Raw genomic sequence first — 72089 nt, 5'->3', positions numbered from 1 at the left:
ATAGATGTAATCTGGACTGGGAGCCTAATGTTCATGTACCTTTTGGCATCTTTCCGACTGCATAAAGGGACAACAAATGCAGCATAATTTATATTATATAGCCTATATAGCTTCACTTTTCATTGCCCCAGTGGAGACTTGCTCACTATGAGACTCAGGCCCAGAAAGCTCACATTTTTTCATCCATTTGTTGCTTCTTCAAAGTGTAAAATGGCAGTTGTGTAGCTGAAAATACCAGTGCACTGTAGCTTCATAATGGGAGACAAAGAAAGCATTATTCAGTGTTCAGAAAATATTGCAAGGGCCTGTCTTGGTGAATCTGCTGATCACCACAGCATTCATCAAGCAAAGTCTTCTCAGAGAAAAAGCATCTGTGTTTGAGACTTCTCATACATCTGACAGCTCAGGAGGTGACACACACCGTGGGATGGGGGGCTGGTGTAGAGTTAAGCTGGCCAGCTTTGGTCAAAATCATCTCTGAGAGCAGACACATGAGTGGGAAAAAAGAAGAATGGCCCATTGTTAGAGTCGTGTCCACGCTGGGGCGAAGGCAGCAGAACATTACTGCCACTTTTTTTGCCTCCCCCAAGAAAACCTGGGCTCCCTGTGTTTTGGTTTCCTCCACTGAGGAGCAGTCAGTGCCCCTGGGCTGTATGAACCCCTGAGCCTGCACAGCCAGGGATCAGCGGCTGGCAGAGGCAGGCCCTGACTGCTCACACCCCACAAGGGCTCTGCCAGGCGGTGTAAGGGATCGTGGCACTTGGTGATTTGGTGTCAGTAGAGTTAGGATGTATTTACAGTCGCTGTGCCCAAGCTGTGCTACCTGAAGCGGGGACTAGGAGGTCCATGACAAAAGGAAACCCAAGTGACAGAAGGAGGAAGCTTTCTGAGGTTTGATACTTCTTCTTAGAGCATCCATCTCACCCTCCATAGCCCTCTGTACCAGAAATGTTCTCAATTAAGTGGTTCCTAAAGGCATGCAGGCTAACTCTGCTGTTTAACAATAGCTAGCAGCAACACAACTTCTCTTTATCTTCTTAATCTCACATTAATCCAAGAATGTGTGTTTACGTTTAGGATTTCTAAGTATCATGCTTCTCATGTATGCCTCATTGTTAATGACCTTCTGAATAATTCATTCTAAAAGCCTCTTTTTTACTCTTTTTTTCTTTCTCCCCAGTTTAATTAACCTCTTGGTGCAGTTAGTGGGATTTTGCCATAAAAGCATAATGCATTTTGCATTAGTGTGTAACTCATGCTGGAAGAATCTAAGTCTAACTAAAGAGTTAATAGCAGATTCTGACTTAATACCATTTTATTATGGATGATGAATAATAACAGATAATTTTCTTTATATGCCTGAGCACTGCCTTAGGATACCAAGGAGGGAATGCTCATCCTGCCCAGCACCCTGGCACACATCTGCCACCTAGCACTGAGGCAAGGGCAGTATCCTGCATATGTTTTTAATAGAGTTATCTCTGCCCTTGCCAAAAGGCTGAAGAAGGCTCCCAAACCTCTGCTTATCCTCTGCCAGAGCTTCAGGTGCTAAATGTTATGAGTAACACAATTACAGGGTCAGGAGGCTCTTGACTGATGCATGAGTTCCCAGGTAGGGCCATTTCAGGCTCCTACCAAGAGGCCTCATAGACCATCCCATCCAAAAGATGGAATTCATTAGCAGAAAAGAGGGTTTCTCCTTCGTGTTGTAAGTTGGCAGTGCTTATTAAGAACTGTGAGCTAAAGCTCCTTGTTCAAGGACTTAGACTGCTTTCTTCAATGAGAAATCTTTTTCTAGTTTGCAAATAAAAGTTGCTGTAATGTGGTAGTGGACAAGTCTTTATGAATGCCCACGTATGAGGTATCTTATTTCCACTTTGTTATCTATTCTAGGGTTTCTAACTGCTCTGTGACTGCCTGCACGCTCACCTGGCTAATTTCACAAAGTTTGGGGATATTATTATCTTTCTTACAGAATTAAGATATGCAGATACAACAGTGAACAAAAAAAAAAAAAAAAGAAATTATCTCCAGTTCTGTCATCTGGGTGAGGACTCACAGAGAATCTTTGCTCACTCATCCCCCCCATGGTACTATCTGCAAAGTAAGGATTTCTGCAAAATGTCCCCTGTGTTCATGCACGCTCTTAGCAGCTACAGGGGGAGAAGACCCTCCTGATGCCATCTATCCTATCTCTGGCAAGTTTCTGTATCTCTTTCTTTGTAGAAAGTTGTACTTGACACAGTCAAAGGTTGGGTACCTTTAGTGCAATAATTCACAGTGGACCCACTAAGCATCACCTTGGTCCTGTGGTGAGGGAAGGCACATCAGGCTGTGCTGGGCCAGAACCCAGAGGATGTGCAAGAGGTCACGAGAGCAAGGATCTGTGTTTTTCCTCAGGATTGTGAAAGATAACCAACATTAGATAGATAGGCTAATGATTAAGCCCCAGCTGGTTTGGTCTGGACTAATTAAGGCTGAGTCTTTAGCTGGAAAAAGTGACATTGGATTTAAATCAGCCGTGCACCGTTTCAGGAAACAGATTCTCTCATGCTGCTCGATTTTGCCCCTAACTATTGTCCGGGTTCTGATTGTCAAAACACGCAGTGGCAGTTATTCACTGTTAATTATTTGATCCTTTCTTAAGATCCTCTTATGCAACCGCTTTGTTATGCAATAAACAGCAGCAGGTTGCCACACAGCAGCCGGCGGGGTGCGAGGAAGCCGCCGTACCTTAGATAAGCGGCGGGGGTTGGCGGGCAGCGGCGGCGGGGCCGGTGCGCTCGGGGGCTCGGCAGGGCAGCGCTTCCTATGCAGGAGCTGCACCAGCGCTTCGGCTTCCTGAGCATCTGCGGCTCACGGGACAGGCAGCCCCGCCGCCTTCCCAGCTAGGGCCGTTTGCTTCCCTTCCACCCAGACGAAAATATAATAAACCACTCACATTTTGCAATGGGGCTAAACTGAAACCGCCCGCTTCGGGGGGTTTCTCTTCTTCCCCTCTCCTTGTGTACACACGTGCGTGAGTGCGCACAAATGCACTCGAGAGAGCGCAGCGCAGCGGTGATTTTCACAGTGGTGGGATATAATTTTGAGAAGAGATAGTCCAATTTCTACACAGTTTTTCTCAGTACGAAGTCTCTTGTAATTCTCTACCAGACGTTTCAGACCTTTATTCTTTCCTCACTGCACAACACAGCTCAAACTTTAACCAGAGTGCCTCCATGAGAGAAGCAGTGACTCTTACATTATTTTGCTCCCAAGGGTTTCTGAAGACCTTTGAATGATTTGCATCCAGGCTTTTTCTGAGCATGGATGCAAAGCCAACATTTTTGGAGTCTTTTATATTGCAGGCTGCAAAATGTCCCACATATGGACCACAGAGACTCAGAAAGGGACAGAAATGGCACTCTAGTGGCTCTGCTCCCTGGGATTTCAGGGAGCTCAGAGAGGGATCACAGAAGCCAAAGCTGGGATACCTTTTGTTGCTCAGGCTCTCAACACAGGGCCCTTTCACCTTGCCCTGGAAAGGAGCTGGCAGTAACACCCCAGCTGGAGATGGGTAAAGCCTGACTGCTTTCTGTCAGCTGCTCATTCCTGGCACATAAAGCCTCGTTTCCAGCTTATTTAAGGAGAAGTTTAAGGGATAGCTCTATCTCTGAAGCTGATGTGGTCTCTGGGCAGCAGTTCCTGCCTCGCTCCTCACAGGAGACCGTGGCCAGTTCGGGCACTCCTGCTGCCAGCCGTGTTAGACGGGGCCAGCAGGCGGCATCTGCAATGGTCCCGGCACTCGCTCATCACTCTCAAATCTTCATCACATCATCACATCCAAATCTTAAATGCCAGGGTTTAGGTTTTTGGTATACCTACATGTTTAAATTATTAAAATATATTTTATTTTAATATATTTCAATATTTATCTAAATGCTCACAGCTCCTAAGATTTCTCCAAAGACTGATTTAAAACTTTTTTACATTGCACATGAAGGTGATCGTATACTTCACAGAAGGAACGTACTCACGAGAATGTTATGATGAGCTGTCTCTTGTGGCGTCTCAAATAATTTGTGGTAAGACATTTTCTACTAATGCACATTAGTTCAAAAAACTGGTGACCTGTACCTGGAGTTTCAAAATTAAGAAAGCATTCAAATACTATTTTCTTCTGAGACTTTCAGAATGGACCCAAGCAACAATTCTCTGAGAAAAGAAACCAGAAATTTGTAACATTTTTTTATTGTTGTAATGTAACAAAGTGCAAAATTTAAGGGATAAACTCATTGACTCAACCATTAAAAGCTGAAATAGGCATAAGAAATATAGAATTTTCAATTTTTTTCTCATGTAATGAAGTAAACATCGTGCAGCCACAATTCAGCTGATTGTGCTTTTGTCTTGTAATAAGATGCTTTTCTTTACCCCAACATCCTAGCATTAGAAGCATCTGCCCAAAGTATTGTTTAAATTCCAGCCAATCTAGATTGCTTGTTGTTGTTTGCTCCAAAGCTTTATTCTCAGTCAAGAAAGCTAGATTTCTGTGTCCTAGTAGATTCTGATTTATATTATCAAAATTATTTGCACTGAATGAAAACATACGGGAAATGCAAATAACTTGTGGGCTTTTCAGATCAGTATGGAGGAAATTCAACATGCAATCTGTCTGTCCAGCTGTGACTTGCTATGTGTTGAAACCTTTATATGCTAAACATATGGTACACGGTTGAAGCCTCCTCATGCTATGGATAGCACATCTTTGAAGGAGCGACTTTAAAATGTTCCTTTGCCTGGGAGATTTACCAACGTGCAGCAGAGCTCTTTGAGCTGATGGTCATCGAATCGCTACCAGCAAATAAACTGGGGAGGGGAACAGGCTCAAGCACTGCCTTAGGATGATTTACATGCTGCAGGGAAAGGCCTACAGCCCAATCAGGGACTGTTTTATAGAAAACCTCAAAAGCTGAGCAGTGCTGTTGTTTACGTACTGAAAGTGTGAATTTTCAAAGGAAAAAAGACACTCAGAAAGTTTCCATTGCTGAAAAGCAAGTTTTCCTTACTGACGCATGTGTGCCAGCATAAACACTGCTGTGTTGTGTATTTAGAGGTTTTCCAGATCACCCCAACATGAACCTGCCTGCTGAATTTTCTGGCTGTAGATCAGCTTCCAAAATCTCTGACTACCCCATGCATTTCTTTATGGGGTAGTGTTGCAATGCTGTAAGAAATGTCATCTAGAGAGCATAACGTAATCCTCCACCATAAATTATCTTAGTCAGTCTTCTGGAAAGCTGAATTGCCAAGGGCAAAACATCACCTCTCTGCATCTGTCAAACTGGGGTAATAGTAATACTTACTTATATCACAAGGGTGCATTTAGGATTAATTACTCCTCTTCATGCCAAGGATAAATTTATCCTATGGTGTTTGGTGCTGCCACCCATTAGTGGTAATTTGTACAACTAATTATTGTGATGCCTACTTGCCTGCCAATGTTTTCACACACACACACACACACACCCCCCACACACACACTCCCCTCTATACCAACTTCCTTCTAGAAGACTTCTTGGCACTAGCACAAGTTCTGAGCAGATCTTTCCCAGCTAGGTCTCACTTATGTTTTCTTTATCTTTAAAACAGTCTTGACAGATGAGTTCCCAAGCAACCTGGGCTGTTTCACCATAAGGCAAAAGTATTTCCTGGTGACATTTCAGGATACACTTTCAGCCATCTTTTAGAAAAGGAATCCAGAGAGAACCTGTCCAAAACCAGGTTGTGAATCTTTCTGTTCTGGCTGGTGACAATAGGTTATGGCGTGCAGCTCAGTAAGAAGGTACGGCTCCATCATGTCAGGGCTGAGGTAACACTCATTTCCCCAGGTCAATTGGAAAACTAATTTCCATTTCCAAAAGTCACTTACAAACTGACTGAAACTGTTAATGTTTAACGGATCCACCTCCCACAGCCTCAGCAGTATAAATGCCTTCTTTGTAAGCCTGAGTGATTCATCCTGTCACAGGGTAAGCATCCAAGACAGGTGAAACAGTCTCTCTGCTGGCTGCAGAAATAAACCGGGGCAGGAGCTTGGCTAGGATGCCTAACGTTCAGACAGCCAAAATTAACAGAAATTAATCCTGCTTTAAGATGCTTTTGAAGATGGGAATTAGTTTGTAAAGTCGTGGCAGCCTAGAACATCCAAGGTCAGTGAGTACTTCTCTTGGGCTCTTCTCTCAGCTCGGAAAATATTCTCTCTGTATCACATGAAACTCTGGTGCTCGGTGGAAAATGCCTTCCCAGTTGTATATCTGAACATGCAAATACAAAATCCTGTATATAGCACAGCACACTATACTGTTTGCACTTATTAAATCCTTTTCCACTGGAAAATTGGCTCTCTGGCTTTGGATATGCATGACACATAGGAAGGATGTCTGTAATCACCTACACAAATGTCCATATCCTTCTGTTCTTCCTGCTCCCTCCTTTACTGTCTCTCGCGTCCAACCAAACTGCACCTTAAACTGGGAAATGAAAAAGCCATGAAGTATTTTCAGTCAGCTAGAATTACGTCTGGGTCTGGAGTACCATAAAAGCCAGAAAAACTGCATTTACTGAAACCTTTTTCTCTGAAAATGTATTAATAATGTATGATCATACTTTGTAGATAATGCAGTAATTGCTTGCCTGATTATGTAGCCAAAATAATAATTTTCAGAGATGCTTGATTTTTGCCTGGTGACTGCATTTTGTAACATTTTCAGGGTAACAGATGCTCAACTATTTGTTCTGGTTCAAAAAAACAGCCCTAAATTGAAAGTGAATTACTGTAAATCTTCCACAGATATCTAATTTTACTTTAAAAAAATACATGCAGCCTAAATAGTCTTATTCTCAGGAGGGGGAAATCCACACACAAAGGCCATGTTCAAAAGAACTCAGCACACTGCAATTAGCATCACACCCTTGCAATCCAGACGAAACATGTGCCCAGAGAGCACCCATTCACACAGGCACACATGCAGAAACATGTGCTGTCTTTCAAACCTTGTTTTGAAATGTTGATTCTGCTTCTATGCCCCAAAATAACAGTATTTTATGTATGTTTTTAAAAGTATGTGGCTATTTCATTAAATAAATAAATGGATACACAAATAAAGGAAAACAAATACATATAAGTAAATAAGTAACTAAATAAAAGTTAATAAATAAAAGCTGTGATCTTGGCTAGGCTCAAATGCATTTGAAAACCTGTTTGGGTGGGTAATGCTTTGGAAAGTAACAGACTATGCAAAACCTGGCCTCTGAAATGGAACCAATCCAATATACGTCTAAGGATAAAAAATTAGTACAAAAATACTAAAAGAGCAAAACTTACGAAGAAAATGATACTTTGAACTGACTGTTTCCACCAACTTCATAGACTCGTCATTTAGACTGAAAAAGACCTTCAAGACTATCTAGTCCAAGCATTAAGCCAGCACTGCCAAGATCACCACTAAGCCACATCTCCACATAGAGTCTTCTTTGCCATGATGGTAATTAGTTAGTGATCATCATCCTTTATCTCACCCATCTTTTCCATCTTGATTTGTTGCCCTTTGCCAGTACCAGTATGACCAAGGCATCGTGGAGGTCCCAGTTCACAGGTCTGCGCAGACCAGCTTTCTTACTAAGTGCACAGGTATCTTTTTACCCTTCAAATTCAAGAGCAAAGCTCCCTGCAGAAGGAGCTTTCCCACCTCTGGTGTGGTGTCATGCAGCAAGAGTGTCACGGAGAGCATGCTGCTGGCGGGCAAAGCCTGAGCAGAGAGGACATCCACGTTCATGCCAAAGGACAGCATGGTTAGTGTCCTTCAGGACACCTTGTGAGGCTGAGCCTCCCACTTACAGACACTGCTGCCCCAAGCAGGAGGCTATCTGAAAATCAGATCTCACCATGGACTGCTGATTATTTTACTGAAGTCTGAAAACTCCTGTTCATGCTTTGCCAGCTGCTTTTTATTAAACAACAAATTGCTTTATTTCACTCTCTACGCCTTCCTGAAAGGTGTTTGTAGTCAGGTGGGGGTTGGTCTCTTTCTCCAGGCAGCAACTGACAGAACCAGAGGACACAGCCTTAAGCAGCACCAAGGGAAATATAGGTTGGATGTTAGGAAAAAGCTTTTTCTAGAAATAGTGACAAAGTTCTGGAATGGCCTGCCCGGGGAGGTGGTGGAGTCACCATCCCTGGATGTGTTTAAACAGAGATCGGATGTGGCACTCGGTGCCACGGTTTAGTTGAGGTGTTAAGGCATGGGTTGGACTTGATGATCGTGAAGGTGTCTTCCAACCTAGTGATTCTGTGATTTTTCACACAGATGTGGGTACATTCTCTTCTCCCTTGTTCACATTTTCACTGTGGCCAGGCCTGAGGTAGGAGGCAATTAGGAAGCGAGCTGTGACCAGATGTAGCCAGTAGTGTAAATGGGCTCCCTGCTACTCAATCCCACATACCAGATCCTCATTCAGGGTGCTGCAATTAGATGAAGTAATGTCTGAGACTAAAAGAGGGAGAATGATCTTTTCTATGGTTAGTTTTACAAATGAGACATTGAAATAAAATGTCGCAGTGAAGAGGAAAATAGAAGAAGTGGCCAATCTGGTTAGTGATAGAATAACTAAGATCTGTTCCTAAACAGGAACTTGGGCTGGAAAAGCAGAAGAAAACATCCCATAAGTTACAGCTGGTCATGGCATGCAGACTAAAGATAAGGGCATCAAAAAGAGAATCTGTGCTCAGCGTGGAAGAGGTCAGTGCTCAGAAATGACTCCGTACATTTCCTGTGGGAAGCAATGGGGAGACACTCTCACCCCTTTTCCTGTGGGCATCTGTCCCAGCCTGGTGGCACTGCCTCCTCCTTGTGCTGCCTCTGCCCAGTCCACTGAGGACATGGGAAAGAGTGCAATAAAAATGCTAAATCTTGGAAGAGAAGCTTAAATTTAAAAAAAACATAGAGGTAATCTACATGGTTATTAACCACCTCATTTAAGGGGTAATTTTGCAGTCATTATCTATCTGATTTTGAATCTTAGAATACATTTAATGTGGTTAAAAAATATTCCTTGTGAGTGATCCACCTCCAATCACAGCCACAAGTCACTGTTTCCTGAACAACAAACAAATGCAGATTAGGGAGGAAACTGGGAGGCAAGAGCTATGATATTCTTCATTTCAGCTGGTTTTTCATACCATGCAACACAAAATCCTACCTGCTCCAGCACCAGATGCTGGCTTGTGTGGTGCCTAAGCATGAACCAAAACCTTCTTTAAGCAAAACAACAGTGGGAACTGCCTCTGTTTCAACAAAGCCCTTAGTGGAATGGCACAAGCATCAGTATTAGACCTGGGCTTATTTAATATAGTTCATAATTCATGATGTAGAATTTTACATCATAAAGTAGTGAATTAATTACAGCTGAAAAACAAACAAAACTGGAAGGTTCACACCACGTTGCTGCCAGTAGTTAAACTATTTATCTGGCAGGAAGACTTTTTCCCTTCCAGCCAAAATTAGCTGTGCAATTACCCCAAACTGCTCTCTCTCCCTGTCCTGGGAGCAACTCTTCCAGGCAGTAGAGCTGGGTGCCATCAACCCTGTGGAGTGCCTCCCAAGGGAGCTGTATGTCTGACGGCGCTGCCTGTGCCAGACTGCCTCAGGAGCTTGTTCAGACTGCGTGGACAAAATAGCACAGAACCCATGCCTTCCACACATTTAGCCTATCTACTTTTATCCTTTCTGTATACTTCTTCCCACATACTTCTGTGGCAGGCACGGAGGAGAGGAGCAGCTGCGCAATGACTGCAGGTGGGTATTGGAATGCCCTGGTGAGGATGCAAAGAAGAAGATGCATTGGCAGGAGCTATCCTGGTAACAATCAGTATCCTCAGAAGCAAACAGTTAGTTTAGCAAGTTGCATCTGCAGGCACTTGGTGAAATAGTTCACTTGACAGACTTGTCAAAAATATTCCGATTTTTTTTCACGACAAAAGGCCTCTTGACAGCAAGACTAAAAATGCTGCACCTAAAGGATAGGTGAAAGAAGAATGCAAATTCCAAAGTATTTCTTCTTCTTCTTGTAAAGTCTCCATGCTCAGTCTGCCATGCATAGTCATGTCATAATATGCATAATATGCATAAGTCATGATGCATAGACATAGAGCTGGCTGTCACAGCAGCCCTGTAGAGCCCACTTTCTACACTTGGGGTAAAATGCTAATATCTATTTGGAAAGAATTATATTGAGTCTGTCTGCCTGAAAGTGATAGACTTTCTGAAGCTTTACGGATGTTCCGGAATGGTCTTTTCAAGTTCAGCATATACTTAGTCAGGAGAGAGCTTTTGGACATTATTAGACAAAATGAACCGTATTCATATGGTGTTTATAAAATACACTTGGTTGTTATTTCCCATTGCAGCAGATGGTACCCAAAATAAGAAATGACCTGGAACCTCATTACCAACTGCGTCAAGTCTGTACAACTCTGCTCAGGGAAGTAGGGAAATATTTGACTAGTTTTAATTTAAAGAAGGCTCTTCTTACTTTCAGGCTCTTAAAAAAGAAATGTAGTGGAAGAGATTCATCACAGATATTCACCATGACACTGAGGAGGATGAAAAATTAGAAGAAATATCCAGCCTTGTGGTGCAGAGTACCAAATAGTGGTCACTATTGGTTGGGTTTAAGAAGATACATCCCTGCCATAAGGCAGTTATTCCCCAGGTGCAGTGATGGGCCACTTGTTTCCAACCTCCCCTGAAGCAGCTGATGGAGCTGTTGTCCAAGACTGCAATGCCAAATACCAGAAATCATTTTTCAGAGAAGTAGATGAAGTTTCTATAGATGATCAGCTTTGAGGCTGGATCTCCCCATGTTTGGGGTCTTTGTTGGGTGTCTGACACCACATTCTCAGGATGCCTCTTACAGCTCAGCCTTATTGCAGCACTCCTTCACTCTTGCAGACTGCTGCTGTTTTGTCTTCCCTTTTCATGCCAGTTTGCAAAAAGTCTGTCCTGGCCTTCCCACAGAAGAAACGACCTCCAGCTGCACTGGATTTCACAGCAGGTACAACTGCCCTCTGAGAGGCTCAGCCCAGCCAGTCAGCTCTGACATCACAAAGCCTGGCTTTCCTCCTCTCCTTCCCACTTTTTGATGCATTGAGCAATTTCATATTTTGTTATGAATTTGAACCTAGAAAAATGTCTGCTAGTGTGCAATTCATGTTTAATCTCCCACCAGAAAAATTACTCTTTTTAATTTAAAATAATCATTTACTTGATGGTTAAACTCTTCAGTTTTTACTGGAGGAAAAGATATCCCAGAGGATAATAATGCTTCAGCATAGGAAAGCTGGTTTTAGCCCGTTTTCTAAAACTTCCACTGAGCCCCAGAGGCTGTTTTTTGTCATGGAGAAGAAACAAAACAGTTTTTGTTAAAGTTCCTTGTGCAAAGGAGCAGATACATTTTTTTCTCCAGCTGATATACTGTAGATCACCTTCAACCATATTTGCAGGTATTGCTGTGGTTAGGCTTATATGAAACCACAGATTACAATTTGGGTGCCAAACTACCTAGGTAGCTCAGCATATGACTGTGAGGATCTCATAGCACAGCACAAGAGGGGTCTGTGGTTCTCTGTGCCATCTTTGCTCTAGAACTGGCTGCACACACGTATAAAACTACAGTTTCTTCCCATCTGTTCTTGACCAGAAAGAGAAGGCTTGGGCAGGGAGACATGGTGTGCAGATACTTGTCCACAGTTTTAATTTGTGCATATCCATGGGTTTGGGCATAAATCAGGCTCTGCTTCTGAGAGACTTTTGATATCAGTAGAAAAAATCTTGAAAAGATGATGAATCTGCACGCGCTCTCTGGGCTGGTGACACCAGCCGCGCGTGCTGCTCGACAAGACGTGTGGGCAGCAGGCCAGAAAACATCCTTGGTGATTTTATTTCTGAAAATATTTCTCTTGTCACATAAATGGTTCCTTGGACTGTCCAGTTACTCGATGGTAAATGAAAGCATTGAAATTCTTACTTTCCAACTGGTTAAAAGATATTTTCTTCATCATTTGTAACCACATTACTAACGTGTAACTACATTACTACATGATCCTGTAATGTGTAATGCAAAATACTTAGACTTTCTATCCAGGGTCCTCATTTTTCTCTCTCTAACTCTGAACTAAGGGCAAAGTGTAATGAAGCAGGCATGTTTTCTGTCTGAATTATTTTGCTGCCATGAAAAACATGACAAAACATTGTTCTTCTTCAGCCCTCCCTTCCCTCCCCTCCTTCCATTCAGGGGGGGAATGATCTTTGCTTTGCACAAATGACAAGAGCACGTCCAAAGCACTGTCACATGGTTGTTCATGCAGGCATTGCTCAGGGCAGAGCTGACAGCACTGCTCTGATCCCAAGGAAGTGGATCAATCTATTACTTGTGATTGGAAAAGTGCTGGGGTGGTGATTGGCACACATGACTATCACACGGCCTCAGGATCCTGCGTAACTGCAACAATAGCTTACAAAGATGATCAAAAGCAGATTTGTTCCTAAAGCTGTTCAAAGAAGAGGCCAGAGAGACTTGGGTCACACAAGCTGTCTGCCCTGGCAGTGTGTTTGCTGCAGCCACAGCCCTGCACAGCACACACACCCCAAAGAGAGAGCTGAGCCTCCTCCTGCTACAGACAGCCCTCGAGCCGCTTGCCTAAAACCAGGATCTTCTCCAGGATTGTACTCCTTCACAGAAAAATCAAAAATATGGAACCCAGAAAGAGCTGAGGGTGACAGGGCAGCTTTATAAAGGAGTAATAAAAAAATCAAACCAAACCAACCAACCAAAAAAACCCAACCAAAACCCCAAACAAACAAACCATCAAAAACAAACAAAGAAAACCACCAAAACCAAAGAAGAATCAAAGATCCTAAAATATTTTTTTTTTTAATTCCAGCTCTTTGGGGAAGAGGCTGTAAAGAAGCAGATAATATGCTTCCTGCTGGGATTAACTGACAGAGAAACAGAGACTACCTGGGAAGCAAATCCTCTGGGTTAACTCCTCTCACTGCTAGAGAAATTACTGTGCCCTGTCAAGTGCTGGTGGCATCTTTGCAAGGGGCCAATGAGATACAGTGCAGATGCTCTTCTTGACCCTAGAAGTGCCAAGTGTGGCTCCACAGAGAAGCTGTCTGGTGAGGGCTGGTGGCGATGCTCATCCCTGTGGTGGAATCCCACCGCTCCTGTGCTAGGAAGTCTCTCAGGAGCTGACAGCTGATGGCCAGGTGGGATGCAGCAAGGCACTGGTCAGTCATGTCCTCTGGCTCCTGAGGGAGCTGCCTCCCTGTAACCGAATGCTCTACTTCTGAACGGCAACTCCCCACTTCCAGGTTCAGGTATTCCCTGCTATTGCCCCAGGCCTCTGAAGTCCCCAGCAGTTTAATAACAAACTTCTGAAAGGTAATTATAGTCCTTGTGTTTGATTAATTTCCTGGGGAGGGAGGGGTTATCAGTACTGCTTATATTTTTCTATTTTCTCCATGCCCCATAATGCTAGAAGCTCTAAAAGGAAAAAATAAAACTTCAAAATTTAGATAACTGCTTGTAGTAAAGCTATCAGATTTTATCCTACATAATTTATTTCATCAATACAGTTCAAAGGATGCAGACAAACATCCTCTACAAACATTTATTTTCATTATTAAAAGAGAAGATACTGTAAAATACACCTAATTCCCCACTACTACCTTTTTTAGCGTCAGTGTTCTCAGATTGAACAGCTAAAATGTATTACACCAGTCATTTCTCCCTCTTCCCTCAGAAGAGAAGCCTTGCAAACACCAGGATTAGAGAAGAAATCTTTACAGGCCTGACTTCTGAAGGGATAAGGCCAACATTTCTTCCTCTGCTGCAGCCAGGCTTGCCCATGTGCAGGTATCCAGAGCAAGAGGCTTGACAGGCTCCTGCTTCTTTTAGCAATGCAGCAACTCCAGGCTGTCCCCAGACAGGAGGGACTGTGCAACTACTTACTGCTTTTGGTGCAGCATTTGCCACTTTTTGATCCATTGTTCCTAGTCCAAGTCCTTCCCTGGGTCCTTTGCTCAGAGACATCCTATCGACCAGTGACTTAAAACCCAAAATATGTTAGACAACAATATGGGAAATTTCAAATAGTGCTAATTTCTGGAAGTAACTAGCTAGTGTTTAATCCCAGCAAAAGAAGAAAAATGCAAACAGCTTTTGAATGAAAAATGGCTGAAGGGGAAAATACAAATATGCTTTAATCTCATAAATAAGTTTGAATCGGCTTTGCTATTTTAACTCAAAAGAGAAAATGCCAAAACCAGCATCTGTGAGGTTGCAATTGGCCTTTTTTTATTGCACTGCTGTGAGGAACTGATTTAATTTTAAAATATTAATGCTTCAACATTTTTTTTAGTTTCATTTCTTGAACTGTGGGCTATGAATCTGCTATTTGATTATCAAATGGAAAAGTACCAGATAGACACACGCCTTGGCAGGAACAGCACATACAGCACATGCACAGAAGGGCTCTGTTACTGGGTAACCCCCCTGGAGGGGAGCAGAGGAGCTCTCTCTCTGTAAGTGGGCACCCTTTAGGCCATAGAGAAGGTTCTGATGGCCACACCAGCTCCACCCACAACCACAGGTAAAGAGCAAGGCCCCCTGCCCAGCTATGGTACTGGAACCAGTTACAAGTATGTGCAGTACAATTCACAGAATAGCAGCCAGCCACTGGCACGCCTACATCTCAAAATGTACAAATTTGGCACTTTGTACAGCTGGAGAAATGAAGTCCTGGGGGTGACGTGTGCTACACACAGATGTTTACTGGTCTGTAAGGGAAGCTACGTGCTGTGCCCTCCCGTGGGGGGACCTGACCGTTGGATAGCGCTAAATGTGCCATGCAAAGCCCTTATCTGATGCTGCTGACAGCGCTCAGGAGGGGGAGCACACTCAAAGCCCAGCAGCCCCTTTGGGCTATACTGGTTTCTGCTGCCTGTCACAAGTTAGCTAAAATGATTTCTAGGGCAGAGACAGAAAAATCAAGTGACTGGAGCTACTGCTGCTAGTAAATAATCTCTGCTGCCTGGCTGGCAACTGACAGATAATGATCCTCACCAAGAAGAATGAATGATAATCAATTTAAGAAATATGGACAATCTTTCAGCAGCTTCTGGACAGAAAATGACTAGTTACAGCATAATCTTCTAAGAAATTAGTGCACAGGAAATATGGCAATTGAAGGTCATCTTTAACAATTATAGTTACAAAAATTTCTGTAAGCCACAACTGAACTGCAGAGTAGATTTTCACATTTTTGTTACAACTTACGCTCTAAACCAGAAGCTAAAAAGACTGCAACTGTTCCTTCTCCTCTATTGAGACTCAGACCTCCCTACAGGACAAGTAGGAAGTTCCCCAATCCATATACAGGAAGTGGGAAACATGTTTCTCTCTGGGTTTCAGCCTACAACACACTAGAATTAAGGATGCTGTTGTCCAGCTTCTCCAGTGACCACTGTGGTCCAGGGTGTGAATGGTCATACCCTGGTGACTTAGCCCAGATCATGTCTCCATTTGCCTTCCCAAAGACCTATGTAGAGATCTAAAGAAGAACCAGAAACATAAAATGTGGTGGTGATGCATATGATACTAACTCCATGTATGCCCTAGTGCTTCCATGATCTTTCCTCTTCTCTCCCACAAAGCCTACAACTATTTTCTTTTCTAGCTAGTAAAGGGAACAGAGGACAAGTCACTCTATAATGTTCAGTGTAAGGGTGGGGATTTTCTCTCCTCCTTCTAGCCAAGCATGTTACAGCTGAGATTCTCCAAAATGCCCTTGGCTGACTGCAAAATCACAGGAGGGTTGAGGTTCTAAGGCAGGTCATCTGGCCCAACTCCCCTGCTTGAGGAGGGGGAGCACCTAGAGCCTGTTGCCTGGGACCATGTCCACACAGTTTTTGATTATCTCCAAGCACAGAAACCTCATCATCTCTGGGACAAACTGTGCTAGTGCTTAGTCACCCTTACAGTAAAAAAGAAAGTGTTTCTTGATGTTGAGGGCGACTTTACACATTTCCATTTGTGCCCAGTGCCTCTGGTCCTGTCACTGGGCACCACTGCGAAGAGCCTGAGCCACTCTTTGGCCCTCTCCCTTGAGACACACTTGGTCCATGACAGTCCATGGCCCTGATGGTCCATGGTGATTACATGGTGCTTTATAGCTGGGTACAACAATGCTTTGAAGGGCAGAAAAAAGACATATGAAATGTCAATATGGGCTTTTCCATGAAAGCTATTGCTTAGAACTGGCACAATAAAATGATTCAGAAAGAAATGAGCTGTTTGACCATGAGCAGGAATGGAAGTGGTAATCACTGCAAGCCTTGTAATAAGAAAATAGGAGCAAGATTTTTTTCAGAAAACAGAGATGCAATATCCTAGGGTGTTCCAGAATGGGAAACATTTCAGGGAAATAAAATTAATGATGTGCTAACCAGAGAAATGCATAAAATAGCTCCTTTGGCTATGCTAAATGAGAATTCCCAAATTATTTGTACAATTCAGCTGCAGGAATCCTTCAGTATGAACTCTACTCTGCTTGAGTGTGGGGGTGGTGGACAAGAAAAAAAATGGTTCCCTATCACACACCATCTTGGTATCTTCTGAAGCATTATTAAAAATAATGACAATGCCAGTTTTAACAAAGCTTGTATCTCATGGCTCCTGACAAAACCAGGTTATAATTTCCTTAATTAGTTTTAACAAGCAAAGTGAAGACCTGTGTGCAAGGAAAAAAAAAAAAAAAAGAAAAGGAAGCTGTTTTACAAAGGAAGCTGAAGAAGGGGAGCTTTTCAAGGTGGTCTGCTGACAGAACAGGAATGTTTAAGGACCAAAACAGTTGAGGTCTGTCTCCCAGACAAGTTAGTAGGGGTTTTAGTAGGGTAATTTTACAGACTTGTAGGCTCTATAACTACTATTAAGTTACACACATCCCAAGCAGGAAAACCCTTAGGCAGCACAGGAACAAGTGTGAAATGGGGAGTCACAGATTTCAAACCTGGAGTAACCACATCAGAGTGTCTCCCACTAAGACACAGAGTACCTGCTCAAACAAGGTACTTTCCCTTTATGACCCCTGCCACTGCAGCAGCCCCAGGTATCTCCTGCTGCCTCCCAGCAGTGCTGCACCCGGCCAGTCCAGCACGAGCTCTCATGCCAGCCTGAAAGAGGGGCCAAGAGCATGGACATTTTTTAAGCAAGGGGGAATATTCAGCATCACTGCAGCCTTTGAGTGGCTGCAACTGCCTCTGCCACCATTTCCTTAGCAATACTGAGAGATCTTCATTTTAAATACTATTCATGACATACAGACTGCACCAACAGTCTACAAGATCAATCTTCTAACTGCAATTTTCTTCCAGAACAAAGCTGCATTGGAATTTTCAAGTATTTGTCCCACATAGTCACAGGTAAAGAACTTATATAGCAAACAATTTTTTGGCATGTGTTTGCAAAAGTGTTTCAGAATGCCAGACTTGACCTGTGTGTGGCGAGACACTGAGGTTTTGCTTCAACCCAGGAATTTATTAAGACTTACATGAAAATATTCAGTTTTAACATAATACACATTGTTAGCATTTGAATACATATTTACAGATTTATTTGAACTTTTCTTAACTGCAATTCTACAACTGAGCAACATATCCATAAGTGTTTCATAAACTTTCAAACACTTACATATTTATACATATAGTTTTTGCATATATATATATAAAAAAATATTTTTGAGACTCAAGGACTGAGAATAGTCAAAAGGACATTATTGCTACATTTCCATATTTACAAAAACAATGCATAAACCCATTCAAAACACCAAGCCATTGCAAAATAAGTTTCAAACCCCCCCCAAATTATAAAAATATAAATTTCAAGAACGAAAAAACCCAAACCTCTTTCAGCTAAGTGTCTGTAAAGTACCGAGACATCTATAACAACTAGTTTGTCTACAGTTGCTCCAAAAGCCAACACGTTACAAAAGAGCTTTTATAGCATTAAACTGAAAATGCTCAACAACTAGTATGCATAAGAGTGCATCCAAACAAATGGCTAACTTTGGAAAGGTGCAACAGCCTAAGTTCAGTGCAAATGGCTAATTTTTTTTATTTAACTCTGAAAGACGGATTCCTGTAACAACAAACCAAATGCACAGTCACAGAAGGAGCGCGGTATTCAATGTAACCCAAAATATACTACCAGCGTGTGTATTTACATTTACCTTGTATTTGGGCAACTAGTTACACATTTGAATTGCATGTAAACTCAACCAAAATCCTGGTAAAGTAAGTAACAGAGTGCTTAAGTGCATTGTAAAAAAACTGGTACTCAAGTAGTACTCTGAGAAATACTTCTCTCAATGCCTTTACTTATTTTTAGGGGTCAGAAACAAAGGAAGATAAGAACCAGAAGTGTTCCTGGTGGGAAGAAAAGGGGTTAGAAAACACTTTTAAGCACAGCCCTGGGCTCAACAGATGCTGACCCCAAAGCTTCATGTCTTTCCAAGAAGAATGAAAGGATTCTTTCTTTTATGCCATTAATAAATTTGGCACTTCTCAGTTAGACTCTTCTTCATTATCATCTCTGGACTACCAGAGAAACAACTTGGGGTGGAGGAGAACAGCCCTTTCCAGTTAACACTATCCAAGACTGCCTGTGGGAAAGATTCACCTGGGTAAGACAAGATAAAAAAAGGGCCCCCAGGAGAGCATTATTCTTCTCTGGTCTCCCTTAGATAAGATGACTCGTTAAACGGCCTCCTCTCCGGACACACAGTTTACTGGAAGCAGCCTTCCTCCTCTTTTTTGACCAATCTGGCAGGGCCCACCTATCTTTGGTGAACACTTTTAGTTGCAACTATTAGCAAAACAAATGTCAAAGTCTTTGGGCACACCAGGCAGAGGGCCACAGAAGCAGTTCAGCCTCCATGGTGGAGTGAGACCCAGCAATGGGCAGCTTCATGCTGGCAGGGAATGCACTGGTGGGAAGTAGTGCATATATCCATGGAAACAGTGCAACTGGTCTGCAAGGCTGACAGCACAGGTGGGAAATAAAATGAAAATCTATGCTCTTCCTCCCTTCTCCTCTGGTGTAAACCCCAGAGCTCTCAGGAGGGTTTCCAGCTGTGCAAATCAGCTTTGGAAGGGTCTTGGTTCCTTCACCTCTTTTTGCCAGGTAAATACAGCACCCTCAATGGCCTCCAAACTATAATACCTGCCTGGGAAAGCCTTTCAGGCTTGGCTGGATGTGGAAAGGGGTTTACAAAACCATTAGCTTAATACTTGTTTATTTCTTAAATTCAGAAAAACAAGATTAACTAGAAAATGACTGTATGCATTCCAGGCACAGATCCAGAGACAAATCACTGCAGATTTGGTTTGATCTACAGTCACCTAATTCCACACCCTGGCTTAGGATTTCTTTTGTCGGATGTTTTTTTTTTCCTTCACATCTGGCTCTCTACTGCAAATACACACAATATAGCAAAATATATACAGCTTCAATTAACACTGCAATGATGCCTGTAACCGTGCTCAGCAGACTAAGTTTATGTATAACAGTGCATGGTAAAGGACAGTATTACAACAACGTTTCAGATACACAGTGGTAGTAGTGAGTAAAAGAAAGAGAAATTACTGAAGTTGTCCCTCTCTCAGCCCCTGCACAATACAAACAGCTAACACATCTGATCTGCTCCTCTTCACACGCCACTCAAACATCTTCGCGTACCAGGAGAGGCTGAGTCGAGGAAGCACTGCTGCCCACCGAGTTAATCCTCACCGAGTGATCGGGAGCGTTTCCTTGACTGGGAGGTGGGGTTGAGAAGTTGGCATAAACCTGCAGAAGCCAAAGACTGGTGTCAATACTCTGCAGACTGCTCCCTTCACACATTCTTGGAGAGCATTCCTTTCTTAGCCTTTTCCCACTGTGTACTATACACTGCTGTGGAAAGGTTCCAGCTCAGGAGCTTCTTTGCAAATCAAAGCAGTGTCTCAAGGTCTTGGGCTTAACTGCTACTTTAAAGAATCATGAAGCTCAATCTCAGTTACTAAAAACACTAGCTTCCAAACACTGCATGCCAAATTTCAGCTGAGCTCAAAAACAAAAAAGAAATAGCTCAGGTTATTACTAAGCTCCCCCAGAAATCTCACTAATAATTCCTTCAGATTCTTGCTTTTGTTTTAGTAATGCCTGCACCTGCCAAAAATACACTACAGGATGCAATCGAACACCAGCAGCTTTCAGTTTCCTCTTTTCTCAAATTGTCAGGAAGCCATGTACTCTCTGCCCAAACAAGGCATCCAGAAGGTAAAAAGAAGCTTTATTTTTAAATGAGGTTTAAATGTACTTTTGTAAACCCCAGTAACACACAAAGTTACGGAGAGAGAAAATCCAAGTTTAGGATGTGCCTCTAGTTTTTCTTTGGACAGTTTTTTCCAATTGCCTGCTCAGAATAAGTGTTCACTATGGAACGGTTGAAAGAGCAGCACACAGTTTGTGAGAACATACCTCCAAGGTTATGTAAATGGTATTAGAGGAGGGAAGTGAGAAGATACAGAAGAGTGCCAAAGGCTCCACCCATTCATCCAATGGCTTTCCTAATAAAAACTAATTATATTTATTTCTGAGATGTTTCCCAGATTGATAGAATTTTTGTAGTTTAGGATAAGATGAATTTATGCAGTACCACTGCATTTTGTGACATCAAAATTGTCGTGACAGGTCTATTGTGAGTGAGAAACATCAGTACTGCAAAAAATGTTCTGCAGTTAATAAATGTTGGGTATGGGCTTAGATAGATGCTGTCTAATGGAATAGCCCAAATATCTTTCCTACTGCTCAGACTGATGCTGCAAAGCTACATAAGTAATACCAGAAATGCAGTGCCTGGGCTCTTTGCTTCTCACTGTAGTGTTACATCTTGCTTGAAACTGCTTAATCCATAACTTACCCGGGGGGCATTATCTGAAAGCTGCTGCTCTATCATCTGTACAATTTGTTTAAATGTGGGTCTCTGTAAGGGATCAGCATCCCAGCAACTCTTCATTATGTCATACCTGTAAAGACACCAAAATTAAATACTGCTCATGAAGAAATCCTTAGTTCTTATCTCTCCTGCATTATTATTTGAAACAAAATCGTCGCATCTTCTCTAAATGACTTTAAGAACAGGAATGTTGCTGCTAACACCAGTGTTTGTGACAACAGAGAACTCACCACTAACGGGAGACTCTGGACACAGTGTTCTTTGACAGCTTGTTAAATGCCAATCCAATTACAAAATAGTGAATTAGGAATGTCTCATAAAGAAGATCAGTAGCCAGTCCTCTTGCTGTCAGGAAGTAAAGCACAAATGCAGATGCTGTACAGTCTGGTGATACATCTCACTGACTTCTTTATCTGAAGTAAAAATGTTGAATTATGTTCTGTGATCTGTCAATAATTTATTGACAGAGAGCAGGTGCCATGACAAAGTGATCAGATGGCACAAGGCATGAGCGTATTTCATTGCTTGTAACAACACAGGCATGAATTCTGCTAGTTAAGAGTACATGAATTATTTAAAACATGAAAAGAGCTTCAAAAAATTACAATGGGGCAGTGCAATGAGCCTTAGTGCAAGAACAGAGGCTTCCCTTTCTTCACATCTTTACTGATGTTTGGATGATTGGAGGTGCTGGTTGCTCACTTACATTTCAGGTGGTGCACACTCAGGGCTGAACATCCTGTATCCTTCTTTAATCATTTTATAGAACTTGGAGTCCACAGGTATCCCTGGATAGGGGCTGCTTCCTGTTGAGGGACCAGGGGAGCAACATGATTTCTGCATCTACAGTAACCCCCAAAATGAAAACAGATATGAAGTACACATCTTGAAGGAGCTTACCTAAAGAAAAGAGCTCCCAAAGCAATATCCCGTACGACCAGACATCACTCTCAAAGGTGTAGACGCAATTGAAAATACTCTCAGGTGCCATCCACTTCACAGGAAGACGAGCCTTTCCGGGGAAGAGAGAAAAAATTAAGACAATGGACATAAGGAATAAAGAATTGACAAGGTAAAATCAACTTGTTCTGGTTTTTTATGTGCATTAAATATTTTTAAAATCAAGAAGTAGCCAACCAAAAAAGAAACTTTTAGCATTTTAGAGTCTCCGAGTGCTGCATTGCTAGTGATCCTTCTTTCTGTGGGTCTACCAAGCTAACTGCTCCTTACACTCTGATTTTCTGAATACTGTCTGACTCCTTCTGTCTAGTTAATAAAGGATATTGGGAAGTCAGAGGAAAATAATATTAGTGATCATGGCATGGTTCCTTCAGCACATTAGCAAGTCTACTTTGGTGGACTGGCTGGCACAGGCAGACAAATAAGATTCACACAGTCAAGATACTTCAAGGCTTTAGTCAATACATTAGCTCCTTAGTCTATCAGTAGAAAAATTTAAATTCAAATAAAAGTAATATATATTAATATATATATTTTGGGCAGAAGTGTTGATCTGCTGGAGGGCAGGAAGGCTTTACAGATGTATCTGGACGAACTGGATTGATGAGCCAAGTCAGTTGTATGAGGTTCAATAAGGCCAAGTGGCTCCTGCCCTTGGGTCAAAACAACCCTGTGCAGTGTTACAGGCTGGCGGAAGAGTGCCCAGCAGGAAAGGACCTGGGGGTGCTGGTCAGCAGCAGCAGAACATGAGCCAGTGTGTGCCCACGCGGCCAAGAAGGCCAATGGCACCCTGTCTTTATCAAAAATAGTGTGGGCAGCAGGAGCAGGAAAGAGATTGTCCCCCTGTTCTCAGCACTGCTGAGGACACCTTGAGTGCTGCGTCCAGTTCTGAGCCCTTCACTACAACACTGACATTTAGGTACTGGAGTGTTTCCAAAGAAAAACAACAAAGGTAATGAAGAGTCTGGAACATGAAGCCCTACAGGGAGCAGTTGAGGGATCCGGAGTCATTTATCCCAAAGAAAAGGAGGCTGGGGAAGACCTTAGTGCTCTCTGCAGCTACCCAAAAGGAGGCTGTAGCAAGGTGGGGACCTGTCTCTTCTACAAGTGACAGGACCACAGAAAATGGCCTTGAATTGTGCCAGGAGAGGTTTGGATTGGATATTAGGCAAAATTCTTCACCCAAAGGGCTGCCAAGCATTGAAACAGGTTGCCTGCAGAAGTGATGGAGTCACCATCCCTGGGCATATTTAAAAGATGTGTTAGATGTGAGGCTTAGAGAAATGGTTCAGGGGACTTGGGAGTGCTGGGTTAGCAGTTGGAGTGAATGATCTAAAAGGTCTTTTACCACCTGAACAATTCTATGATTCTGTGATTTTTTTTAAGTTTGTGTGGGAATGGAAAGATCCCTTATGAAGGCTAACTGGAGCAGAAGAAAGGACACAGGAAGCCTTTGCATTTGCTTCCACCTTCCTCTCCTTGGTTTGCCCTTTCCTTGTCTGGTTGTAGGAGCTGATCAGACCTCTGTCTTTGGAAGAAACCAGACCTCTTTTTTCCAATGATCAGAGGGCTTGAACACATCTCATGTGAAGAAAGTTTGAGAAAGCTGGGGTTATTCCATCTGGAGAAGAGAAGGGAGACCTCACTGTGGCCTATATAAAGAGGACTTATAACAAAGATGGAGAGAGACTTTTTACTGGGGCCTGTGATGACTGAACAAGGAAAAATGGTTTTAAACTGAAAGGGCATGGATTTAGATTGGAAACAAGGAAAAAAAATTATGATGAGGATGGTGAGACACTGGAACAGGTAGTCCAGAGAGGTTGTGGATACTTCATCTGGGCAACATTTCCAACACTGAAGATGTTCAAGGTCAGATTGGATGGTGCTCTAAGCAACCTGATCTAGTGGAAGATGTCCTTGCCCATGGCTGAGGTATTGGACTAGATGATCTTAGAAGGTCTTTCCAACCCAAACCATTCTATGATTCTGTGATTCTATGAACTCTGGAAACTTAAAGGATAACCTAGACAAATAAAACTCAGTTGCACACTTCCCTCCTAAGGTGCTAGTCTAAACTTCCTACTCCCATGACTCTTTATGATCAGGCAGCTCCTGACCTGACCTTGAGCCTTAAAGTAGCTTGATTACACTAAACATTACTCAATATTTTGTCACAGCAGGCACTCATGAATTATTTCAGCTCCTATTGCTCCCTAACCTGAACCAGTGGCTGGTACTGACATTGTTTTGAAGAAGACCAATAAATTTGTCTGTCTCACAGCCTAAAATAAGGATGCTGCAGGTACCTGAGACATCAAGGCCTGCTGGGTAACAGCAGAGCATCAGCGTTATGTCCTACCTGAGGTACCACAGGTTGACTGAAGTTAACTGCGTGGCAAACAGCTTTGGTGAGAGATGCTCAGGTGTGGCATTTTCTCTCTTTATCAGCTTGCCAAAGCCAGGACAGGTAAGCTTTAGTTCACGTGTCATCAAGCCCCTAAGTAATGACCAGCCCCTCATCATTAAGATCATGGAGGCCTCAGCTGAACTGGGGACAAGGGCTGCCTTGCTGAACGGGGATCTTCTCCTTTGAAAAACTGTGCAAGTGAAAGCATACATATCTGAAGGCAGCAGCTGGCTGCACCTATCTGACACAGATTTAAAACACTAAGCCAGGCAGCATAAATCAGTCTGAGATGCAAAATACCCATACTTCATAAACACTTCCCCAGCTTAACCACAGAGAAGCTCGAATGTCTTTTGTAGTAGGGCTCTTTTTACTGCTCTGGCACTTTAAAGGGGACTGCAAGTGCTGCCAAGGTAATCTGCATCACTTCAAAGTGCCTTTGTACCCCTCCAGAGGTTTAATAGGTACTTGTGAGGTCGGTACTCTTCTACATGGGAGGTTTTAAACTTTCCTCATCAAAATATAGTGTCTTGTTCCAACCCTGTCACAGGGTTTGAACTACAGCTGCAAGCTAAAGCTGTGTTTGTTACACATATGAGGTTAGGATGTCTCTACTGAATCAGAGGAAACCAAGACGGTTTTGCCTCCCATTGATGCTCTAATCAGTAAATTCACACTTCAATTTTCCCTTACAGAAAAGGAGAAGCCGCAAAACCCTGATTATTTAGATATTTTTAAAATAAACTATTAAAATAAACTATAATGGACATATAGTGCAATGCCCAGGGAAAATGTTTCCAAATAATTCCAAAATTTAGCGCTAGTATACTAGAGTATTTCCATGTCAAAACTAGCAATTACTTACAGAGCAGTACCTTTGAGTACGTTCATGTATAATAAGAAGACTGGACATTATATTGGTGCAGCAAAAACATTTCTTCCACTACAACATACATTCAGCTATGAGCACATATTTTCCAGTATAACAAGTATAAACCAAGGATTTTGTCAGCACACACATCTATGTCAGAAATTTCCCCTCCCAGCTAACATGGATATATATATAGAGAGAGATAGATAGATATATATATACACACACCAGAACTGGAAAATCCAGATTTCCATCCAAGTAAAAAAAACTTTTATTTGCAAATCGAGACAACAGGAACTTGCTTAACTTAAAACAAGTGCATTAAGTATCACATATACTTACATTTCCTTTGACCACGTAATTTGAGTCATTCCTTATATCTCTTGCCAGGCCAAAGTCACAGATTTTTGTAATTCGACCGTGAGTTAGAAGAATATTTCTTGCAGCCAGATCCCTATGAATGCACTAAATAATAGACAAACAAACAAAACTAGTTGATAATATCTCTAACAGACTTGGTTACATGTTTGCTTAGCTATGTAACTTACTGTATTATGCATTTTAAGGCAAGCTGTAAATCCCAATCAAGCCATGTTCTAATAAGTTTACTCAGATGAGTAAACATTCTGATCTCGTATCTTTACAATAATACATCAATCCACAATAAGGTTGTCTATGCATTTAGTTTAGACAATACTGGTCACAGTCATTGAACTTTGCAGTGTTTCACATTCTCACCTAAAATTTAATGTACTTTTTTCTGATTTATCAAAATCATCGCTGGCCCATATATATGTTTCTTAAAGAATGGAGGTGATTCTCTATAAAAATGATTTCTTCTTTCCTCTGGAAAGAAGAGCATTAAGCTTCAGCTTTACTGATGGTATTTACCATGCAAGCCACAGCTGTCTAAAATATAAGACAGTTCAATTTTTCTTTATTCTTTGAAATACAGAACTTTTGGAATTTCTAGCCAAAAAATGACCCAAAATATCAAAGGTTATGAAAATCAAGCTGAGAAAGTAACTGCAGGTTGCACAAGTAATTTAATCTCTGTCCCTTTAGCCTGCTTACACAAGGAACGATTTTTAGTAGTTCCACTGTTTTGGTAGACTCTCGTTCACCTCTGTATAAAATGCATTCTGCACTTTGCATATGTAAAGCTGTCATACAGCTTTACATGAAGCAGTAAAGCAAAGGAATGGCCAAGAGACAGTATGGCTGTGCCTTGTTTCTCCAGAATCAGTGCAGTTTGCATTGAATATAGAAACTCTGTCCAAGAGAGGAAGCTCTGATGAAGGCACCGAGTGCTTAAGGCAGTTGCCCTCCCAGAACAAGCTCCTACCCCGACTCCTGCACAGCCCTGACAAGTTGTGGAAGAGCAGCTGGGCACTCTGCGTGCTGGTCTTCATGGACCCTCCTGCCTCAAGGATGTGAGGCAACCTGAGGTACCTTATCTACCAGCCCACAGCAGTCTGCATTAACTAATTAAACTGCTGGAGCCAAAAGAGTGTAAGTATACAACAACTGAAGAGGACCAGTAACACATTAGTGCACTGCAGTTTAGTTCTATGATATAGGTGTTAACTCGGCACTGCCAGAGCAATACTGTGCATTCCTCCCCATCCTCAAGGTGAGGTGACGTTACATTCTTTACTGTCTTTGCTATTTAATGCCTCTGTGTCTGTAAAAATGGAAGGACTATAAAGAAGTCACCAGGAATAATACATAGTGGATCCAGGGGCTACTCTCTAGGAAAACAGAAGAAATACAGAATGAGTGTGCTAAGCACTGCATGGCCTCAACAGTGAATGATGCAAGAGTGTGGTTAATCTGCGTATCATCTGTATTATGGTATGTTTGCATGCCAGGCCTTCTTTTGAATGTGTTGATAGATGAAAAATAAACTAAAGGGAAGCTTATGCTTTGATTTGGAAGAAGGAACAGTGGGAGAAAAAAAACAAGTGCAAAAAGTTTTAATGTGCACTTCCCTCAGAGCAGAATTTGAGATATATTTCCCAATAGTAACACAGGACTCCAGGATTGTCTTCCTTTCCTTGAATTGCCTAACTTTGGTTTTGCACTTTATTTAAGGTGCACCTGTAGTAGTTACAGTAATTATAATGTTTACATGTTAAATAGCACTTTTGCAATAAAATGCAAGAGTAACCACAGGGAGATACTAATTATGCTGTGCATAAGACTTCTTTATAAATCCCCTTCTGTTATGCAATACCTCTCCTATGAAACCCAGAGGAATGTCTATCATGTTCAGTTAGCCAATGAAGATTTTTTGTGGGCCTCTCAGCTGATATTATCTTTCCAGAAAACTAAAATTCAAGACATCTCCTGTGAATTAAGCCATGCTTAGAAAAAGGAGCACACAATGTGATATTTCCCCTGTTTAAGGCAATATTCTGCATGAGAGTAGTAGGAAGTGCAGTGTTGTTTAAAACTCATGCAAATAGATACATTTGCATTGATTCTACTACCCTCAGCAGTGGATATGCAATAGCACTGCTTCACACTGACCTCTCTTTTAGGGGATGTAAAACATCACTTTTGGCCAATAAGCACTGTACACAACTCCAACACCAGATAAAGCTTCAGATATTAGAGGGAGCCTATCAGTTTGCAGTGCTTGTTGAAAAGAACATAGAAATATTCAGCATTTAAGCATACAGACCACATTAAAACACTGAAAGTGACAAAAAATTCTTCTGTCCATCTCTGAAAAATGCTTAACTTACATTTTTGGAGGCAAGGAAGCTCATGCCCTTTGCCACCTGGTAAGAAAAGCTTAGCAGGTCTTCTACATCTAAAGCAAGTTCATCATCTTCCGGCATAGAAAGAGTAACATCCTGATCAGTGTAGGATCCTACACAATGTAAACAACAACAGCTTTTGAGTTAAGCAAGTGTAATCATGTAGAAATCATGCAGAGTTGTTTTGACATTAAACAAAACAGTAATTTTAGTAAGTACCAGTCTAGAATCACATAAATAGCCCATCACCAAAAAGGAAAAAATAATCCTTATACTCCATTTAAGTGTGAAGAAATACAGGACACTGTAATTTAGCATATTGTTCTTTTTCAAGCCTTCCCACAGCAATTACTGAGTTTTAAGTGTCCCTATTCACAAAGGACAAATATGCTAAAACTGAACAAATCCATGAAGCCTGTCTTCCTGCACTCCCATCAGCAAACAGAACTCCTTGTCACTAAACTCACCAGACTTCACAGGTCGTTTTTTGTCAGCCTTTGGTGGGACTGCATATGACACTCCTGGTTTCATGTCCATGTACTCATTGGCAACATCACTGTAGCGGCAGCAGAACAAAAGAAACATAGTTTAGTGAAAAAGGTCTCAAAAGCTATCCAAACAAAAAGCCAACATCAGGCCCAGCTTCTGAATAATTGATTTACAGATGATCAGTTGACTGAAAATTCGGGGAATGCCTGTACAGAAAGAGAGGTTTGTTGGTTCAGTTAATGGTACAGCTCAAAGTTTGGAGTTTGGCTCAGGTGAGCAAACAAAACCATTCATATAAACACTGTTTATACAGACTTTATTCTCCTTATATAAACATCCAGATGTTTCACAGGATCTGCTAGTCCTTCCTTTTTCTGCTTAGGCCAACTTCTACCAGACTATTTCAGCAGTTCAATTGGCAATTGAAATGCAGAAGACAAATGGTAAAAAATGTCAAATTCAGAAATTCCCAAGTTCCATAGGGGATTCATATGTATTTCAAAAGATCAGCCAAGGCTTGGGACAGGCATGTGCTAGATTCTTTTAAGTTTAAATTTTCTTATTGCTATATATAATTAAAATGTACAGATTTTCATACTATATGTTTTATAAATATACAGTTAGGCACCTGATGATGGATGTACTTTGGTGTTTTTCACTTCATTACCATAAGAATTCATATACTTCCTTAGCCTGAAACATCTGCTTAGTTTAAGAACAATGAATGCAGCCACAGAGCTAACATGGGAAGGGGCAATGAGATCACCAATAGCTTTAGTTAACACCAGGAACACATCTGACACATTCAGCAGCAGTAAATACTAACATGAGAATCTTGTAAATACTCTGCTGTTAATAACTCAATTTACAATTTGCAGTTTGTAAACTCAATTTACAATAACTCAATATGCTTAAACAGCATGATCCCTTCACTGAACAGAGGGCACACCTCCAATGGCAAATCACAGCCTCATGTTCATCACCCCAGTGGTCCCAACCTCTCTGGGGCATCCACAGCTACCTATTTATGGCCAAACAACTTCACCAGTACTATGTCTTGCTGGGATAAAGAACTTTTCCAGCTCCTTGGGTCTGCCTGCTTCTTTTGTGACTGCCAGCACAAAGTAACGGGCCCACTGGGGCAATAAAAAGACTAAAATTTAGAATGAGCAGGTATTTTAATGGCCCCTAGGTTTTGGTAAGCTGTCTCTCACTTTGCAAACGGAAGGAAATCTGCTTGGAAACGCCCTTGGAAAGAACTCTGGGATGGTATATAAAACACAGCAGTTAAAAATATACAGGAGAATTAAGAACAAGAGCAATCTCAGAGCCACAACACAGGTTGTTTCACCACAAAACGCAGTGAGCTGTCAGTGGCAGCCTGCTACTGACATTTTAAGACACTGGTTTGATTTTTTAAAAAGTCATTTCTGAAGGCAGGAATTTGGGAGAACTCAGGGTACTAATGGCCTGACACTGGGGAAATTGTCATTCAAGCTGCCAAATAGGCACTACCAAAGTTTAATAACAAAAAACACAAATATGTACAAAAATTGGAGCCAAGGAGGTGCATGAAATAACTGAAGAAAATTTGATAAAGAAGAAAAACAAAGAATGCATACAATCCACTCTGTATATAATGACACTGTTGGAATAAACCACCCCCTGAACAAATAGCCTCTTAATTAAATTGTTTTCTTGTGCAGCAGAGAATCCTCAAAGCCTGCTGCATTAAATGTTTTTCCACACCTCTTATCCATAATAAACTTTGATTTCTCCTCCTTCCCAATCTTCTGAAAACACAAGTACATTTCAGCAGGTCATACTTACGCTGCAGGCTCTGACTGATGCAAAAGGTTCTCATAAACAGCTGCATCTGCATGTTCTTCATGTTTTGGACAAATAAATGAATCTCGTTTCCGTCTCAGAAAATTCAAAAGATCGCCATAACAGCAATATTCTGTAATGACCAGAGTGGGACCTGTAGATGCATGTAAGGTTTAGAAAGCTGGTGAGTATTGGTTTTAAAGCAGAAAACCATACATAAAGCTAGCATTCAGTGAAGCACACAGCCTGAACTATTAAAAAATCACACTGTCTAGCACTGTCTAGACTTGAAAAGTTATAGAAAAGTAGCCCAGCATTTTCCCTTTAACAGATGAACAACTATGGTCCAGCTAAAGCTGTGTTCCAATTAATGTTCTGCTCCTCAATAGTATTGCATTGTATAAAAATTAAACAAATAAGTCTTTTTCTCTTTTTTCATGTGATAATGTTTCTGGCCAGACACATCTGTTTGATTTTGCTCACTTCCTGAAGGAAGTTATTTGTTCCAAACGTTAAGAGTAACTCAAGCTTCAAACATTAATCCTTTTGATTCACTTCTGTTTACAGTAGAGCTTCACACTCCTTCAGTAATGTTTTGGAAATGATGTAGAGTGTTATATTCTGCAGTATAATAGGAAAAATCATTCAAACAGAACAGCCTGCTGCGACAGAAAACTACATTGCACAAGGTCTTAGAATATTAAAATGAAATCAAAAAGGGAATCAAGTCATCTTCAGCATGGATGTTTATAGATCAAATATATGTCTTTTGAATGAATGACTCCAGCTATGGACCTTGAATATGTAATTACACTGCGTGTTATTTCATCTCTAAGTTTACTCTGTACCATCATTTCCTAACCTCACTGGTGTATTTCCATTTTTCTGCAGTTAAAAATTATAGCTTTCACAATAGCAAAAGAAGTGTTTGTGGTGTGATTTTCCTACAGACACATTTTTTTCCACTGAGAGAGACATGCATTCGGGCCAGTGAGTCGACTTAGTTGGATGCTTGAACAAAATTGTTGCATCCTATTTTTAAATCATTAATTGTGAGAAATGTTTTGCTTTTATCTAAAACTATGAATTTTTACAAGTCCCTTTTTTTAGAAAAGCGTGTAAGAAACAATACCATCTTTCATATTAAAATGCATACAAATTAAAAATACAGGTTTTTATCACTCTCTATTGATATTTCAGGAGGTTTTGTAGCTGTAAGTTTTGTAGGTATACTGTGTAAGAAAATAAACTTATGAAGTTAATACTAAATATGAGACATTATGGTTGGGAAATAGTTTTTTTGGCAAATTACTTTTCTCAACTTTCTGCTGCTTAGAATTTGTACTTTTAGTGTTGCCTTAACAGATACACTTGCAGTTTAAACCGAAGGTTGGAACACTAGACAAGACAAGCCTGTTGACTTTACCTTGGATACCAACAAGGAACCAGTTCTCCTTAATGAGGAACAGTGCGGTGGAGGTACAAATTTACACCGTACATTTTGTCATCTCTCAAGAAGAAAGCACCCAACAGTTCACATGAAAAAGAATAAAAGCAACCTTCCTGTTTAGCTGCAGCCACACTGGTCTTACTACTGGCTGTACGATGAGCCTAAAATCTAGATTCAGTAAATCACAGGTGATAATCATGATGATCTGCAACCTGTCTAAGCATGAAATGTAAGATTTTAAGATGAAATTTATCATTTCTACACTTAGAACTGCACCTTGGATTCTTCCTCAAAAAGTCCATCCTCCTGGCAATTAAAAAAGAACAGAAATAATCAATAATCTGTAGATAACCCCACCTCCAATAGTGCAAGCTCCAAGCAGATTCACGATATTAATGTGGTTTCCAAGGTAACTCAGCACTTTGAGCTCTGACATCAAGGCTTCTCTCTCCGTTAAATGGGCACTCGCTGCAAGGCAAAGCACAGCGCTCAGTACGTAACACACCCACCAGATGGGAGAGAAAACACGGTGTGATATACTACAGCAACTTACTTTTCAACATCTTTACTGCTACCGTCATAGCAGCATCAGACTTAAATAAACCGTAAGCAGTGGCTTCAACAACTTTCCCAAAAGCTCCAGCGCCAAGGGTTTTACCTAATAAAGCAAACAAAATACTCTGTAACAACTTTGAGTACTTCCTCCTGTAGTGCTCAACATTTTATTTTATTATATCGAGGAAGCTATTGCAGACATGCCTGCTTGTCTTTTGTCCCAAGGCAAGAATGAGCAATTATCACTATTTGCAGTATTGTGCAACAACTTTGTGACAAAACCCTGCTGTGTTTGACCAAAGTCTCGTATGAGACCTAAAGGTTTCACCTTGCAGATCAAGTTAAATAAATCTAAACTAACCAAAACTTAAACGGTTTCTAGGAAATTCCCATTTGTGATCATAAGGAAGTTGTGTTGGATCTATGTAAACATAGTTGTTTCCATTTATTTCTTCAACAACTTTCCACTGAACTTCGTATTTGGGTTTCTGGAAAAAAAGAGAACTGATGTTACTACTGATGACTCAACAAGTAGCTCGCACACTTTTTTAATTTGGGCAAAGGGGCTTTTGATTTTACCTGCAAATATATGTACACCAGGATCATGACTATGATGCACATCAGTCCTGCAGCAACTCCAAATGCAGTTAGTAAAGGGGTGAAAAGGGTATGTGTACGGATTTGCTCTGAAAAGAAACAGAAAACTCTCCTAAAAATACTGAACAAGAAAAACTAAATTAACGAGATGCAGTGGAAATCCTTTCCTGTCTCTTCTTTGTGAAATACAATTTGGGGTTCTGACTTTCCCAGATGTGCTCCAGGTGTATCAGAATGTCTTTCCTGAATGAGCTGTGGGAGATGGAGCTGGCACAGAAACCATGCAGTTTGATGCCTTCGGAGTCTCAGCTTCATTAATTAAGGCGGTCTGGCACTAAGATCAGTTAATGCAAGGGGTTTGCATGATCTCAATCAAGTTAGGTTAAAGAAAGAAGCTTTTATCTGAAGTCCCAATTTCTTCTCCTCCCCTTTGCCCTCCAGCTAAGCATGATCACTACAGCAAAGTCTTTACAAGGAGAGGTTGTGCCAAGTGGTGAAGAAATACCATTCTACTACAACCCATCTGCCCCAAATCTGGCGTATTTGTTTGTATGTTATATCTGGGTGTAACAGAAAAAAAAAAAGCAGAACATTTGGTTTTGCAAAGAAGAGTACAGCTTTACAAACACATTTAAAATCATCTATGTTCTAGTGGCTTTTTCTTCTCCCCCACAAACCTACAAATACCACTACAAAACTCATAAGCCCTTTTGCAGTATGTTGTTACTTCTTTTATAGCAGCAGGACACTAAGGCTCCAGGCAACTTGGGGACCGCATTTTTACCGAGACATTGTAAAAACCTAAAATAAAATGCAATCTTTCTTTGAAAAAAGAAGTGATGGCCTAAATAGTCAAAACAGAAAAACAGGAAAACAAAAGGGAGACAGAGGGGGAAAGCCAGGGTAATGCTGTAGGTGGTTTTCCTCTGTGCTACACAGACAGACAAAACCCACCTACCTACTGCACTGCAGAACAGGTGCCATAAAAAGACAGAACCACAACAGTCATTGAAAACTTAAAGCAAGACTTTGACAGGCAGAACATGCAATGTAGTATGCTATCATGTGCTCAGCCACAGTACTGTAAACCTTCTTACAGCTAAACCACCAAAATCCTTTTCCAGAAAGAGCCACATACCACCCATGTTTTGTGGCCATTACCTTTAATAGCAAAGTTGAAGAAAGCAGAGCTCCTGTCCCCGTTGCTGGAGGCCTCACAGCACACGGTGCCGGTGCTCCTGAACATGCTGGCATTAATGGTGCTTTCAACCAGGATTCGCTCAAATGACGGTGCTGATGAATTTGTGTAACCAATTTTGACATCCATGGGGGATATTGTTGGTGAATCAAAACACCTGGAGAAACAATACTGACAGTTACCTGCAATGGATTGTTACCAGAAGTAGCCAGACCAACAGAGAACCGAACAACTCTGGTCCACAAAGGGATTCAGCTGAAGATGGAAACCCTGAAACAGCATACTCACGGTGGTAAACCCTGAAACAGCCTACTCACGGTGACTCACATCTTGTATGTAGTGGAAAAAAAGGATACATACACTTAGCCTGGCCCAACTGGAGACCATGATGTCTTTGCATTTGCTTTTGGTTAGACGTACCTACAGGTCTGTAATTTCTCTATGGGTTTTATACCATTCAACATACATTTTCAATTTCATTATCAAGCAGTTGTGGTCTATAACCCACTTCTGAAAATGTTCCCCAAGCATCATCTTATTACAGCACAAAAGAAGTCCATGATATACATGAACACCCTGAAGCTTATATACAGTCAGAAAAATAGCCGGTTCTTTTCTCTCAAGATGCTGCTTCTCCTTCATATGTCACATATTTACTACATGAGCACACATTTAAGATTTTGAAAAAGGTACTATTTGATATCATTAATAAAATAACAATTATATCAGACATAAAAAAAATTACACCGGTAGTGAAGGAGACCCATTACTTACTAGTATGATATCTATAACCAGGGGGAAGTCAAGCAAAACCTTAAAACTTGCTTCACAAATGCTCACTCACTTCAGTGTACAATCTCTTATAAACAACTGGTTTTAAAAACATCCAACTTCCTTCATAACAACACTGGACTTGTTTACTTGTCATATGTTTCATGTGAACAGAAATCTAATTACATTATGTCTGGAAAAATTACTTCATCACACAATAAAACAAATTATAACAGCCATATTTGCAAGTGATTCTGTGATTGCCATTCTGTGAAATTGCATATAGAACATATGTCATCTGGGACCAAGCTGATAAAAGCCATAGCTGGCTTGCAGCAGAAACTTTGGCTTTTACTTTTGCACAGCAAAAGTGTTGGTTATTCCCCTTTCAAGAATACAAAGGAGAAAAATTAAATGTATCCCTTCATTCTCACAAAATACTGCAAATAATGCAATGCCAAAAAGGATGAAAGCCACAATGCAACATTTGAATGTAACTATTACCAAGCCATTTCATTTTCTTAATTTGTAATTAGCAATTGGATGTGCTGCACCTAAAACAACCTTCAGAGACTCTTGTTTACTTAACTTACCTCTGCTCAGTTCCCGGGCAAAAATACCAGTATATGGTAGGGGCTGGGAATCCAGCTGCTACACACTGGAGAACACCATTGCTAAGTATATCGAGAGTGAGAATCTCAGGCTTTGCTGCAATAAAGAAAAGCAATAGTCATCCACTAGGGGAACACAGAATGTACACTGCTATTTGCTCTTCACACCAACAAGCTGTGTGCCCCATAATCCACGCAATCACTTAAGTGAGCAAGAACCTTCTTATGCTCAAGGATGTCTGGGTCTGAACTGGTGTCCTGCAAAAATCTAAGATCTGTGAAAATATTAGCTCTTACACTCAATGCTTGGGCTGGACATTAGAAGAATACCTCATCTCCCCTGAGTATTTGATTTGATGAAAGATCCTAAACCACCAAAGCTAAGAGCTTAAACAACCCAAAGAAGCGTGTCCTTGGAACAACAGTAAAGTTCCCATTCCTGCACAGCAGGACTTTACCCGTCTGTAAAAAGGAGAGTTTCTTCCCAGTAAAAGCATACTAAATCTGTCAAATCACATCCCTCTTACATCTGCCCTGTGTATTCAACATTACCACTGCAGCCAGGAAAGGAACTATAATGCAAGGCAACCAGTGCAGACTTCCCAAGAGAGGACATACATCCCTCTAAGATACTGAACTGCCCAACTGCCTGATTCTCTGAAACATTGCAGGGAGAGGAAGCCAACACTGGACTGAATGTATTAGCTTTCCAAATGAGAATTTGTGATTGCTCTGGTAGTTTACAAAGCAATTAATCCAGCCAATGCCTTCTGTCACATCCTGCACAGGAGTTAGTCCTGCAGTTACTTTAAGAGCTCCTGTTTCAAGTATGGCAGGAAACCAGTGCAGTCAGGTGGACACCAGAGTCATTAGTCCAATGTCAGAGGCTTCAGCCAGGAGTAACACCAACACAGCAAGGTTTTTTTCCAGATGAAACTGAGACCTTACTTCCCTTAACAACCTTAGCTTCCTTGCAAAATCACCCAAACAGAAGGAAAGAAACTATGAAAGACTACATTGCAATGATTCTTCTCACCTGAGAGATACAAGTTAAGCACCCATTATCAGTTAATATGGCTTTACAGAAATATCAGATGAACTCCTAATTCTAGAAAGTAATGAAGCTGTATAGGCTGCAGTGGGAAAACATAGATTTATTTCAGATGAAATCCATGTACAAAGACTGCACAGCCTTAGTTTTTAATGAATATCCTACTCTCTGATTAAATTAGAGTCAACAAAGCACACGTATATTCTCAATCACATACCACCTCCTCGTGACTCATGTTACAGGAACTGAATGTTCTTTCATTTCTAAATCCGCATGTTGTGTTTTATACAAAACACCAAGAACCAAACATTGTTGCAAAATGTTGAAACTGATTTTTAGCATTACTCATTTGGTGATGAACTTTCTGAGAGCACATAGCATCTTATCCAGCCTCAGTGCTCACAGAACACATGTATTCACATTTCTGAAACTCCAATCAAAATGGCTGGATTGTGAAATTGTAATTAGCTAAACTACAACCCATGTGCTATTTGTTTAGGTATATGCTGTTTTAGGGAACATAACAGCACAATGTAACTCAAGAAATGAGAGAACTGAGAAGTCAAATATAAGAGGCATCTATGCATTAAGCCATGGAAAAAGTTCTCTGCCAGAGCTGGTCTCCATGTAACATCTGAAGCTGAGCGAGGGAAACAAAAATGCCCATTTTAGTTAGGCTCTTTCCTCTGTAAAAAGCTAGCACAATCAAGGCCTGTCTATGTGGCCACGAGCCCACATGGACTCACCCTGCAAGAGTGAGGAGATGAGAGGCTGTGCAGCCCAGGCAGAGTGGTCCAGCCTTGCTGCCAGGGGAAGCTGAGCTGCAGCAGCCTCTGAGAAGTGCTGACCTAAGAGCAGCTCTGCCTGTCATCTGCCTAGTGAAGCACTTTGATGTGGCAATTAGCACCATCAGCCTCTCCCACCAGCACTGAGGGCTCCCAAGCCCCGCTGGCTCAGAGATATTAAGGGATGCATTTCACTTGAGGCAGCAAAGAGCCCCCCACACCAGTACCCAAGGGGACTGAGACGGCTGCTACTGCAATCGCCACTGGCTGCTCCTTTGCCAGCTCAGGCCACGCATCTCAGCTCTAGCTGCCCCTTCTGGCAGCTAGAGCATCTTCCTCAACCACCAGTGAGGTACTTCAGGGGATGCTGGAGCAAAGTGGGACTGGCTTTTGCAAACAGATGCCCCGCTGTCACCACACATCTTCTTTTTAAAAGGGATTTTACTGTGCTAGATTTTATGACTTGCACTGCCTAATCACCCCTTCTTCTCTCAGACTCCTAATGATTAGATGTTGCTAACTGTTCTGATTTAACCCCTTAAATATTTACCATTTTATTACACTGCTCAGCATATATACAAACTGCCTTCTGTAATCAGGCATTAAATATCTTAAACTTCTAATTTCACTAAGTTTATTAATTGGTTTTCAACTTTTATTAATGTTGATTCTGAATATATCAAAGACGACTTATAAAGGTCACTTCTATTTTAATTCAATGTTCTGTATAATGGAATTCTGCATTTAATTGCTTTCTATTGCCAGTTTCCCTTCCTTCATTGTTAATGAAGTATATGTCTAAAAAGTAACACTTAATAGGTATTGTCAGTCATCCCAGACAAAAAGACAGCTTCTTCCTGCTGGAGCTACATTTTCTGCATTGTAACAATTCTTTTTACAATATCATGGTGATTCCTCATTGTTCACTGCATAGTCCAATGACAGGAAAACAACTGAGCATGGCTTCATGGGATCTATAATACCATGACCAGCTTTCTCTTTGCAGCAGGAGCCCTAACTGCATAGATAATGTTTTGTTGACTCTATTTAAGTTGAGATATTACTTTGCACTAAATTCAGTTACTAGTTGGAAGATCCCTCTGCTCATTGCTAGATACACAATACCTTGCCACTCTGGAGATTTCTACAGTTTCTTAATTGTAATTGAGTACAGTATGCTGCTTGTCAAGCATACTGTAATTTTCTTTTTGGCTCCTAATTTTAGAGCTGCTTACCTCTATACATTTATTATGAATTACTACACTATTTTAAAAGCAATTTAGTATTGTTTCAGATTAGTATATGCAATTGGTAAATATGTTTAAATCCAAGCCAAGTACTTCTGCACTGGGTTTGTCATGTCTTTTAGCAAATGCTTCAGCATCAGTATTTGTTTATGTGAAGACATTCTCCTGATTATGAATCCTGTTTTACTTGTTTGGTTATTTTCTGCTGATTACATGCCCAAGCCAGACATGTAAACATCAAGAGCTACATCTAAGCAATTTATGCAAAATCCCTGACAACAATGTCAGGTGAGGACACACCATAAGATCAGGATCTGACCCACCCACATGACTCATCTTTGGCAGTTACTCTGCTATGTCAAATAATATGGTACGTTGTCATGCAGTTTGTGTTTCACAGCTAAATGATGAGCATTTTACAAGCCAGTGAAAACCCCTTTTCTAGGGGTTGTTGTTAAGAACAACCCCTAGAAGGACCAATCTATTAATCTCCCTTTTTCAAAATGAAAAAATGTTTACAGGAGCTTAGTCAAAATGCCAAAAGAAACTTTTTGAGTCAAGTGCATCAAATCAAATTGCTTCAGCCACGGCTGCAATCCACCCAGGGGCACAGTGCATGATAGCTCTATGAGACTGCTTAAGTGTCCTCACAGCAGCCCAAGACTGATCTTGCTACTTACAAGACCAGTAGTCTTTTCTTTCTTGAAGAAAGAAAAAGATTGGAATGCTGCCAGTTGTATGGACAAGTCATTCAAAAGAACAGAAGTGTCTGTGCTCCCTCTTGCCTTGTCCATTCTGCTTCTCTATTCTCTCTTCCTGGTCTGGTTTCCTCACCATGATCCACAGGGATTTTCAGCTTTTGTTAAGTAGCACATGCCTCAAAAGAGGCAACACGGAGATCTGCACTGAGAACTGACACCTGATGATGCCAAAACTGTGAGATAGTGTTTTTTTAGTCCTTGTGCCCAGACTATAGGCAACCTGCAATTTCTCCCATTCCTTCAGAGAAATTAAAACTTCTGGCTCAATATTTTCGTCCATTAATCTCTTAAACACTAGAAGTATCCCTCATGACTGTGACCCACTTTCACTCACTCAGACAAAGGACATCTGAGATTACCGGTGACCTTATCTCAGAAATCAGAGCTAGGAAACATAGAAGGCACAATGCAAGTGTCAACATTCATAGATGAAGGAAGAAATACCATGTTCTGAAAGGAGCCCAAGTGACATTTCTAGATCCAAACTATATCACTGCTAATAGAGATGCTACAAATGTTGATCTTCAGTGATAAATGAGAAGAATTCAAATTAACAGCAAGGACTTCATGCATTTGTGAAAGTCTTGACAATTCTCTGCATAAAACTGTGCTTGAAAAAGGACACATTGCTGCTAAAGCATAGCAGCAACACAAAACTGCATTTGCAGCATATCCACTTACTTTTGATACGGTTCCTCCTGCTGGGCTCAAAGTCCCTCTTGGTTTAATTTTCTTTAAGCCTGGCCTTTAGCAGCAGCCAATATTTGTCAGCTGAGCGCATGAAATGCTCTAAGAGGATGGCTCTGCTAAGCACAGGGGTTTCTGAAGGTTTCATTGAATTAATTCTGAAGTTTAGCTTTTGTCTTGAAGAATGCTGTTTGGAACTGAGGCCAGTGCTCTGTCTTAACAAGCGTGTCCCAAAGATGACAACAAACACATTTGTAAAGCTATGCAGATTTCTCTAAAACAATGGTGATTTCTACTATTATATAGAAGTACTTAGATGCCAAAAGGCATCTAAATGTGAATAATTCTCCTGACAAGCTTTCAAACTCTGCATCCAACTCAAACAAATTAAGGACAATTAAAAGCTTAACTTGGTTGCCAAAAATGCAAATTATAATCCCTCTATATCCTGCTCCACCTCAAATTATAAAAGGTTTATGATACATACTTATTTTTGAGATCATGTTTCCAGGTGCTACAGGTTTTTTTTCTGTATAAACAACCTAGCTGCTCTCTGGTAATCTCTGGAATACATTTGCTAGAATATAAGGTCATGCTGGATAGTAGGTGGATTTGTGTGAGTACTCTGCACTTTTATATCTTGACATTTAGTTTTCCAGCATGTGCTTCACTTCAGAAAGCCTCTCATATGCTGAACCACACTGTGACATCTTGTGCATACATTATGTTGTATAAAATACAATGACTATGATAATGAAATATTTCAGACTGTTCACTTTACTTACTTTTCACATAGACATTAAATGTTACAGAGGAACTGGCATCAGAGTTGGACACAAAAAATGTGTAAATGCCTCCTTCTGTTCCTTTTAAGCGTGTAAGGTGAAGTTCACTTGTGTAACTGCAAAGAAAAAATTTAAGCATTACTAACACACACAACTTGCTCTGAACAGGCAACTGCTGCATGGAAAATAAGGAGGGAATTTTCTGCAGACATCATCCATGCAAACACTCTTATCTTACATTATGATTGCCATTCCACTTCCAACATCCAGAAGTTTGGCCACTTCTAACACCCAGATGTGTGCATGCGTGACAGCTGAGCCTCAGGCTCAGACTGTCCATGCATGACCACCTGCTCCTCTTCTCACTGAGGAAGGAACACAGATTCTCAACCTAGGCCAAATGTTTTAGGCGCTTCACTGGATTTTTGGAAGACAAGGGATCAGGAGAGAAGAGTGCCTAGCAGAAATAAAAACAAGCTTTTTTTCAGAGCACTGGGGTCTGCTGTGGCAGTGAAGGGAGTTTCTGCACACAATCAATCTTAATTCTCTTTTTTGCTTATTGGACAGAAATGTAGGTGAGTTGTGAGTACACAGCATGCTGGTCCTCAGATGGTGCGGTTAGCTCGATGCTATTCCAAATGTAGGTCGGCAGACTGCACCAGTTACTGTGGCAAGCCACACGTACTACATCTTTTATAGTCACAATTTTCTCACCAGGCCCACTTTCCTCTTTCCAGAGCAGACTCTAGTCTGCTGTTCCAGAGAGAAATCGACACTACAGCCAAGCATATTACCTGTTATTGCCCACAGTCTTGAACTTGACATCATGGTCTGAGGAATTCTGTAATGTTTCGTTCATGTACATCCAGACTTCTTCCTTTGGTTTTGGATATGCCTCATATTCAACTGTTAAGTTTCCATTTTGTCCTGCATTTATATCTATTGTGGTATTCATTGTTGCAAACAAGCGGACAAATCCTTTAGCTGATGGTCGTAAGAGGAGAAGAAACACAATTTCAGGGTCACTTAGAAGTTTTTGAGTACTCTAACCACACTCAGATGACTTCAAGATCAGTAATCAAACATCCAAGTGTGAAACAGGAGACCTTATCTGCAAAGCAGTACCTACACCCTCACCTGCCAAAACCAACATTACTAGCTACAAGTAGCATGAGGCACAGACCTTAAAACAGCCTTGAGTGCCTTAGCACCAATTATTCCATCTTCTGGTGACAAATACCTTCTATATGCATTTGGAAAAATAAAAGCATGTGTTTGATTCTACTCAGGTATTTCTATTTTTCCAAAAATTTGACTTGCTAACTGTCCAGTGTGAAAGAAACATTATGAAAAAAGCAAGCTAAAATCATTTATTACAGCATACTACAGTATTAGAGGTTTCTTTGTCAAGTGTAATTAAGAACAACATTACAAATGAAGCTATTAAAAGCTGTAATTAGAGAAAAATGTGCTAAGTCCACAAGCCTGGATACCAATCATCTTAAACTAAGGCATTTCTGTACATCTGCTGCTGGGTCTTAATCTTTCATTTGGCAGATACCATTTATCACTGCACAGTTCCGTTCCAAAATATCATGTCTAACAACATCCTTGCTGTAGTGGTTTTAATTTCATTAATAAACTCATCAGATTGAGGATTCACTTTAAAAAGACAAGTTTTTAGTCCTATTACAGAAATTCATAAGGGAATCATCAGTTTGACAGGCAGATTGCAATTACAAGGAAACACATTTACTGAGAGCTTGAATTTAGACCTAAAGTCAATCTCAGAGCTCTGCTTCTTCCCACTTTCTAGTAATCAAACTGCTGTGGCCAGCTGGGCACCCGAGCTTGGGAAAGCCAGAGCCAGTGGGGCTTGGTGAAAGCATATGGATCTGCCAGAGCGCTTGACAGATGCTTTGAAGAAGAAAGGATGAAGTAAATCCACAGCAGGCAGGGATGCTCTAAAATGATCTCCACCATTAGAAAAGAGGAAAAGATTTAAAATCTGGAAATTAAAGGTTTGCAGTTCCTTTGCAGTGTTTTTTTCAGTTCTCTGTATAAACACAGGATTCCCTATGCAAGCTATACTCAAAATCAGACCCAACTCCCTTCAAATAAAATTTTATTATAATGCTATTAGTCCCTGTAATGCAGTTCTAGTACCTTCTACACTTAAATTACCTGATAGAAAAAGCAATTAGGAATTTTTCAAAAAATACACATTATTTCTTGTAAAACTTTTGGCTAATGTTAATGCCACAGTGATTTAGTAAATATTGCAATCCCAGATCTCTCTCTAGGTACACACCATACACCACTTCCCAGGACCCTAGGAGCTGGCACAGTGGAGGTAAAAATGGTCAGTTTGACAATAAATGGTGAAAGGTATCCAAAAGTTGGAGCTTAAATAAGTCAAATTTGAGAGGGTAGAAAGAGAAAACTATCTCAGAAAGGAAAGATTGCACTTTTTCTCTGGCATTTTTTATTAAATACAAACTTTGTATTTTTCTAAACAAAAATTTTATTTCCTATTTTTCATAATGCCACGCTGTATTTTAAACCCCAGACTTTCCAAAGTCAATCCTTTTTAAAGCTACATTTGCATATGTAGTAGTACTAAGAATTTCTGTAGTGAAGAACTTCCCTCCTCTTATAATAAAAGCTTTCACATTGATCCCCTTAGGGAGAAGATTTTCTTTCATACTTCACACTGTATCACTCTTTTACATATGAATGTAGTCTCTCCTGTAAAAAAATGAGGAAAACATCCCTTTCATTGTGAGCCCTACCCCCTCGACCACAAGGTTAAGGGCACTCAAACCTCTGCCTGTTTGCTGAAAATCTGACCCACTCAGGTCAAACACTTCTGTTTTCTTTACGTTACCAGGGAAAGCAAAACAAGCAGTGTGGCTGGAGTGCGTGTCGGTGCAACAGAAAAACGGATTTGAAAAGGAAAAAAAGAATCCAGGGCGACACTTCCCTTAGTTACTACACCCTTGAATGGAACTGAAACAACTGTAGCAACTACACAGACCAGAATGATCTTATTAACTCTACCAATATGTCCTTAATTGTACTCAATTTATCAAATGAGCAGGTTTCAGCAGCTTTAAAATTCAAAACGCACTGTGTGTCACCCAAGTTAATATATAGCAGACTCTAAACACATCTGTTATTAAACAAGAGGAGGAAGGGAGTTTGCTCACTGTTTAGGGACATGATCCAAAACATGTAGAAGTGATGGATAGTGGGTTTAACAAGGGGGTGACCTCTGGAACAATTTCATGCTGTCTTTGTGCACCATGATGTTGCTCACAGCATTATTTTAAATAGAGGTACAACTACAGCTTCTACATAAAAGCATTGACACACTGTCAGTGAGATTCCCCATGCTTGGAAGGCAGGTATTGAAGATGTGCTTTGCACTTGTGCTGCCAAATTACTTGGGCATAAGGACAGTACCAGGAGCAGGGAAATTAGTTGCTTTGTTAAAACCGGTTTAAATTTAAGATTAAACCAGGAAGGATGAGACAAACCAGAGGGACAGAAACACTGCTGGGTAGTTGCTTTAGTATCACTTTCCAATAACAAGCAAAGAGTTATAGAAATTAAAGCAGTCACACACACCACAACTTCCTGAGCTATCCCATATTGTACCAGTCAGCAATAACCTTTACAGAAAATCCACTTAACTTGCTGAGGTTGGGGGAAAAGGAGAGAGAAGGAAGGAAAGACTCCCCAGTGTTCTCACTTTTCATCTCCTGCTCTTAAAAATGTTAATATTTCCACAAGAAGTATTTACCTAGAGCTTTCAAGGTTACTGTGGCATTGGTTTTTCCAAAAGGGTTTTCTGCTTGGCATGTGAATTCTCCAGAATCATTAACTCCCACTGAACGGATGTTCAATGTTAATTTCCTTTCGTATCCATAATCACGCAAATTTCTGCTTTTGCTTGTAACAATCTGTCGGTAAAAAACAATTAACATCTAAAACACTGTGTATGCATCATCTTTCCTAGATAAATTAAAAATAGAAGTAATTATAACTTTGCCATATTAATATTCATAACTTTAAACTGGAATAGTAAGCCAGCACGACAAACCTGTCACTAGAGTCTCTCCATGTAAAACAAGTGTGTGATCAGCTGCCTTTAGGAGATAATGCCCTCTCCTAAGTCCTATCCCCTCCCCTTCTTTTTTTTTTTTTTTTCTCCTCAAGCTCCCTTCCAAGGAAAGAATGTGGAGGGACATGGGGTGGGGGTGGGGTGAATTTGGGAGTATGCTCACCTGCCCCAAGAGAGCCAAATGGAGGAGACCAACCCAAGACAAAAAAAAAAAATACTAGACCTCTAGCTTCTTCAAATGTTCCCATTACCTGATGACAAGGCTGTCTTGCCCAAGGTCAGACCCAGGTCATTCTGGCTGGATTTCCAATACTAAGGTGAGTATTGGTGAGACAGCGATTAACCAACTGAGAGTTTTATTTGCACAAACAGCACTTTTAACTGTAGGGCTTGATGCAAAATGACCACTGGGTCCTGACTTTCCCAATGCTCAGAAGCTGAAGCTCTTGTACAAAGTCATTGCATCTTAGAAGTGTGGCTCACCCCCCAGATGGTCCCTGAAGTTCAGCAACTCTCTTATGGTTGCAATGCTTCCCAGTGAATGACAAGAGAGAATTTAACATCCTGGGCCTTCATTTTAGCCATGCTGCTCTATGTTCCAAGGCCACAGCATCTCCTGATTGCAGGCATGCTGCAGAGAGCCCTGCTGGCAGCAGGCTATACACAGCATCCTCCCACTGGTACCCACTCTGATTCTTGGTCTGCAGCAATATAAATTTATTAATCTTAAAGGAAACTGGAAACTTCACTCTCTTAAATATGTCATGATTCTATACATATACACAGAAAAAACAAATGTTTTGTGATGCTGACTTTAGCTCTCTGCGAGAACTTTCAGTATGATTGGAAAGACTGATAAAGTTTACAGTGATTAAACCAAATGCAGGCCTGGACTTGTTATGATTTTCTAATTTAATTATTGCAATTCTTGGATGTTCCAAGAGCTTCTAGACAAATTAAAGCTTCTCAAAGCAATTTTGATTCCTCCTGATTTGTAAAAATCACAAGAGAAGTATATTCAGTATAGATGAGCTTGCTAATAGCCAGTCTCCTAATTTTCAAAAGTGGCGATAACTTCAGTCATACAAGGAAAACGCCTTTTGGACTTTTTTCTCTCATCTATTCAGGACAAAATCTAATTCTGCATCTATTTAAAGATGAGATTGATGCATTCTCTTTCAATACAAAATTCAATTTGATAGTCAGTATTTCAAAGACAGCAGCTCCTACTATTTATTAGAAAGGACAGAAAAGTCAAACTTATTGGTAAAATACTTTCCTTGTGGCTTTTATACATTAAATAAAAAGTTATAAAGCACAAAAACTGAAGGGAAGGCCTCAGTTTCATCAATCTGTAACACAGGAAAGGGAGAGGAATGAGAGAAGAAATTAAATTCTCAGATGAAGGTCCTGCAAAGGAACAGAAACAGATCTGCATGTCCCAAGCCACCTTCATGTCACTTAGACCTTCTCACCATTCAGAGCTGTGGGGTGGGATTTCTGAAGCAGCAAGCACTTAGCAAGAACAGCTTTGCCAGAGCTGGTGGATTTGCTAAGCACAGCATGCCCAGCCCCAGGGAACAGGATTCCTGTTTGTTATGCGCCCGAGGAGATGTGATTTATCCAAATACCACAGGAGTCTTCCACACACATGGGCTGAGAATTACGTATTCTGGGCACTAACATTATCAGTAAAAGATCAGTCAATCAGCATGGGAAAGTATATATATATAAAAAGTCTTCACAAGGGCTTTTAATTAATTTAAATTTCAAGGTATAGGCAGAAGATCAAGAAGTGTTCTCAAGAACAACCCAATGCCTGCTGCTCATTTCAAAGGCACAGCTGGCAGCACACTGGCTTACCAGGCAAGGGGATCTCTCTGCCCCTTTCTTGCAGAATAGTTGCACTGCCAGTATCAAACTTCTGGAGCACTGAGCCTCTCAGTAATTTAATTTGGTGATGCCAGTCAGTAACTTCATCTATCATTGGCAGACAGAAGCCAGTTCACTGGTTCATTTTTCAGAGCTTTTCCAGTTAGTGAGGCACACCATGTAATTTAAATGAATTAATCATTCCTATGAATGCCTACTACTATTCCTGTCACGCACAACCCCATGCTAATTAGCAGGTATTTTACTGTTAATGATAACAACTAGAATATGTAATTTGCAGTCCATGTGTTGATATTTGCAGCTCCCATTGATTGCAATGTGATGTGTAGGCACTCCACGCTTCCGTATTTAGGAAGCCCAACAGAGGTCACCTGAACTTCACATTGAAGAGCCTAACTTTAATTTCTTTTTGGGAAGAAAAACCCATGCAGATGCTTTTCCTCCCAGCCATCCTCAAAGGCACAGGACAGTTGCTACCTTCTCACCAGTCTGTGGGATATTGAATCTTTGGAAATGCAACAAATCCAAATCAACACAGCATCAGGTAAGCAAGACAAGCATGTGAATGTCTACAGAGAGTCTGTGCACTGTGCTGAGGCACACATAATACATGAATTAAAGGAACTTACCCCACTTTTGTGAGGAATCCAACTAGCTTGTACACTGCTATCCACATCCGTGATTATGCACGTAACTTCAAATTCTTCCCCTTCTTTGAGAAGCTCATAGCTTTTTGATAAGGTGATGACAGGAAGAGTTTTGTGAACTGGAAAACAATTTAGAAGTTTATGACTTTTCATTAGTCTCAGCTCTTCCGGGGGGGATAAAAATCAACAGTCATTAATTAACTTTCCAATAAAATCAAGGCTCTGAGATGTATTCAAATTTTTTAACATATTACACAGTTGCTCCTTTACAACAAGCACATTTCTGCTTCAACTTTGCTTCAAATTACATTTAAAAGTTAGATAATACTTGTTAAAGCATAGCAACTTGCATGAAGAAATCTGAATGATGTTGAACCATCAATGAGATGATTCATTTTGTGACAGTGATTAAAAAGTAGCACTCTGGAACTGAAAACACGGTGAGGATCAGTCACTGAAGAACAGTAGCCCAGCACTAACTGCAGATTTTCATTTACAGCCAACAGAAAGTACTGTCTGACAGGTCCCTGATGGACAGCCTAAGAAGGACAGGTATAGCTCAAGGAATTCTGCACACCTGTGCCTGAAAGCACCACAACCTCTACTTAGAGTGGTGGCTCACAGTTTGTCACCCAAGAAGCAGGTGGTGACATGCAGACATAGGGTAGCTGTACCCTCTTCTGCTTCAGGATGTCTTTTGTCAACAGTCAGGTGAATCTGAGGACAATGTGTCTCCTGCTTCTGCAAAGCTCTTCAACTCTTCCTGTGTTCCCTTAGTGGTTTGTTTTTCTATTTTCTTTATCCTTTCTTCAAATTTTCCTCTTTTATTATACTCCAGTTAACTTTGCTCTAGGGTTTTTACAGAGGAAGACAGACTGTGAATGTATCAGACTGTAGCATGTATCAGACAAGGTCTTCCAGATTCTCTTTCTGCCTCTGACATAACTTTTGTAGTTATCTTAGGTAAATTGTACAAAACTTAGGAAAACCCCGTGCTTCTCAGCCATTTGTACTTTAACAATAATGTTTTCCTCATGTTGCTGCAAGAAGCTACAGAAGAGAACAAAGAAACATGTTTGCTCTCTTTAGATATAAAGGCTCACACAAAAATCCCCCTCAGCACTCAGCAGTACCCAAGCGACGGAAGGCTGACAGTGCAGAAGGCATTCTGTGTTCTCATCTGCCAGAAACATCTCTGGACATCCAAAAAAAAGCCCCAAGTCCATAAAGCCCCTCATTGTTTTGAGAAGGGCTGTACATAAACACGTCCTGCGCTGTCATAGCTGCTGTGTGTCTGAGTACTCCTGCACAGCTCCCTGTTTCCTGGATGCCTCTTCAGTCTTTCTGTACACATCTGAGGGTCTGAGTGCCATGGTTATACCTACAAAAACATTACCCACCAAAGCATCTCCAATGCATTTAAAAGTTGAGCCAAGGAGAAAGTGGGAGTTTTACTTGGTGAACTCAGTAAGGACCAAACTCTACAGCACAGTAATTACAATACTGAGAGTGACAATTCTGAATTTCCAAATCATCAGAAAAGAAAGACCTAAACTTGCCACTGCAAACTCCATACTTGAGATGGTCCTCATGCCTCAACCTCTTGCCCCACCTCCAAACAGAATCCTGGGCAGGTCATGCAGACCCTGCCATGGAGCAAACACCAGCGTGTGCCCAAGGTGACGTGCTGCTGTGGCCTGGCCTCAGCTCCCAGCCTGGCAGGGCACAGGCAGTGGCATGAGCACACCAGCCTGCCGGCCCAGCTGTGCTCCCCCTCTTTCGGCAGCAGCCTCAGCTGCAGCAGGAGGGGGCTTCCTTCCAAGTGGCCACAGCTACACGGAGAACAAACTCATTTACTTGCCCCTGAGGAAATGCCAAGCCAGCCTGGCTGGCTGAACTGCTCCCTCCACTTCCCTCCTGGCTACTTCCCTAGCCCAGGAATGACACACGGGGTAAGTGTATGCTCCCTCCAGCCCAGACAACACCGGCCCGTGAAGTCTGGTGGACAGACACCAGGCTCCTCCTGCTTCCCAGAGCCACCTAAGCACCCAACCCTAGGGCACAGGCTGTGGGCAGGTCAAGCGTAGGGTATCACCAACAGGTTTGCCAAGCGTAGTGCTGCATGTAGCAGCTCAGGCACAATGCATTGCCCATCATCATCTGCGCACACGGCTGCTGTTGTGACCATCTCCACTCAATATCATGAAGACAAAGACCTTCTCCTTCCATAAACTCTGCCAGTCCACCAAATCCCTCTTCTTCAATGCCATCAATCAGTTCCTGCTACTGTCACTTGTGGGCAACAGACACAGGAGTCAGGCACTGAAATAATTTTGCCTGTGCAAACCTGTACAAACCTCAGGGTGCTGATTTGCCCTCAGAATTAAACAGCATAACCCTTTGTTTCTTTAATGATTAAAAAAAGTGCCTGGAAATCACCAGGAACAGAAAATAAAGCTCATCATGGCCAAACCTTCCGGGCACAGCCACAAGCTAAGTGTAACGAGATCAATCTGTGCCCTGACACAACTTGCCCAAAACAAGTTTTCTGAGCTCACCACTTTGCTTTGGACAGCAGTGGGGCTTCACAGGCCTTCTCTGCACCTCCTGGGAATCAGACTCTCTACAAGAAAGCAAAAATCCTGTGTTACCTGGTCTCACATTCAAGAAAATCTTCTCTGATATCTTCTCAACTCCATTGTGCTTGGCCAAGCACTGGTAGCAGCCCTTGAACGACCTCTGTACGTTCTTTATAACAATGCCTTTCTGGGGATTGGGAATGAACGTCATATTTTTGGGGAGATGTTTTCCATCACATTTTTTCAGTGTGAAATTTGTAACATTTGGATCTGTTAGTGGACACACTAGCAGGATGTCACTGTCTTCTTTTCCATAGATTAGAGAATCAACAAGGAAGAGCACATTTGGATCTGTGAAGAAACACAAAGATCTGTCAGACAAGCTGGCATGGGAACTTCTGATTACCCTAACTCTAAAATTGGGCACTTGTCAACAAAGAAAGTTTTACTTTCAGCCCATAAAACTGAGTATTGCCTAATTCATGATTACTAAGAGACATCAAATTTTCTCCTAAAAGAGCAGCAAGACAGGAGACGTGCAGTAGCATTCCATACCAGAAACACTAAAGAATCATGTGCACTAAAAATAATCCTACTGCTTTTTTATTTGGAGATGAAGGGCATTTTTTGCCTTGTTTAGGTCCAAAATATCCCCACAACAGTAAACAGATTTTCACAGACCACTAGAAGCAATTTGCTTTTAGCTAGTGGCAGGGCTGTAAGGTTTCATGCCCACGGGAGGATTTGAAAGAAATTTATGAGCAAATGGAAGTTGAAAGGCACCTAAATTATGGTTTTCACTTCTGTAAAATACATAATCTAAATGAACACACATTGCTACCAGAGGAAGCAGCAAACAACTTCTCTCTTTCTCTCTGCTCCCTGAAAGCAGAGATTATTTTTAGCCTCCTTAGAAGAAAAACTGGGCATACAAACAGCACATCTGATTGAAAAATAATCATGCAATCTTTCACAAGGTAATTTTCCTACAGCATTTCATCTCAGCCAACCACCACACACAAACATATAGTACTTTAAACACTTCTACAACCAAAGTTGAAGCCCATGATATGTCACGAGCTTGAAATGCTAAAAAGCTGGCAAACACACAAATAAAGGAATGTGTGACGACAAACACTCTGTAAAAGTTTATTTGAGATTCCATCTTCCCTCTCTACAGAGCAGAATGAATTTGAAAAACAAAAACAGAGAGAAAAGTTTTCTTTCTTTTTTGCAAACATACTTACAACTTTGAATGATTATAGATCAACAAACCATGGCTTACCAAGGAAGACTGAGAGAATTCGTTTAAGATGATGGACCATGTGCACTTGGTTTAAGACAAGAAGTACCAGACTGAAAATGAAGCCTGGGAGGTTTATGGAAGCAATTCCCTACATCAGGGGGTTACTCATCACTGAACAGAGAAGTTATTGGCTGGTTTCTACCCTAGCATGAGGGTGAAGCTGAATTTGATATTACCACCCAAGAAGCCCCCACAACTACAGGTTTTGAAGCATCAGTCTGAAATTAGAGGATGGAGACTACTAAGAAATGAAAAAAAACCTAAATAATTCCTGAACAGAAGCAAAATGTGACATTTTGCACACAGAGATCTTAAAAGAAATGCTATGACTAGCTGTCACTTCTGAGCAGGAAGAAGGTGGATTAAAAGTGCTCATCTAAATGTCCCTGCTAACAGACATAACTGATTGCTTTCTACTCAGTCCCTCTTTCTCCAGTATGAACTGAACCAAGATATCTTCATTAGGCAGAAAGTATGGCTCCCAGCAACTACCAAAAAATGAAAGAAATTTTTGAAAATAGCAGGAACAAACAAAGACCTGTTTCACTAACAGCTGAAATTGCAAGCAAGGCCTTGACTGGAGCAAGCAGAATTGCTGAGGTGCTCCCCTTGCATCTTCAATCCCCATCTGGAAGGGAACAGCAGAGTGAGAAGATATGAAAGGACTTCCTACAGAGTATCCAGACACAAACAAGGCTGCACATGGTCATGTTTTTCCTTTCATGGCCTTCTACCCCATGGACATCTTGGGTTGCACTTGCCTTCTGGGCATACTGCAGAACAGAGTTTCCAACATAAGATATGACAGTGCTTATCAGTGCTTCCATCTGAAAAAACTTGAGATCAAAACCAAGAAATTTTTCTCTCTTATGCAGGAGTCTGGACTAGGCTTGCTTGGATGAGGAAAAAATATGTTTTTTAGATACAACACAGGTACTTTCTGCCAAACGAGAAAGGTGAAGCAGGTACAGTCTGTCAATGCTGTATCATTCTTGGTCACAGAAACAGAAGAAATTTGGATTTAGTATGTTCAGAAGAACATAAGATACCAACAGATGCCACCATTTTAGGTGTCACTATGTAGGATCAAGGTTCTTGGTCCTGTTCTCTCTTCACTCCACTTTACAAGCAGAAAAGTATAATGGGGTGTTTGTGGCAACCCCACAAGCAGCAGAGCATATGGCAGCATCTTACAGGTGAGGTAAGATGTCATTAAACCATGCCTGATGCAAAATGAGGGTCAACCTCACAAACATACTTATTTTACTGCCACGATCTTGTCAAAGTTAAGGTTGCATGTTTTGCAAGCAACTGAGAAAAAAGATAATAATGTGTTGCATGAGGACCACACAACTTCACTGATGCTTTGGCAAGCATGCTCAGGAGAGCTGCCTGCAATCCTGAAGTGAAGGAGTCATGAAGGAGTCACTCATGTAACGGAAGACAAAAACATCTCTACGATCATAGCTGTCTGAGATAATTACCATAACCTTCAGGAAAAAAATCAAAGTAGGTAAAGCGAAGATTGTTTACCACATGTAGGTTAAATCCATGTCAGATTTCCTGTAGTCACAGTCTCAGAGAAAAACAGAAAGTCTAGAAAACTTATCCACAGTACCTGCATGGCTATTTGGAGAACTCAGGAGCAGTTAAAGGAGCACTCTTTAAATTGTGTGGCCTCTATACCAGACATCTTTCCTCATGAAAATAACCTTTGCTGTGCATTGCTGTGCTGTTATCTCCTGGGCTTGGAGAACAACCTTGCAGTAATTCTCAAAGGACTAGCAGGGTACAGAAGGGGCTCTTTGAGACAACCCCTGCTGGTCAAGGAATGCTGTCTTCAACAATGATCCTGTAGGACTTTTTTCCATCAACAGATTAGGAAGATCACCAGAGCTATGTGAAGGAGAAGCAAAAAACCATTTTTCTGGGAAAGTGCCAAGCATGGTAAACTGTGAGCTCAGGGGCAGCTGATGTAGACACATCAGCAGAGAAGAAACCTGAAGAAAACACTGCACAAAGAGCAATCAAGGATTGAGAAATGTGTCAGAGCAGAAGCACATTTTTCCCTGTCTGAGACATTTCTAATCAGTCACAAGGTAGATCAGAAGCTGATGGCAGAGGAATCATCAATGTTTGCTGGCTTAGGCCTGGGAGCACAGTCTCAAAAGACCAAATCCTTTAGGCTAACTGCCTCAGGAAATTAAAAGCTTGGGACCAAACTTTATATGACTCCATACTGATAGATGGCATGGAATTAAACAGACATTTCTACGTATTTCTTGCTTCTTCACTGTATAACTGACTCATGCAACAGAATGAGGTCACTTAGGTAGCATCTAGAAAAGGAGCTTGGATAAACTTAACCACAAAATTAATGGGAATGTAAAGAGGAACTCATCCAGAACTTTGTGCTGCTGACAAAGGCCATTGCAAGCAAAGCAGAGAATGAGGTTTCTTCCTACTGGACAGGGAGGAAGATTTATTTTACCAGATTGTGTTCTCCCGCTCTACTTCAAATTCAGTCCGTCCTCCAACATTTATTGTGGAAGGCGGGCAGGGTGGGGGGGAGGAGGGGAGGGGTGGGAAGCAAAAATAATGCCTTCATTGATATTTACCTTTAACAAATACATAATAAGAGGAGACAATACTCCCTTTGCTTCTGCATGTGTATCTGCCTATGTCCCTGACCGTTGCATTTTTGGTGTACCACTCTTTCTCGTTGGAACTCTTTGCTTTTGCCGATGGGTCCGAGTTCTGGAAATTCCACGTCACAGGTCCCTCCTCGTTGCACGTCAGCCTTAATTCCTCCCCTTTATTCACAACCCGCAAAGACTCCACATGGGATAGTGCACCACCTGGAGAAAAAAAAAAAAAAAGGCACAAAATACAATGTCTGTCAATACAACACTCTCCTTTTTTTCTGCAGCTAAATTATTATTTATAGCTGTATATGTGCAACTAATATTTTGGGATTTATTTCTTAAAAATACTAAGCTACAATGGCACTGTGCAATTCTACAGGCATCTTTTGGCTTGTAAGACCTTTGGCACACAGAGAAAATAACCAGTGCAGGTGGAAACTGGCCTCTAAAAAACCTTTGGAAACTAAAGTTTCAGATGCACCACTTTCTGCAATGTTTTGGCTTTTGAATGGGAACAGACCCAAGCTATTTAAAAATTAAATTCAAGAACATATGAGTCTGATCCTACATGGCAGCACTTTTAATCATTCTTTGTCATTTACTCAGTATGTTGCCAAGAACTAAAGTTTCCTTGCTCAACCGTTATCTTTTTATAACTGCTCTCTCATATATTCAGATGCTCCACTCATACTCTTGAATTAGAAGTGTCCAGTTTAATGAAGGCATCAGAACATGCTTTCCATACTTGCTTGTTTCTTTACCTGAAGTGCCAATTCAACATTTCTTACATTAAAAAACCATGCAAAATATTCTTTAAGTTTCCATCCCAATGCTACCAAATTAGTTTCACTAAGGCACCAATCTCCCAGCCACCAAAGCAGCTCTAAGTGACTATTTAGCTACTTTTTCACTGAACACCATGCCCTAACACAATGTTTTAAATGTTCTCACAAAATAAACCTCTGTAAAATTAGCAGTCCCAGTTCACAATTCCCAATCTCTCCCAAACTGTCTGCATGGAGAAAGGAGCACATTTAGGCTTCCTTGGCTCTACTGTTCGGGAAAGCCAATCAGGGCGTTGCTGAGTTAGCATACCCATGATTTGAAAGTCTTAGTGAGCCTACAAAAATAGAGTTCGTAGTCAAAAATCCAGAGAAATTCTCACTGTTTTGGACCTGCTTGAATATCAGAAGAACATAGGTAAGTCTTGAGGTGATCTTGCAGTAACAAGCCCTTCTCCTTTCCAAGTAATCCTTAGCTTACAATAATAGTGATGTTTGCCCATGCCACACAGTTGTACAAGACTGTACAACATGCGTGTGTAGTAGCAGAGTCATGCCAGTGAAAATGCTACTTGCATGCAAAAACACACTCTGCAGCTCCATTCAGAGGCTGAATTTCCCTACCCACACAGATAACAACAGACGTGCAGGAAAAACAATCGGATAATTACTTGGGATGAGGTTATACACTCCAGACTTAATTCACTCATCTCACAGCTTTAGTCGTTCTTAAGGTATATACTGGATTAAGATCAGGTCAGGTAACTGCTCCTCTTCCTGACAAATCCACCACAGAGTAGGAAGCAAAGGATGGCCAGACCACCTGCAGAGACTAATTACTTTGTTTGTTTCCAGTCTGAAAGGAGTTCCCCTTGGAATTAGAATTTATCAGCGTTAAACTCAACCGGCACTCATTCTTCCAGTGTCACCAAGCAATTTTCCACATGAGGTCTACTAATCCTGCATATATGCTTCCATGACTGAACGCATAAACAACCATCCTAGAAATAAAAATTGCCAGAAAAAGGCAGAAAAAAACAACTTTTAATTTCAGATCTGCTACCTCAAAGTGCAGGTGTGTCTGAGCTGTAGTACAGTAGCTCAAACACAAAGAGTGAAAGTCCAAGACCTCAGAAGAACAAGTCCCAGCCAGCAGTGGAATGGGAAACAGGAAAGCTGGAAAAATCCTTTGCCCTGGGCAAAGAGGTGCCTGACAGCAGGGTTGAGGCAAGGAGACCTCTGATTTTCAAACCCCTCAGTTCAGAGCCAGGAACTTCTGGCATGTGAGAAGACAGAGGGCAAAGACCTTTGAGAAGGGTTCCTGAACAACCATACAGGTCCTTCATGGGGACCTCTTTGGAAGACTAATCTGCTCACTCCCCACAGGCCACAGGGCAGTTCAAGTGACAAATCACATGAGCTGCATAAAACAGCAGAAGTGTGGTGTGATATAGCTATCCCAGCACTAGCTGAACAGACCAGGGAGCACTGAGAAAGCAGAAGATGTGGACGACCTTCACTGTCGTCACTCCACTGCCGGCAGCCAGCAAGGCCTCAGCTTGGGCCCTGCCAGGGAGCTGTGGCACCGGGACGGCCCCCGCTGCCCAGGCTCTGGAGGAGCACAGACCTGGGCAGGTCACGCAGACCCTGCCATGGAGCAAACACCAGCGTGTGTGTGTCCTCCTCACGGCACAGGGCAGCCTCCCTCACCAGCCCAAGGTGACGTGCTGCTGTGGCCTGGCCTCAGCTCCCAGCCTGGCAGGGCACAGGCAGCGATGAGCACACCAGCCTGCCGGCCCAGCTGTGCTCCCCCTCTTTCGGCAGCAGCCTCAGCCACAGCAGGAGGGGGCTTCATTCCAAGTGGCCACAGCTACACGGAGAACAAACTCATTTACTTGCTCCTGAGGAAATGCCAAGCCAGCCTGGCTGGCTGAACTGCTCCCTCCACTTCCCTCCTGGCTACTTCCCCAGCCCAGGAATGACACACGGGGTAAGTGTATGCTCCCTCCAGCCCAGACAACACCGGCCCGTGAAGTCTGGCGGACAGACACCAGGCTTCTCCTGCTTCCCAGAGCCACCTGAGCACCCAACCCTAGGGCACAGGCTGTGGGAAGGTCAAGCGTAGGGTATCACCAACCGGTTTGCAGAGGAAAAAAGGACCCATTAGAGGTAGCAGTGTAAAGATTATTGTCATAATTGACCTGCGACCTTAGGATGGATTTGTCAAACCATACACATCACTGTGTTGTGTGGAAATGCTGACAGGTTCTGCAGTAACAAGCCTTCTCCTTACAAAGGCCAGCTCAATAGCCCTGCAAATACTCAAGGCCATGTCCCTCTGATGCACAGCACAGCTTTGCACAGCTGGACTGGACGTGTAACAGCCGTGCTGCAGTCAGGAGGACATTTCTCAAAACCCAACTCCACCTGCATGCAAAAACACACTCTGCAGCTCCATTCAGAGGCTGAATTTCCCTACCCACACAGATAACAACAGACGTTCAGGAAAAACAATCGGATAATTACTTGGGATGAGGTTATACACTCCAGACTTAATTCACTCATCTCACAGCTTTAGTCGTTCTTAAGGTATATACTGGATTAAGATCAGGTCAGGTAACTGCTCCTCTTCCTGACAAATCCACCACAGAGTAGGAAGCAAAGGATGGCAGACCACCTGCAGAGACTAATTACTTTTTGGTCTGGGTTTTGGAGGAAGCCCTTGTTTTCTCCTCATCTCCCTCCAATGGAGATTTACCAGTGCTAGAACCAACAGACAAGTCCACCAGTGCCTGTTTTTCCAGCACCACCAGAAATTTTCCATGAATTCTACTAATCCGCTATATAAACTCACATGACTGAACAGATAAAAAAGTATCCCAGAAAAAATAGTTGTCAGAAAGATTAGAAAAACATAATTTCATATTCTTATGGAACATTTATGACTCTTATCTACTCTTTCCCCTAGCCCTGATCCTATCCATTCTGGTTAGGAGTTCAAGTCTTTGCAACACTTACTAGCAGGACTATCTAGCAAGTTATTGGTAAGTTTTTAAAGGTAGTAAACAACACAGAGAGCCTGACCTGTCCAGAGGCACAAGAAATACACTATGTAGCAAAGCTGGAGAAAAAAAAAGAGGAAACTAGCACAATGTGGTGAAGTATCACTCATATTTCGAGTTTATTTTGCTATGGTTCCTTTTGTACTGTCTATGAATTCTCAGCAAAATAACATAGAAAGTCAATAATACCTTGTGCAAAGGATTTTGCCTTCTGAAAAAATGTCTCTTCAAAAAAACTATGACAGTGTAGGGACAACCAGTTGTAAACAGAATGACTATTAGATTTGCTTCGTATTATGTACCAAAATATCATCTGTCTTTAAAAAGGGAATTAAAATGTTTTTAGAAAGATGAGAATGACTTTGTATCTTGTTTTTGGAGGAATAATTAAGTGACAGAAATCTGAGAGTTTAACTAACAACTTGTAATCTGGTGCACTAATCCCCACAGCATGTGTCCATCTGCTCTCTGCTCATCTTTTCTCAGACTCATGTCTGAGACTGCTCCATTTGTACGGTACCCAAGTGATGGGGCTCTTTCCAGGCCCCCTGTCACTCCTGGGGACTACAGTAACATCAACCATGTAATCACAGCCACAACACCAGGACCCATAATTCAGGAATCAGTTGTGTTGGCAGTATATATGCTAGAGGTAGTAGGGACCTCCAAGTGCCAAACCCCATGGGAAACTGTTTGCTGTCTCCTCCCAGAGCTCTGTGTACATGATCCCACTTGGGATCCTGGCTTTACCAGTCATAGCAGGATTGTTTCTGAGCAATGGGATGCAGGAAGTTTTCCAGGTGTGGGTATGCATCCTTACTTTGTTACCTACCCCACACCTAGGCATGCCCCCACCCTCTCTCCCCCTCTTCACACCTTTGAAAAGGAGGTTGAGTACTACTTCAATATTCAGCTGAGTGTCCCTATCTCAGTAAGGCTCACCTGACCACGGGAACAACTCAGGACAAGAAGAGAGGAAACCTGTCTTCTGCCCACATGGGTCCTGTGGTCTCAAGTGGTGCAGATCATCCCACTGTTGATCACAGATTGTGGATCCCACCGTGGCACATACAACATTCCCCACGCACTGCATAGCCAGAGTACCACACTGGGATTCTGGATGACCCTCTAGAGTTGCCCTCAAGGGCAACTAGAGGGTGTAATTACTATATACTAACAAAAATACACTTATAATGGCAAATAAGTCACAATTTAAAAAAAAAACCTAAAATAAACTAATAAGCTCAGAGTTGGACAGCCCAAATTCCATTTTGGTTGTACTAAATTTGAGTCCTACAGCTGAAGAGCTTCACTTCCACAACCCTAACTTCTCTTTATAATATAAAAAACTTGGGTTAAAAACTATGATGCTGGGAACAATCACTTGAGAACAAGGCTGTGTAACTGAAAAAAAGAATATATAAATATATTAAAATGAAGGGAGAGGGAGGAAAGAGAAGGAGGACAGCAGTTGTGAATTCTGCATGCAGAAGGAACATCTGGAAAACCAAGCTGGAGGAATTAGAAAATCAAACAGCTCTAGATAATACCGATAGGAAATGCAGGTCAAATTGCAGGGATATGATTAAGGACAGCAGAATGTTCCTGTAACAATTAAGGGATGTGCAAACAACAAAAGGTCTGGCTAAGGAGTGAACCATCCTGGGGAAAAAACACAGTTTATGCTGGAGCTTTTCAGCCTCAGCACAACACTGGTGTAACATGGAAGAGCACATCTGGTGCAAGTCCACATCAAGCTTGAAAGCAACTGGAAATCATCTCCAGCTGCCAAGCAAACAAAGGATGTGGGACTGCCATAGAGTAAGACGAAGAGTCAAACACTGTGGATTTTATTCCCAGCTCTGCCACAGATTTCCTGTACAACCTTAGGCCAACAGGTTAGTCTCTCCTTGGCCACTTCCTCTTTCAACTCTTATCTAAACACTAAAAGGAACAAGAAGTTTGTGGCAGCTCTATAACACAACAGATTGCTTCCAAAGAAAAATAAAACAAAAAACCCTGTGCCTTATCCCACGCCCTTCCACTCTGAAGTTATGTGGAACATCTCCCTGGGCAGAGTGCTGCTTCCCAGCGCAGTCACAACCTGCTCACATCCAGTGCCAGCCTCTCTGCCCAGCCCACGGCACTGGCAGCGCCCTGCCAACAGGTTCATTGCTGCTCAGCAAGGGCAAATCCCTCACCCTGCCTCCCCAAGGGCTGGGACACACTGAAAGGGCATGGCAGGCTCTCCTGAGCTTCTGTCTTTTCCCCTTGCAGTTGTCCATAACCTTCACAGTCATCATCATTTAAGCTATACAAACACTGCACAACGAAAACAGTGCCCTGACCGTGACCTGATCCTGACCATGATTTCTAAAGCAGTTAACGTTTTTCTATCATAAATGCACAGAGGAGCTAAACTTCAAGAGACAAAATGTCCACAACTTTTGTCTAAGATTGTGAGGATTAGACACAATTGGGGAGACTATTTTTTTTCAGTGCCTATACATTCTGGGCACTGGCTTTATTCCAAGGGCTATCACACAGACCTCACTCACCGTGGTTTTTCATCTACAACAACATAAGAGAGCAGAAACAAGAGATATGCTTTATCTGTTAAAGTAGTGGCACTGCTGTAGATGGAATGGTCCAGGGATATCAGCAACACATGGCTTGCAGGGAAGTAATATCCTCTTTCAGCATACCCAGCACTGCTGGAAAAAATGAACATGTTTTCAGACACACAAGTGCCCTGTAGGTCTGAAAGAAGAGCAGAAGCAAAACCAACTCTTTTATACAAGTGCAGAGGTCCTAGCCAGAAGCCTGCTCAATCCTCTCTAGAGTATTTACACACGAGTCTAATTGAGGAATATCACCTTTCTAACTCTGTTTCTTATTTGTTAAAGCCACAATGACAGTTGACATATGCTATGATGGACATGGATGTAAGATCCTTTCAATTACATTTTCTTTGTCTGGCCATTTCATACCCCAAGGAAAAATATAGTGTCAAACTTTCATGTTAATTGCACTGAAACAACTAGAATTTACTGATATATAAAATCTCCCAGATTTTTCAAAGGAGAGAAGGTATCATATGCTTACTTGTTTTGTTCCGTTTCACTAAACAGACACTCTCCCTTATGCTAGATGAAAAGTTTAGCAATGGCAAATGTCAGTTTTAAATTATTTGATCTGAAAGCTACATCAGATCCTGTTTCAGCCAGGCTGTGGGGATAAAGGTGGCTAGCAAAAGAAACCATCCATACCAACACCCACACTAGTGTCTTCCTCAAAGACATAGACCAAAAAATACCCAACACATGATTGATTGTCCCTGCAAGTGTTACAGACTCTCAGCATATCTGAACGACACAAATCCTTGCTGACTGTCTCCTCTGCCCCAACTTCTTTTCAGAGACTGAAAAATTATCTGTCACTGGACACACACTTAAGTCTAGGCTGATTAGGCTTCCCTGCAGAACTAAGCAGTTTGTTTCTAACCCATCTCCCAGGGTCAGTGCTATCTGCTGACCAACAGACTCTTCAATGCTGTGTTTTCCAAGCAGAAACAAAGAGCTCACGAGCTTGTACACACTCTGAAGTTTGGGATTCTTGGAAGCTATGTATTACTAAGCAGTAGACCAGTGTAGAGGATTAATGAGGGCTTTGACTTTTACCCAGCTGCATGAGGGCAACCCCTGTCTTCTCAGCCAGCCCTGCCTGCCCCCTCACCCCCAAAGGGAAGGGGGCAGAGGAAGGGCACTGTGGAGAGCAGGAGGAGGGAGCTCACCAGCAAAGCACTCAAAGGCACAGCCAAGCTGACTCCATCTGCAAGCAGCATCAAGGAGAAATGAAGATCTCCCACACAAAGAGCAAGTGTGGAACCAGCCAGCTGATTCCCACCCATGGCAAACCCAAGAGAGGAAGTGGCAAGAGGTTAGAACAAAGGTTGTCTTTATCATCTGTGGTGGAGGCATGAGCATGAGGAACTACAGAGGCTGTGGCTGTGAGGCACCCCCCTTTGCAGTGAGGCCCCATGGTAATCTCTGAGCTCCATAGTCTGGGCTTGCACCTACATGGACCTGCCCCACGACACACCTCACACCCTGGCAGGGCATTTCACAGAACAAGCAAGAGGCACTTGGTGCTTAGCACTTGCAGAGAAAAGAGCTCAGGAGACTGAGGGGACACCCAGCTACACCTGGAGAGAGGTCATGCACCCCCCAGAACAAGATGTGGTGAATCAGGAAGAGCCAGTATCAGAGACAGGTAGCAAGAAGCCAAATCCAGCCAGCTCTACAGACCCTGTCCATCACAGTCCCTGGGAGAAACATTCACAGAATCTTCAGGCAAGCTAAACGTGAGCACCTGGGACAATCCCTGGCTTGTGGGTGGAAGCCAGCAGGTCCTCCTGCAGGGGGTCTTGTCACACCAATTAGTGATGCAGCTGAGACATTTTGCTTCAGTACTTCGGAAGCAGGCTTAGCAGAGCAGATTCCTCACATGACCTCCACAACCATGTGAGAGCTGCCCTATGCATGCAAGTGCAACACTCACTCAAGGCCAGGGGCTGGGGGAAGCAACTGAACCTTCTAGAGACAGAGACACACCTTCCTCTTCCCTGCTGGCTTTACTTCCCTTGCTGGGGTGAGGAAAACGCAGCCATGCAAGCAGGCTATTGTTCCTGCCTGCTGAGCAGCTTGCCCTTTCTGACAGGCATCCCTCACTCTGCAAATAGAGCCATTTGTCAAAGGCAGACATGTAGCTGAATATAATTCTAGTTTAGCACACATACTAAATGGCTACAGCAGGATCAAACACCATGTTCCTTTCCAAGGCTGAGTACGGTACCTCCCTGAATCCTCCTTTTTTGTGAAGTCATGGCTTTGGGGCTTCTTCTGTTGTTTTGGGGTTTGTTTTTTGATGGAGTACCACATGCACTACAGTAGCCCAGTCACTTATCTTGAAGTGCTATGTGTGACAACCTACTCTAGGTGATTAATTAATTTCATTATATTACATTGACGCACTGTGGTCTCGTCTACCTAAAGTTCCCACCATGGAAGGAATCTACAGGCAATGTATTAATGAATAAAACCAAACCAAATGCATGACTGACCTGCCAGGTTGGGTTTTTTTAACTGGGATGGTCTATGCTTACAACAACTACCTGATAATTCTTATGCAAAGAGAAACACAGGATACAGCTACATATGTATGTATGTACACACACAAGTAGATTTGTGATAAAAAAAAAGAGCAACTGTATGCCACAGCACTTGTCAGCATTGAGATTTATACATTTAGACTGATTTTAACTCCTACTGAATTACTGCCTTCTTTCCTCTAATTTCCAAAATTACTTATTAACCAGCTGTCCCCATGGTTAGTTTTGTCAGCTGTTAGACACATAAACAAACAAATTATGAAGTAAGTATGGAGAATGATTAGAAGGAACGAAAAGGCATACTAATGCACAGTGTATTCATATTCAGCTGTCATGCGTCCCATCTATTCCTTTAATGGCTCTTTCTTCTCCCTTCTCTTTGCTGACATTTACATTAAAAGGTGCAGCGTCTTTCAACTTCCATTTTGAACGAATGTTCCTTGTAATGAGCAACATAGGCTTGAAAGCATGTTTTCTGAAATGCAGTGAAAAGGTAATTTTAATGAAGAGAAACGAGAAAACTGGAGAACAGTAAATCGCTTTGCAATCTGAATTAATGCCTATTTGGAAAAGGCTCAACTGAGGAAGGAGATGTAAGACTTTTGGCAATGCAAATTCTAATTATTTCAAATCTTGGCAGTAATTTTATCAAATAGTAGCAATTTCATTAAAAGGTGCACTGGTAATCATCTACGTAAGGCCTCCAGAGGGGAAAATATCCCAATAATTGCATAATTATGTTATCACTGCTCTTATGATGGACCACATTAAATACCACAAAGAGGAACACTGCTTTTTACTTTCTCTAGATATTTAGTTCAGTACATTTTCCTAGAAGATTACAGCAATAAACAAGACTTTCAGATTAACATGTTCACCAAATTTTGCAGAAAAGACACAGCTATCTTTTATGTCCATAATACTTTGTATTCTCTTTTCCTTCGCTGAAAAAACTGACAGATTAATGAGAAAAATTCTGGGCATAGTAATAAGATAGAGTATTTATATAGTTGTGTTACCAAAATAAAAGTCATTGCATCATGTCATACAGGCACATGGCACAGGATCCAGGATTTAAGAGGCAGGTTTTAGGATATTTCCACATTTGTCCATATAAATTAAGTGTATCTATTCAGAGATTTTTAATAAGCCTGCAAGAACTTAGATTTCTCTTGTCTAAACAACACTTAAACTTTTCTATTAAGATGTTGGTAAAAAATTATTGTAAAAGAATTGTTTTACAGACAATACCAAATCTAATAAGTCATTTTTTAGTGAGGTACCCAGTATATTAGATATGAATCTTTGTTTATGCCTTCTCAAACTATGACTGGGACAGTTTCTGGGGGAGTCATTGGCACATTTCTCAGAACACCCTCAGATGAAAAATTTCACCTCAGACAATCTCACCAACACCCAGCAACATCTGTCACTGATGTTGTCTTAGACAGAAGTGCTTTGAATATAGACACTTGGATATATTTCTGACAATTCAGCTTCATTTCCTCAGTCTTCTGGCAATGAGATAACTCTCCAGTATCACAGAAGTCCAACTGGTAGGTTTTGACTTTAAATTGTATTTTATTTTCTAGTTTACTTATAAGCCTTATCAGAAATTGCATATACATTACAAATATACAGGTAACTGCTTACTGAAAAGTAGTCCTTCTTCCTGCTCCAGGAAAGATACACAGAGGACTACATAATGTGTAATGTTTAAGCAGCCTGAGTGCCTGCTTAAACAGGGAGTCCCATTCCAGCATCTCTTCTGAAGAGATCTAGCTTAGAGGAGGAGACCAGAAACACAGGGCTTACTTCTGCTCCTTCCAATTGACCTCTTTTATTGTGCTGCATACCTCAAATCCTAGGTATGATAACATGAATACTCCTGCAAAGTCAGCAATTTTATGTATAATACCTGGAAGTCAGACATGCTATGGAATAGGAAACTTCAACAGCTTGTGCTAAAATGAACACTACTGGGAGGAAGCTTTTATTTTGGGGAAGGTAACAATTTCTTTTCAAAATATAAAAGTTATGCCTACCCAGACATAGAAAGCACTTCCATGGTATAGACAATAGCAAACAAGCATCAAAAGGGAAGAGAGCATCAGCCAGCCACTGAGCAGCAAAAAATGAATGCTTCAGGATCAGGTCCTGGCATAGAATTGTATATAAGGCATACAAACAGAACCATTTTAGGTAAAAATACCCTATTAAGCTGCATATTTAATTTAATATTACATGAAAAAGTAAAACCACAGCATTTTTATAATGTACATTTTCCTTCTAAAAGGTAAAAATACTCAACTGTGATTTTGAAAATACAACAATGTAAATTTAAGCTTACAGCTCCTCTAATCATTAAAAAAATAAAAGCAAAAATTTATTCAAGCTGTAAATTTGCTGTCAACATTTTAAAGATAATATAACTACTGGATTCATCAAAGTCAGCCCCTGAGCACCTTCAGGCAGGCTGTGCTGCAGCAATAAACCAGCCTTTGACATGTGGAGTTTCCTAGCAGGTGCAGAGAAAATATTTTCTTTATTTCAATTCATTCAGTACAACTCAATTAACCAACTAGTCCATTCAAAGAGGAGCTACTGATCTGGAACTGAAAAAAACCCATGAATGTTTCTTTCCATTGCTATTCTAAGAATAAGGAGAGAATGACATGGACTAGTTCTAAAATTTTTGTAGCATAGTGATTAGAAGCCACCAGTTTTGACTACAGATAGGCCTTTCAGGCATTAATTCCTTTTTTCAAAACATTTCTCAATGAGTTTTTTCTTCTGAATTGGCTGGCTTCTATGTGATGCTATTTTTTATCTAACGGAAGAACATTTCAGAATTCTTGTTTCCGTCATTGTAATCGATGCAAATCATCAGCAAAAATCAATTATCTAATACAAGAAATGTCAACATTTTCTATTTTCATACTAAAACATACACATGAAGAACCAGGATCAGTGTATATATAACAAGCTACATAATTGCTTAAATACAGGCACAGTGATTAATCAAAGTAAGTATAACATTAACTGCAAAGGCTATATTTAATTAAAACTCTATCTCAATGGTAATAAAGGAGGTTAAACCTTTCTTTGCGAAATGATTAAGTACAAATGCAAAACAGTTAAAATGAGGCTTACTGTTGGCTGATTTAAATCATGATTAAAATCAGATTTACAATGCTTTGAATCAAATTGAAGCACATAGTACAAGGGGAGGTGACCATTTTATTGAACCTGGAAACACTGCATTTCTCATCTGCAGTCAGATGTCAGTTTTACACATCATATCTGGAAGAAATGCAAAAAAAGTCTGAGAGAGCTGAGAAGAGCAGGAGGAGAAGGAGTCGCAAAGACACTCCAAAAGAAAATGTCTGAAAAGGTTTATCATAGAAAAGAGAAGCCAAAGGGTTTATATCATCGATGTGTAAAATATTATTAGAAAAAGGATGGTGATGAGTAGTTCATATATCCAAAAGACCAGGGGAATAAAAGGATGGAATTAGGCAAGGGAGATTAGGTATCAGAAGCTTTTGACCTTTAATACCTATTTACTAGAAAAAACAGGTGGTAAGAGTCTGCAGCACAAATCTGCCTTACAGCAGGTTAGAACAAAAGTCTGTGTGGGGAGATCTGCTCCATCTGACTACAAGGAAGAGCTGGGGACAGAGCAGATCTCTGCAGGTCTCTTCCAGCCTTACTCCTAGAGTTCTATGGGAGCTTCTGAAGACTTGCTGTGTCTCTTAAAAATCCAGCTGCAGGAAGAAGATGAATGCATGAGAAAGTCAGATTTCATGCAGCAAAGAACAAAGATTCCAGTTCTAGGGCCTGCAGACAAAACCTTTAACATGTTACATCCAGTGCAGCCATTAACTCCTGAATAAAAAAACAGATTAGGTAAGAGAGCCAAGAGCAAGTTTTAAATCTCACGATACCTGTCAGCAGGAATCTGGTTAGTTCTGAATGGCCTAGGTATGTGAACACCCAAAACATTTCTATTACACAGCTCACTGGGATTTTCCACCCCTTCAAAGCAGGCAGGCTCTCAATGACAGGTTATAATCAACCAAGCTTGATTTCTTTTTCCTGTGTGGCTTTTGCACAATGCATTTCTGTAAAACAAATCCAAGTCTTCTTTTCTCCAGACTGAACAGCCCCAGCTCTCTCAGCCTGTCTTTACAGGAGACTTGCTCCCGCCCTCTGGTCCCTCATGAGGAGCATGGTCACCCAGCATGGGCAGAGGACAAGTGCTTAGGACTGACAGGAAAAGACAGGAGATGTAGGACTAACCTGGCATTTGCCATGCTTCCAAAGAACCTGTAAGAGATGCATCTCTCTGATTTTCACATTTGCCTGCCACAGTGTTCATCTCTTCTTAACTTAAATCAGCCCATGCATCCTCTGTATCACTTAAGATTTACAACTGCCAGTGCCTAGTTGACCAGAGAATTCTTCTCCATATCAGATATTTGATTGTGTTACGTGATTACAGATTCAACTGCCAAGATGACATTTAAAATTATAGACATTGAGTGCAGTCAGCTCCCCCAGTGACAAAAAAACCTGTAGCTCTTAATGGTACCCAGTGATGCTTCATTTTAGTTCCATTTCCAGAAATGATCCCTATGGAGCAGCCCAGAAGTTGCATAGCATGGTAGCAACATTAGGAATTTTCTGTTATTTACATGTCTCTTTGCTGGTAAAGTCAAGAGCCTGACATGCTGTAAAAAAAATCTTTTGCAACGTGAAAAATATAATTAAAAATCCATTAAATCTGAAAACCAGTGTTTTCAGAATAAATCAATATAATCCCCAAGAGGAAATCCACTGAGAAAATAACATTTACTGAGCTTTCTAATTGGTATCCCCTAGAAAATAGGAGTCACGTTCTCCCCTCAAACACAGATGTTTACACTCTCCTTATGCTTTTATCACTAACGGCAGCAATCTTGGCCAGTGGACAAACAATACACTTCAGTTGTCATTAGGTTTGGCAGCCAGCCAAGGAGACTGCTCACACGCGTAAAATTACGTTCATTTATGACTGTTTGCAGGATTCATTGTCAAACAGGGTCCTACTGGAAAGAAAAAAAACCTTCTACTTTCCTAAGAGTCACTGAAAAAGACTAGCACAATACTATAGAATACAGTAATATAGAAGAATACTAGTAATTTTTAAATTCCTTTTATGCCAAGTTCTCATAATTTCTGGGTGCATTCTCTTCAGATTGTTTTAAATAAATGACCAAAAGATGTAACACACTTTCCTTAGGCGCTGCAGCATCAGCTCTTCTCTCCTGCCTAAAGTTACAATGAACACCTTAAGCTGTGTTACAGCTGAGAATCCCCAACAAGAGAAGCTGAGTTTCCAAGGGACAGAAACATCTGCAACTTGTTTCTTGTGAATGGGAACAGTCAGAAAGACATTCGAAAATTTGAGAAAGGTAAAGTTATGTACTTAAAGTGAGAGGGTACTTACAGTAAATGCACTGCATTAGGATATCAGACCTCATTTCCTCTAGCCATTCTCTGAACAGCTGAAAGAGACTTAAGGAAATGAGTCAAAATCCTGGAAGATGTTTGTACTAGATGAAGAAGAAAACAACATCTGTAAAATTATGTGTCACATCCATAGAGCAAGACAATGTGTAACACTTGATCTCTGCAATGGCATTCATCTTCACGGACAGAGAAAAAAAAAAAAGCTGAAAAGTGGCTTATTAACCTTGAGCAATTACTGCCTCTCTTCTACAAGATTGATATGAGATTATATCAGTCATTGTGTATTGTAGACAAACATATATGTTGTTGAAACTCTTTGATGCCGTGTGGTTCTTGTTTTATCCAGAATTTGTTGTTCCTTACCTTCAGATTCCATCAGACTGTTTACTGTTCAGGCTAGAAAGCAGCTTTCCTTCCAACTACAAATGCCTAGTATTTGGCATTTAGTTTGGCAGCTCCAGATAGTTCTTAAAAATCTTTCTAATAGCTTGCAGTAACAACAAATTATAGTTCAGACAGAAATCCAAATACTACAGAGATGCCATTAGTCTCTCAGAACAGAGAGAGAGCAAAGAGGACAAGCTTCACTGGGAGAACCTCCTACTGACTGAAATATTACTCAAATGTTTCTCCCAAGACCGTCCTAGCTCATGTTTACATGTGCTAAAGACATATCCCTTCCAATTCCACCTGTATCCTGGTGCAGCATGTCCCTTCTGGAGGTGACTCAGGATCCTTCACTTAATTCAGGCACCTGCAAAGAAGCGTTACTGTTTGGACAATCACTGGGAGAGCTGGAGCGAGATGGAAACCCACAGAGAGCCAACACAACCCAACAGTACTACAGCTGCAGTCATCTGTTGACAAGAGGCTCTCTCTGGCAAAATAAGCACATGGAAATGCCTTCAGTCTCTATGAATGGTATTTAAACAGGATGTAAATGGGAGTCTCACTTCTTGCCAAATTTGTCACATTCTTTATTATAAAGCCCGAACAAAAATCACTCATGCACTTGCAGGGAAAAGGTTCCCAGTGGCAGTGCAAGGAAAAAGAGTTGAATATTGAGCAATCTTTGACATTTCCATTCTGCTCCTGGCAGTGGCCTTAGGCTACATTTCTGCACAGGAGACTCTGCACTGCCACAGGGGAGGGAAGAAAAGGAGGAGAGAGCAGAGATGGAAATGTGAGTAGGGAGGGCAGGATACTCAGATGGCTTGAGGGGGGTCAAGGCAGTGACTGAATGACAGCAATCAGAATCCTCATCAAATTCAATCTTCCTTCTTCAAGCTTCCTCCCTCATGGCTGATAGGTAGCAGGGAGCATCATGAAAACAGACATTCTTCCCTCTGGGCACAGGGAGAGTCTCCTATTACTGTGCAGCTGATTTGGGGGGGGGGGGAGGGAAGGTTGCATTGATGGATGGATGCTGAAGGGAACCATGTCCAGTCTTTCACAACCACAGGGACTCTGGCAGAGTACTGGATGATGGGGGACAAAGCAAGCCTTGAGGGAGGACAGGAGAAGAAGAGAGAAAAGATCATTCCAGACTATTGCATCAAAATGAGGACGAGGCAAGTCCCAAATGGAAGAAGTATGGAAGCATGTTAGTTTGCAAGTAAAACAAAAGGTAGGAAGGGACTATGGACATAAAAGATGAATGGTTTACCCTTTGAGAAGCTACATTGAGCTGTTTTCTACATCCTCCTTCCCAGCTTGCAACCAAAGGAAGACGCTCTTGACCAACAGCCAAAAAAAGATACTTATTATAAACCTGTACACTGATAAACAGGATAGGTCTCAACTGGGACACCATCCCAGCCAAGCCTCTACACTTAGGCAAAACCAAAAGTAGCACAGGGTCAAACTAGCTCTGGGGCAGTCCAGAACAGCTCGCCAGCTCTGTCCTGCCTGTCACTTCTGATGCTCCTATGCTGCTGCCAGGACTCGAACCATCACACTGCTGGTACTCACCCAGCCCCACAAAACCAGCCCAGAATACTCCTACATCTGTGTGATACACAGATGATGCACATACATACCCAAGGACAGCTGTCTTTTGCAGTAGCAAGTTATTTCTTACAACATGGTGTGGTTTTGTTCACACAAGTTTTTGTCTGAAGTGTCCCTGACATCTCCCACAAGTAAGTGTATAAACCCAGAACGAGAAGAATGATCACAAGAAAGATTCCCATTGGTTCTCCTTGGTTCTCCAGTACTCTGGAAATTGCACCTCTGTCTTCCAGGACATGCTGTTAGTGTGACCTCTTTTCCCAAGCTTTCCTTAAGGACAGTCTAACTAACGAAGGGTAACCTTAAAGTGCGGGCAAGAAATTAATGAAGTAAGGAAAGCTGGCAGGTATTAATAATTTCAACGTTTTCATAATTTCTTTCTAGGAATAACTTATTGGTAGGAGACTTTTCCACTCCTGTGGCCACAGCATTTTGCAGCCTTATGTGGGTACTTCTAAATAGGAAATCCCAAATTGCCAGACACCACACTTACTCAGATTACCTATAAACAGAAGGCAGCAAACAGAAAAAGTTACCTAAACAAAACCATTAAGGCATCCTAAAGTGTTTTACAACGAAGAAGTGTAAATTCTCGCTACTGCTGGCTTCTGGTGTTATATTTGCTGCCCTGGGCAGAGGCTGGCGGAACCCTCCCCGCCCGTGTCACACAGGGTGCTCTGCAAAGCTCCTCTCTGGTGGTGGCAGCAGACGTTAAACACCTATCGCTGTGCATCGCTCCCCTGGATCCTAAGCTCGTTCTTAGATAAGCAGCGAAAGAACCTTTCACGTTATCTCCTTTCAGAATTCAGTGCCCGGGGCCAAATTCCTCCCCAGGTCCAGCAGCGACCTCCTTCCAGCACCTTCCCTGGACACAGCCAAACGCCTCCTAAACCCACAAACCACGAAAGGAGATGCACGCCGGCTCTGAAAGCCGTGTGCGAAGTTGCCCAGCTCTGCAGCCAGATACAGTATTTAAACCGTTAGACCTGTGCTCCAGGGCTGAGAGGTCAACCAAATAAACTCCCTTTTTAGAAATGAGCGGAAGGGAACCTACAACACACCAAAGTTTTAGCACCGGCTGACCCCCCCAAAGGCCTGAAAGGCTTGTATCGCCCTCCTCTTCACCGCGAAGGTCCGTCAATGCCGCAAGAGACAAGCCCCGATGTCCTGTCCCGCGGCGAGCCCGGCACCCGGGGCGGCACCGGCGGACGCAGAGGGCACGGAGCCCACCTGCCCCCGCGGGAGGCTGCACCCCGCTGCACAGCGCTGGACACCTGACGCCGGCTGCTCGTTCCTGCCCATTGTTCAACGAACACTTAACCGCGGGGACATTTTGTACCGATCCTCGGATAGTTTATTGTCAAAACAGACCGGCCGGGGAGGTGGAGGGGGGTGGAGGGGTTCCCTGCCGGCCCCTCTCCCAGCCCCGGATAGC

General features: G+C 41.6%; 1 protein-coding gene across 1 annotated transcript; it reads right to left on the bottom strand.

Annotated features, from left to right (window-relative positions):
* Window positions 1-19519: 19519 nt before the first annotated feature.
* Window positions 19520-56753, bottom strand: KIT (KIT proto-oncogene, receptor tyrosine kinase; the record flags this gene model as incomplete). The annotated part of the gene is made up of 21 exons (XM_084204003.1): window positions 19520-19950; window positions 21065-21170; window positions 21807-21906; window positions 22001-22112; window positions 25684-25806; window positions 28092-28219; window positions 28574-28662; window positions 30426-30576; window positions 32230-32340; window positions 32426-32530; window positions 32789-32915; window positions 33007-33113; window positions 34186-34379; window positions 35587-35701; window positions 40921-41036; window positions 41715-41904; window positions 44726-44885; window positions 47569-47705; window positions 50238-50516; window positions 54090-54329; window positions 56609-56753. 21 exons carry the CDS (start codon window positions 56751-56753, stop codon window positions 19825-19827), a joined length of 2961 nt encoding a protein of 986 aa, XP_084060129.1. The 3' UTR covers window positions 19520-19824.
* Between the last annotated feature and the right edge of the window lie 15336 nt (window positions 56754-72089).

This window comes from Fringilla coelebs (genome assembly GCF_963513975.1).
Source record: "Fringilla coelebs genome assembly, chromosome: 4".
Classification (NCBI taxonomy): Eukaryota; Metazoa; Chordata; class Aves; order Passeriformes; family Fringillidae; genus Fringilla; species Fringilla coelebs.
The sequence above is the reverse complement of the archived record's forward strand: the minus strand, read 5'-3'. Positions and strand labels throughout refer to the sequence as shown.